This window comes from Alligator mississippiensis, chromosome 15 (assembly GCF_030867095.1).
Source record: "Alligator mississippiensis isolate rAllMis1 chromosome 15, rAllMis1, whole genome shotgun sequence".
NCBI classification, from domain to species: domain Eukaryota; kingdom Metazoa; phylum Chordata; order Crocodylia; family Alligatoridae; genus Alligator; species Alligator mississippiensis.
This window is the reverse complement of record NC_081838.1, coordinates 28,954,295-29,015,242: the sequence shown is the minus strand read 5'-3', so window position 1 is coordinate 29,015,242 and position 60,948 is coordinate 28,954,295. Positions and strand designations below refer to the sequence as shown.

Here is a 60,948-nt window from a genome sequence, read left to right as displayed (position 1 = left end):
ATTGAGGGGTGGGTCTAAATTATGCCGAGGAGGCCCCTTAGGTCTGTGGACTAAGGGAGACTTCCCTAATAAGCCCCTGACTTGGGGAAGTGCCCCGAGTGCCTGTATTGGGTCTAGCACCCATTGGACGATCAGGTCTGCATTCTCCAAGGTGCGCAGAGCCAGAAGTGAGTCCAGAGCCGTGGATGGTGGCAGCGGGACCCCCAGGCTAGCGGGTGTGCTCCAGGGAAGGGGTCGGCCGGACGGGAGGCACCCCAGGGAGGCACTCGGAGCCTGGAAGGTGGTCGGGCGCAGGGAGGTGGGTGGCTCAATGCAGGAGCGCCCCCTACTGGCCCGCCACAGAGCCCACCGACGGCCTGACTGGTCACACCAGTGCCCCATGAGGGAGAGGTAGGTGTGATCACCACCCCGGCTGCTCCAGATGTCAGAGGTGAAGTGCAAGGCTACCTGCGGCCCTGCCTTGTGCAGCTCCTCCCTCAAGTACTCCTTGCATGCCTGCTACAGGGAGGGCACCACCGTCCTGCTAAAAGCAGTGTATGTGGGCGCTTTGTAAAATGGGGCCAGAAGTGCTACGAACCACCTGAACCCTGGCCGCTCAATTAGGGAGAAGGGCTGGCTAACTAGAGCAAGCATCTCCCCAATGCTCTGAGTGATCTTGTGCACCTTGGGAACACGCCCCCCTTTCTGTCCACCTTTCCCCCACTGGTCCAGGGTGGCCTGCCTCTGCTTTGGGGGGTAAGGGGGCTTTGGAGCGAGCGGGGGGAAAAGTGTCTCACATCCTTGCCATGGCTCATGTGCCTTTGGCAGTGCTGGCAGATGGCAAACCTGGGATCATCTACCAGCTCAAAATGATCCCACACTACACTACTTCCCCCCCCTTCTGGGTTGAGGGCAAGGATCCTGCCTTTTCCTCCTTCTCAGCAGGCTGAGGCTCAACAGCAGGAGGAGGTGCCTCGACTGGGCCACTTGCCTCCACAACCTCAGCCTCCTCCGAGGTGCTGCTTTCCGGAGGAGACCTGGATCTAGAGGAAACTTGAGGGGTGTGCAGCACAAATTCTGATTTCCCCCTTAGTCCCCAGAATTGCTTGAGCCAGGACGCTCAGTATCCCTGGTTCCAGCTCCAGCTCCTCCTCTGGCAGGGGGAGGCTTATGCTGAGAGCTTAAATTGAGGTGGAAGAGGCAGTACTGGTGCCCACTTTTGGACAGAGCGGAGGTGATGCAGGTGCAGGGACGTTGGGAGCAGTGTCTGCACCTAACACCTGGCTTTCGCTGGCAGCGCTGATGTCATGGCTGCTCGGGAATACAAAGCATCTGTGTTTGGGATGTGGTGGGGCTTGCAGCTCTGGCTCTCCCCGTACCTGCTGTCCCTTCCCTGCCAGAAGACCTGGCACCTGCCTTTCCAGCACACTTCATATTGATATTTCCTGTGCTGCAAAAGGTCTGTATGTGTGTGTGAATCGTTTTGTACATCTGTGTCTTGTTCTGCTGTGAATAAAATTATTTGTGTGTCTTCCTATGTCTCAATATAGTGTCTGTCTTCTGCTCTGAATACAATTATTTGTGTGTCTTTGTGTGTCTCGATATATTATCTGTGTCTTGTTCTTCTGTAAATATCTCTGTCTTCTGCTGTGATTTTTTTTCTATATTCTGGGTCTCTGTGTATGTGCATGCATGCGCGCGTGCGTGCGTGCATGCAAGCAATCTGTGCCTCCCTGCACAGTGATAGATAACACTGGCTGGGAAAACTGAACTTTCTTTTTGCAAAGTTTCCAAAAAAAGTTTCTAAAAAAATAATTCAAAGAAATAAATTGAATTGTAATACTACTAATAATTAAATAGAATAGCTAAACTAAACTAAGCTACGCTAAGCTAAATCCTAACCACTCCTTTATAACAAAAGGAGCAGACAGGTCTCAGTCACAGCGTTCCTCTCACGCAGTCGCTGACAGGAAACAAGCTGCAAAAGGCAGAGAAGGGCTGGAAACAGAGGTTTTTATGCTTTTTTTTTTTTTAGTCCCACCCCACAGACGCTGCCATTGGAAAGGTAGCCAGGGAGAAATCCTTCTCACTGGCTGCCTACAGACGTCAGTCTTCCCCCCCGCTCCCCCTCCCCCCCACTCTCCATCCCTCTCCCCTCCCCCTCCCTCTTCTAATTGCCTCAAAATGGCCGAAGCAGATCCGAAGCGGATCCGAAGCACTTCAGATGCCCCCACCTACTCTGGATACCATTGCTGGGACCCCACTTCAACGTGGAAGTGCTGCTTCGGACGCCAAAGCATCCAAAGTGGCTCCAGATCCGAAACGGGATCTGAAGACTCACACAGCCCTAGTAGCAGCTTCTTCCTGAGTCTGCTGAGAGCCTGAACCAGCTGCTTGGAGAAGAGAGGGTCCCACCTCCATAATGTCTGCCTGAGCTTATAGAAAGCCAAAGACATAGTAAGTGAGGTGTATCTGATCCAGTTCCCCTCCTTGCAGAGATCTGCTGCAATGTCAGTTGAGTGATGTCATCACAGCCCAGCCAATCCTTCACTAGAGAACCACGTGAGGAGGGTAATATTGTGTTAGCACAATCTAGTGGGAGGTTTGAGCGCTAACATTCACCTCCAGCATCACTGATGATGCTTGGTGGTGCACCCCCTGCAAAAAGAGGCTGCCAATGCTGCCAGTGGTGCCTGCAGGTGGTCACCGCTCACCACCCCCACCCCCCGCTGCCAACACCATTGGCAGCATCTGCATGTGGTCCCTGATTGCTCCGGGCTGCTGCTGACACTTCCAGTGGTGTCTGTGGGTGGTCGCCACCCCACCTCTAACGCCGTTGTGGCTGCCTGTGGGATCTCCCTGTTTGCTGCCAGCATGCCCCTGCCACTGCCACTGCCACCACCACCTGCAGGCAGTTGCCATGCCTCCCACCCCCCACCAGCCTCCAGGGGCACACCGCGTTCATGTCCAGCATCAAGAAATCTACAGCTGCATCTCTTATGATTGGAGCCATGTGAATAATGCTATATTTGCTGGAACACCATACATAGCTTCCCTCCCAAAATCAGCACCCCCTACTTCTCTAGCAGGCATGTCTTAAGCAGGAAACTGATTCTCTGCCCAGAATTTTCTGCCTTTCAAATACATAGTGCATTTTTTATTCCAGGACATGGTTTTTTTCATGAGAAAATACAGTGCTTATTATTACTCTTTTTTTACTAGCTTAATGGACAAGTGGGGGTGGGGGGAGGGGAGTTATACATTGACCCACAGTGAATTTTTTTTTACCTTCCCCCGCCCCCCACCCCTGACAACCAGAAAGTATGAAAGAAAGACTGACAACAGCATCAACAACTAAAATGGCAGAAAGGACCATAGGCACAAGAAGCAATGGGAGAATGAAAGGACACATGGAAAAATAAAGAGAAGAAAGAAAAAGCCAAGAAAAGAACGAATGAACAAATAGCCAAAAGAAAGAAAGAATAAACAGCTAAAAGAATGAATGAACAAAGAAAGAAAGAATGAATGAAAAATGGGAGAATGAACAAAAGGATGAACAAACAACTATAAGAAAGAAAGAACAAAAGAATGAGAGAAAGAACAAGCAAACAAAAGAATGAATGAACAAATGAACAGAAGAGAAAAACCAATGAATCAAAAAAGGAGGAAAAAGTAAATTAATGAGCAAAGGAGAGAAAGCATAAAAGAAAGGGCAAATACCACAATTAACAAAAGCAGAGAATCAATGGGTGAAAGAATGAAGCAATCAACTGACCAATGAATGAACCAACTAACTGACCGATGGACCAACCAAGCATCCAGCCAATTAACAGATGATCAAAAGAGAAAGAAGGACAAACAAATGAAAGAAAGAAGTCTGAGGGGGATTGAATAGCAGCCTTTAACTCCCTGCAGGGGGGCTGCAAAGAGGATGAGCTGGGCTGTTCTCAGTGGGGGCAACTGAACGAACAAGGACCAATGCGCTCCAGCTGCAGCAAGGGAGGAACACGGGAACAAGCTCCCCAAAAAGGTGGTGGGATCTCCAACCTTGGAGGCTTTGATGACCCAGTTACACAAAGCCTTGGCTGAGATGATCTAGTTGGGGCTGGTCCTGCTTTAAGCAGGCGGTTGGACTAGATGTGACCTCCTGAGGTCCCTTCCAGCCCTAAATTTCTATGATTCTAACAATTGAATGAAAGAATCAATGAACAAATAAAAGAGAGATGAAAAAACAAGGAGGGTAAAAAACAGATGTTCATCTCAAGCTCCAAACTGTCATTTTGTTCTATTTTCAATCTTTGATCCTTTTTTTAAGAAGTAGTAATTGCAGGTGATTTTTTCAATCACATGGCAGTGCTACAGGAACATTCCAAAATGGTGCATTTAATATAAAGGTCAAATCAAAATACTTAGGACAGTAATAAAAAATAAAATCCCCTCTCCGCTTTTTTTGCCCCTAATCTGAACAATTTGACAAATTCTCTGTAAATTCATGCAGTACTTTGGGGCATGTCTGTTGGGGGGGGTGGGGGAGTGGGGTGTAAACAGTAGAGTAGGTTTCAACAGAAAGGCTTGACCCAGTCCCAGCTAGGCTTACTGCCTCATGTTGGTGTTGTGTTGGCAGGGCATTAGCAGGTGGGTGGGAGTCAATGCAACCTCTCTTTATCTTCTCCTCCCCCACACGTGGACTTGAATGGGAGCTTTGTTAGCTCACAGCCTCCTCGTCTGCTCTCAGATTCTCCTGGTGACTCAAAGGCCTGTTCATGCACCAGGAGGAATAAGGTCTCTTAGAACAATGATAACAACACATAGGTCTTGTGCACAAAGATGTGTTGAAGAGATGCCCATGAAATTATGGAGACATTATCGGGGCCAAACAGAGTGAAAGAACCACTCCCCATAATTTGCAAGTGATGCTTCCATTACCTTATTCACTCACAGACCAGACTCACTTCCCCCCTGAAAATTAACAACCAAAAAAAAAAATAAGGGTTCAGGTCTCACATAAGGAAATCAATTCTGACATGTTCAGTTATAGAGAGAGAAAAAATCCTTTTTCTTTCATTCTGTTCTCTCAAAACAAGCCGCAGGACTTATTGGGTGGGATAGGCAAAGAAATACGGTAATCCAGACCACTACGCAAACGGCTCTTTGTTTTGAATTCCAAACATCCCAAAGGGCAGTTTCAGCTTTGGGTCGCCTTCAACAATTGGGGCTTTTGCAACAAAAAAGAATAAATGAAGGTGTTTGAGTTCTTGTTGCAAAACAACAAGTCATGTGTGATGGGAATCCAGCTGGAAAGGTAGTTGAGCATCTTGGTTTATAATTGAGGCATGACTCAGCCTGGTTGTACCAGCCCCTGTCAAATGGTGAGGTCATTCCCCTGTATCGAACCATCCTGCTTCTTGCTATTACAAACAAGGCCTCACCCTCCCTCACCTTGACAATAAGCACCAAACCTCTCAGCTCATCTCTATTGGCACAACGATCAACAGCCCCAACAAGGACACCCTTGGGATGCACAGAGCCTACACATGGGCCCCCAAGCACTTCAAGGAGGTGCTTGGAAAGAGGCCAGTGGCCAGTGGCCAGAATGAATAGAGGCCTGAGCAGCATGATGAGACAAGGAAAAGCTGAAGAAACTTGGGTGATTTAGTCTGGAGAAGACAAGACTGAGGGGGATGATTTGATCACAGTCTTCAAATCCCTTAAGGGTGGTTATAAAGTGAATGGAGATGGGCTTTGCTCTGTGGCCATAGGGCTGTTGAGCAGAGGAAACTGAGGTAGGGGTTGAGGAGGAACCTCCTAACTCTGAGGCTGGCCAGGCATTGGAAAAGCCTACCCAGAGACATGGTGGAGTCTCCATCTTTGGAAGTTTCCAAGAGCACATTGGACAGGCACTGGGCTGGGATGGTTGAACCAGGGCTGATCCTGCCTTAACTGGGGGGATGGACTAGATGTGACCTCATGAGGCCCCTTCTACACTAAATCCCTATGATTTTAAGTCTTAGCCCAGAATTTGGTATACCTCATCTCAGATGTTTTTTAAAAAGCCCTCATGAAAATGATATGGGTGAAACTAGGCAAAAGCTCCACGCCAAAAAAAGATAAAGGACCTAGACCTGAGAACACGGGTAGGAGGACATTTTTCACAGAAACACCATGATCTTTCCAACCTCACAGACCCTTGTATTCAAGGGGAATTTACATAGCAACTTCAAACCTGTTTTGTTGTTCAAACAACAACAACAAAAAAGCATTCTCCCACTGGACCCAAAGAACCAGGAACACACAGATGCGATTTATTGTATTATAATTATTGTATTATTGTATTATTATTATATATATTGTATTATTGTATTATTATAATCCACCCAATTCCAGCTAATCTCTCCACACTCCATAGGTGATAATGACCCTCTTGAACAATCTTGTTCTCCTTAACAAGTTCCCGCATTTCTCTCATCTCTCAGTGACCTGGGAATTTCCCTTATATCCTATTTTTATTTACTCATGGTGTTTTGCATGGGTTTTGGTTGTATCTGTGATTTAGCTCTGCTGTGCCTGCTTCCTTCTGAGAAACCTGAAGTAGGGAGATATCTAAAACCTCTGTCCCTCCCAAAAACCCATGTCTCATGTTCCATTATTTTTAGGTAGGTGTTTCTAGCATTAATATCAAAGGTCATACGGGGCCCTTTGGATGACCCTGAGTCTGGCCTGCCCATATAGCATAAGTCTGTGACCTCCCTACCCTACCCTCAGGGGCTCTAATTTGGTCTTAGACTGCTGGACCTCAGAGCTTTCTGCCCCTCTGAATCCTGTCTTCAAGAAGGCCCTGATAGACCAGGATAGACCCTGTTCCATCTCTCAGGGCACTTTCTAGTCCTTGGCTCCATCTTGCAGCTGTTTTTATTCCCTGTCCCTGCTTTGCTGACACCTTGTCTAGGCATGGATCCCCAGAACTGAGCGAAACCCCCAGCCACGATCAACCCAGTGCCATGACTGAAACAGGTCCCATGTCTCTGATCTTCCTCAATATTCCTTCCCCAAAACCCTGGGGTTCCTATAGACATAAGTGAAATGCTTTGCCCTTGGACTGTGCTGAGTTGGGCTTTCAGCAAAGCATAGGATCATGGACTGAAAGAGATCTCACAAGGTCATGTAGTCCAGCCCCCTGCTCAAGGTAGCATCATCCCTAACTAAACCATGCCAGCCAAGTTTCTTTACAATCTGATCTTGAAGATCTAGTAAAGCACTGGAACAGGCTACCCAGAGAGGTGGTGGGATCTCCAATCCTTGGAGATTTTGACGACCTACATAGACAAAGCTTTGGCTGGGATGATCTAGTTGGGGCTGACTACCCTCAGACTCAGGAAGATCCTCCCCATCTCCAACCTCAATTTCCCCTGCTATTGCTGGAGGCCATTGCTCCTAAGTCCTGTCCTTTATGACCACACAGAAAAGTCCATGTCCATTCTCTCTGTCAGTGCCTTTAAGGGATTTTTGATCAAATCCTGACTCTTATTATGAAACAACATCCCAGAAGACCTGTGTCCTGGCAGCTCCTCATGCCATACCATAACAATACTGAGAGTCCAAGTAGCTGTTTGGGCCACTGGACTGCTGGAATTTAGCAGGATACTATTTGTATCTCCATGATGCATGAGGTTTCAGCAATAGTGGACTACCACCTTCTCTGTGGACCAATGCCTAGATGGAGATGTGACCACAGTTTAATATTTGCTTTACTACAGCAGCTAGAAGAACCAATCCCAACCCTGTCCCAGAATGCCTAGGTGCTGTACAATCCCAGAACCAGAGCAAACCTCTCAATTTATCTAAAACTTGTACCTGAACCCAAAATTCATTAAGATGAGAAACATCACGAGGAATTGCAATTGCATTTCTTTCCACTCTAAATCAGAGAGGAACCTCTGTGACATGGGCTCTTCATTAGTTGTTAACACACAGGAAAGAGATCATAGAATCATAGGAAATGAGGGTTGGAAGGGACCTCTGGAGGTCACATCTAGTCCAACCCCTGGCTCAAAGCAGTGTAAGGTTTGACCTAGAAACTACTATGCAAAGCCTAAGCAAAAGTGAATGTTATGTGTCGAATGCCCATCTGCAATGATAAGGAGCAGACAGTCTTAGATAGAGGAAACCTGAAAACAAAAAACAGAATCAGAGGTACTGGAACAAAGGGCTCATTATAATACTAAAAATCACACCCCGAGGCGGGGAAGATATATGCTAATGGAACATATATGTACGTTAATGAGATACATAGCTAAAACACAGGTATAGAGACATGCTCAGTAAAGAACTCCTTGCGTCATTCCTTTATAACCAATTAGCAAACAAGGATGCTTATGAAGATTCAACCTCTGGTATATAAGGGGCTCAGTATTGAATGTGCTTGTGCTTGTCTTGTGAAATTATTCCGCTTGCACCTTTTATTGCTAGCAATAAATCTTTTTTATACTTTCACCCCTGGTATCTTTATTGGCCTTTGCATACCGGGCACGAACCCAGACTTGAGCTGGGGCCTAACAGCAGGACCAGCCCTAACTACATCATCCCAGCCAAGGCTTTGTGATCTGGGAGTCATGGTGGACAGGTCACTAAAGACATCAGCTCCATGCTCAGTAGATGTCAAAAGGAAAATAATAACATTCAGGATTATGAAGAAGGGAGTTGTGAACACATCATGATGCTCCTTTATAAATCCATGGTGCATCCACACCTTGAATACAGTGCTCAGTTCTGGTCCCTGCACCTCCCAAAGGATCTAGAAGAACTTGAGAATGCCCAGAGAAGGGCAGCAAGGATGATGAGTGCTACGGAGCAAAAGTCAACAGAGATTTATTATTGACTGTCTCTCACCAGACAAGAATGAGGGGTCACCACATGAAACTAGGAGGGCGTCAGTTGATAATGAACACCAGGCAGTTCTTTTTCACCCAGCATGGTATGAAAGGGTGGCACTCACAGCCAGCAGATGGGGTGGAAGCTGAGAGATTAGCCAGCTTCACAAATGGACTGGACCCATCCTTAAGGCATCAGAAGCTATTGAGCATGGGAGTGATGGACACAGCCTCTAAATCAGAACCTCCTAGACCAGGCTTGTCTGCCATACAGCCCGCGGGCCGCCATACGGCCCGCCAAGACATTTTATCTGGCCCACGGCAGCGCCAGTGCTGCTGCGGAGCGCGGAGCCACAGCGGTGGCAGGGCTGGTACGGAGCCACGGCGGTGGCGGTGGAGGCGCGGAGCCGCGGCATCAGAGCACAGAGCCACGGCGGCAGCAGCAGCGGGGCAGCGGCGAGGCGGGCAGGGTCGGCCTGCAGGCCCCAAACGGCAGCGAGGGGAGGGGAGCTGCTTACCCTGGTGGGGTCCAGCTAATCAGTAAGCTGGGTCCTGCTGCAGCTGCCCTGAGAGCTGCACGGAGCGAGGCTGCCCCAGCCGTGCCTGATTGGACAAACTGGGGACGGACTCTGTCCCTTGCCCCCAGCATGTGGCCAGGGGAGCTGCAGCATGGCCCGTGCCCTGCCCGCACGCGTGATGGATGGAGGCACGAGGTAAGCTCCCGTGTGGAGCTGGGGACTCCTCGGGGCCAGGCCAGGGCGGACGGAGGCATGGGGTAAGTTCCCGTGCGGAGGTAGGGGCGCCTCGGGGCTGGGTTGGGGCTGTGTGTGTGTGTGTGCATGCGTGCATGCATGTGCATGTGTGCATGCTTCCCAGCACATCCCAATAGCTGCTTTGGCTCTGTCTGCTGCAACACACGTGTGCACATTTCCAGACCCATTTCATTGTCACTTCCTGCAACTTCATTGGTGTCAAAGGTCACATGACATCACTTCTTGGTGCGATGTCACTTCCTGTGAGGTCTTTGAATATGGCTCGCCGGCCCACTGGGTGATAAAGGTTCATGATCCGGCCCCACATTCTAAAAGGTTGGACACCCCTGTCCTAGACCTTCACTGCTGGAGGCTGCATGGGAGGGAGGAACAGTGGGAGAAAACCCACCTCATACCAAGTTCACTCTCCCTTCCAGTCTCAGCTCTATGCCACTGTGTGACACAGGAGACTGTGCAAGGTGGACCTATGGTCTAACCTAGCCAATGGCAGTTCTTATATTCTTATGTAGATGCCTGTGGAATTTAAAATTGGAGCCACCACCTAGATCTTCATGTCCCAGAAGTTGGTGTTCCTGTAAATGCTCTGAAACTTCACACCCCCTCCTTTTTTTGGCTGAGAAAGAGCATTTGGGGCATTGATGTGTCAATCCTTTGCTATGCATAGGGGGTGCATGCCGGTGCACATGCACTCTCTGAGATTGGCAGTGCACCCCCTGTGAAAAGCGCTGCTGATGCTGCCAGTGAAGCCTGCAGGCAGTCGCTGCTCATCCCCCCCCCCCAATCACTGCTAGCCACTGCCAATGCTGCCAGTGGCATCTGTGGGTGGTCACTGACCATTGGTCAGTGCTCACCACTCCACCACCCCCCACTGCCAACACCACCGTGGCTGCCTATGGGAGCTCCCCACTCAGCCTGCCCCCACCACCGACACTGCTGTGGCTGCTTGCGGGAGCTCCCTGCTCGCCGCTGCCATGCCCCCACCACTGACACCACCGCCACTGCCTGCGAGCAGTTGCCATGCCCCCACCCAGCCTCCGAAAGCACGTGTCATTCATGAGTCAATCCTGTTTCTTCATTTAGAAACTCACATCAATTGACTAATTACAGAATGAGTCCCAACGAGCTACAGAATGAGATGCACAACTTGCAAGGTGACTGTAGAATGCTGTATCTTCTTGCATATAACAGGCACCTTGTCTGCCAAAACCAGCTGACGAAAAATTAGGGGGTATGTTATAGAATCATAGAAAACTAGGGTTTGAAGGGACTGCAGGAGGTCACTTCTAGTCCAACCCCCTACTCAAAGCAGAGCCAGTCCCAACTACATTATCCCAGCTAAGACTTTATCTATCTGGGTCTTTAAAACTTCCAAGGATGGAGATTCCATCACCTCTTTGGCTAGACTCTTCCAGTGTTTTACTATCCTCCTGGTGAGACATTTCTTTCTTATATCCAACCTCAACTTCCCTTGCTGCAGCTTGAGCCCATTGCTCCTTGTTCTGTCATCTGCCACCACTGAGAACAGTCCAGCTTCATCCCATTTGGGCCCACCCTTCAGGGTTTTAAAGGCTGCTATTGAATCACCCCTCAGTCTTCCCTTTTGCAGACTAAATAAGACCAGTTCCTTCAGCCTCTCCTAATCAATCATGAGTTACAAGGGATCTCCATGGCTCCAGAAAGCAGTGGCAGTATTAACTACCATGATGCCATAATGGCAATTAACACTCCCTGCCACCAACTTCCCGGAGATTGGAGGATCCATTTTTCGCACACCCCCATTTCCATCAATTGGTTTAAAGTTGAAAAGGTGCACATTATACCTGGGAAAATACAGCAGATCCTCCTATGGCTCCGGGCTTGTTAACAGCTGGCATATACTGAACATACATTAATGAACTCTCTGACCTTTCAGTCCTCCTCACCATTTGCCTCTTTGCATAAACAAATTTGCAGACATGCAGAGGATCCATTTTCTCACATATAATATGCACCCCCATTTTCACTGCTTTGAAAAGTATACACACCCCCAATTTTGGCACTGCTTTGAGTAGGGGATTGGACTAAATGGGACACCCTGAGGTCCCTTCCAGTCCTCATTTTCTATTGTTGGCTACAAAGCACCAACTCACAGGATCATCATAAAATTCTAGTTTATTAGACGGATGCAAAAGTCAGATCATAGACCTTGGGGCTGATCCCCTCAAACACACACACATTCATGCACACACACACTCACAGTAGCTAACTAAGAACACTAAGTACCTGTGTCAAGATATACCTATCCTCAAGTGCTGGAGTATGCTGTTGATGGCCAGTGGAGGCTTCTTTCAGTGCGATGTTGCTGCAGAAGAGGGTCACAGGTTGGTCCTTCTGGCTGGGCAGGCAGGGTGCTGGTCAGGGCAAAGAGGGTGCCATTGGGGGTCATTCTTCACTGCCTTTTATCCCCCTCTGGGAGACTTTGGTGACTCCCCAGTTTTCAGGCTTACCTAATCCAGGGGTCATTGACCTCATGGGACATCCCCCTTGGTGGTTGCTGGATGGCAGCTGTCAGCCCCAGGGGTCATGTCCACAGGTACATGCAGTCTCGGGAGTCCGTTGATGAAATTTGATTAATTCACTGCCGTGATGAATAGAGGTCTGGGGGTGGTTGATGGGGGGGTGGGTATTCAGTCCCAAGAGTCGGTCTTTGGCATTGATTAGTTCAACCCGGGGCTTCTGTACCTTTAACAGTGAAATTTCAGAGCGTTCCTGGCTCTGTATTGATCCTTTCCTCTTGTTAGTCTGTGGTTTCCTAGGTGTGAATTGCTGCTCCTTAACTTGTTATTCTGGCTAGCTACTGTGTTATGCAATCAGTCAAGAATCATTCAGGGACCCACTGAATACAGATAGGCTGCGGCTTGATTCCTGCCCTTGCTAACATTGTTACATGGTACAACTTACTTTTAAACTTAAAGTACATTTGTTACAAAGTTAAAGAGCATAGAATATAAAACATGAAAGGGTGAAATGCCATGGCACATACAACACATAGGCCAAATACAATTGCGCAGGGGGAGACATACTGATGCAGAATACTATTTTATACCCATAAAAGCATCTACAAACTATATTTTTATTACAAGTACACCTTATATTCTATAAAAATAATAATATAATAGAAGAAGAAGAGGGAGGAGGAAGAAAAGGTAGAAAAGAGAAAGCATCCCCAAAAGGGGGCAAATACTGCAAAAGGGGCTTTTGCCATATGGAGGGGCTTCACACTGGAGGGGGGGCAGGCAAAAAAAAAAAAGGTTTCTTGCTACACTCTGATTCTATGATTCACCAGTTGGCTTGCGGTGAAAGGTTGTGGGTTATACATGAGAAAATACAGCACATCCCCCTATGGGTCCAGACTTCATAACAGCTGGTGTAAACCAGGCATGTGTTAATGGACTCCCGAACCTTTGGTTCTTTACCACCCCCATTTACTCTTCACATAAACAGTCGGGGAATGATTGACAGCTGCATACTATGGGGCAAGGGCAAACCCAGGCTGGTTCCACCAGTTGTATGGGCCAGCCAGTCAATCGTCTCATCATCGGCTCCCCGACCGCATTCTTCATCAGCTTGATGGGGCCTGTGTCAGCTTGCCAACACATCATGAGGTGCTTCATTCTGCTACGAGGACTGTCTCTAGTTTCCCCCTCTGTTCTCCCCCACCCCACAGCAGCAGCCGCTGGCCTGATGGCCTCTGCAACCTCGCATGGTGGTGAAGAGAAAGGGATTTTTCTAGTGGATCATGTAACCCCCATGACCTATGATCAGGATGACCTATGAACTATCAAAGGGAGTAATGACATCACACCTCCCCTCCTCTTCTTGTATTTTAGGAGCCCTTGATTTCAACAAAGGAAAGATTGGTGACTCCGGACATCTGGGTTCTCTTTTCAGCTCCCTTTGCCTCCTTCATGTGCCTCAGTTTCCTCTGTGTGGCAACAGGATGGAGGGAACCACTTCCTAAGACGGGTTGGGATCTAGAAGCATGCATTTCTCCTTCCACCTGTCCTTTTTTCCCCCCATTCCCCTACCTGTTTCCCCAATATACCTGCATCTCCGGTAAGAATGAATGCCTACATAGGTCATCTTGGCTTGAAGCTATCACCACCTAGTGGAGGCAGCTGGACTTGCACCATCTTCCAACACCCTGCCAATTTTCAAGCTCTTGAAAGCTGTTTATAGGGAGGACTCGCTCTTGCCTTATGTGCTGTATGCTGGGATACCCATTCAGAGGGCAGGGTGGGAGATGTTCTCCAACCCAACAGTTCCTGGCTGGAAGGTCTAGTCTCTCTGCCTAGGGCCTTGGGGCTCTGCCTGCGATGGATTTGAAACCATGTCTTCCTGGCTTAGGAAAAGCAGTCCCTTGGCCCTCAGATCCACCTGGGGCAAGTTCAGAAGTATTTTGGGGCCTCAGAACAACCCGTTGGCTGAGGCCGATTCTGACAGGGTAGATCCTACTTGGAGCAGGCGTTGGACTAAATGCAACTTCTTGAGGCCCTATCTAGCCTGATGTCTGTATAGACCTAAGGAAGACCAAAGTTCCCATTCCACCCTCTTCCTTGTGGGACTCCAACCACATTAGCCCTCCCAGGCCCTGGCCCACTAGACACCTGCCGGGGCGGACCTCCTGAGCATCCCGCATGCCCAGCTGCTCTGATTCTAAGGAAGTGAACAGGAAAAAAGAAATTGGATTTGGACTAATGGCATTTGATGCCTCTCATTAGCAGATCTCTTCTTCTCATGTTCAGCCATATTGACTTTCTCCAGGCATAAATGTGGCATCTGTTCATAGCCTCTGTGTCTCCTTCACTCTTGCTGTGTGCACACTTAACTACATCTGCTGGTCCATATCCCATGTTTTCCCATATACAACAAACACCTTTTTCCCCAAAAAACATCCCCCTCCCCCAGAAAAAAACTGTCTGTGTTTTAAGCAGGTAAGATGATTTTTTCTGCCCCCTGCTTTATAACCAACAGCTGTAGCATTTCTATTCAGGGAGCTGTGGGAGTTATGGAGAAGAGGCATCAGCTTTTGTCTCCAGACAGGGCACAGTGGATTTAGCCTGGATTTTCCCCAGGGACAAAATTACTCTGTAGTCAAGGGCAGACGCATGAGCTGTTCTTCCAAGATGGTTGCTCACTGCTACTACACACCCCACTGCAGCCACTGGGGAGCACCAGTGCATTGATCAAAGCCTTTTCCAAGTTCACCCCTTCAAGAATAATGCCTACTTCTTGTTAAATGCCTGTATCTTAGATATGGAGTCAGCTCTGGTTTCTGCATCTCAAAAAGGATGCAGTGGAATTAGCAAGGGTCTGGAAACAAGGAAGTCACAATGATGAGGAGGCTGGAGCAGCTGGCAGACCCAGAGGGAGCAACCAGGCTGGGATTCTTCAGATGGAAAAGAAAAGACTGAGGTGGCACAGGATAGAGGCCCATGACATGGAGGGTGCAGAGAAATTCATCCATCCAGCCCCGCATGCCCATCCATCCAGCCCCACACACCCACACACCTACCAGTCCATCTCCCCCCACACACAAACACCAAAACTGCCATCCATCCATTTCCACAAACACTCACCCACCCACTCATCCATCCATTCCTATACACACGCACCCATCTGTTGGCTTAGAAATGGTATTTAAAGGCCTGTTTTGGGGGAATTGGCTTATAGGTATAGATATATGCATTATAAGAGGTTAAGATGGGCAGAAGGGTTAAATGGATTTCTAAAGAGCTTGGGAGACACACACACAGCTTCTCATGGCCCTAGAAATAGACGGGCTGTCTAGCACAACAAGGCCAACAAGAACACATAGTCTAGGAAACAGCCTGGGAAACAAAGAAGTGTGTACCATATACTGTCCCATAGCACAAGATAAATGACACCAGCAACAGGGCCTCAGAAAGCAGGGGGTGCTAAATCCCAGTTTTGGGGGAACAGGCCAATTAGGGCAAGGCCCGGAAGGCTACGTGGATGTCTGACCACAGAGAGACACTCAACCAGAGATACCCACAGATGAAGAGTCATCAAGGGGGAAGGAGAATACAAAAGCAGAGACTTGAGAGTAATGAAGAGTTCCTCCCATCCCCCCTTTGTCCCATCCCTCTCTATCTTGCTCCCTGAGAGGGGTCCCCATCCCTGTCCCCGTCCTCTGGGAAGGGTCCCTGAGGTCACCATGGACTGAGGGCATACCAGTAGCCCATCTCATGCGCCCAACTGGAGGGGAGCTGTGGACCTCAGCATCCCACCTCCAGACTGCTGACCCCTAAGAGAGAGAGTTTCAGAGTGCAGCCTGCATCCTGACCAGATGTACTTTGACTCTGATGACAGCCCTAGGACTAGTAGATATAGAATTGTTTGATTTTTTGTATTGTTGCTTTTTTGTTCTTACTCTGTATCAATAAATTCACTTATTATCGACTGGCAGGTGTTGTGGTTGGTCGGAGAGTTGTGCCCACCCAGAACAAAGGTATAGGTGCTGGGTCCAAATCCCGTGTCAACAATTGCTGACTCCGCTGGGACACAAGGGCAATAACCTGACCAATCGGGGAATTTGCTGATATGGAGTGATCTGTTCTAGAGGGGTTAGCTAAGACTTGTAGTGAGGTAGAGCTGTATGGTAATTGTGACTAGGGTTGTAAGTGTTGTGCAGGAGAGGGGGTTTGTTACTGCTGACTGGTAGACTTTGTTTCCCTAGGTCAGGCAGAGCAGTGGACAAGGGTACGTGCTGTGGTCCACTTGGGATTAAGTAAGAACCTCCTGTTGTGTTTGCAGTAGGAAGCTAGAAAGCAGAGAAAGTCATCTCTCTGCTGGAAAGGCTGTGTCCTTTGACTCTGAGGTCCTTGGAAATAGTCTTCAGTGGAGAGAGGACAAGAGCAGTTGTGCATGTTTTCTGTGGAGTTTGTAAGGTGTAGGTTACAGTTGCAGGTTATGGCAAGGCAGAGCGTTATGCTGGCGGTGCAGCTTCAGAAAGATCAGAGACAGTTAAAGTAAGGTGAGACAGATACTCTGGGATCCTGTGTGCACCAGAGAATAGAGGCAGCAGGTGGCAAAGAAAGAGAGAGGGTATGTTACTGAACATCTGCTCAGGCAGTGGCAGAGAATTTATGCTTGGAAGTAAGGGGGAAACTTGGTTTTCCCCCCACCTCTTCAGGATCAGTGAAGAACTGAGATAGGAGAGAGTGTAACAGCTTGTTTTGGGAAACATCAGGGTCCAGCTGTGTGAACAGAGATCAGTGCCCAGAATTACTTTGCGTTACTCTGGGCAGGGAAAGAGGAGTGAGCTTATCAGGGGCATGTTTTGTTTCTTCTCTGCAGAGGCATAGGTTGAAGGTTCCTTTTTGAGCAAGGTAGGGTGAGCTTTTCTGAAGGGATTGTGTGTGGTGTGTAATTCATCACCCACGATCTTTTGGAGGGAGCTTTCTTGGTCCTAGAATGGAGTCTGAAGGACTGTGAGTCTGAGAGAGGGAGACAGAGATTGCTTTTGGTTTGTAGAAAGCAAGGCCAGCACAGATTGTGCAGGGATCTGAGAAAGAGAGAGAGAGACCAAGATCTGCTGAATGAATTGGTTTGCAGACAGGAAGGCAAGAAGGGGCCACTGATGAGAACCAATTGTGAAGCCTGTAGCCCAGGAAGGATACAGTTAAGATCTGGTAAAGAAAAGGAAAGCTGGAAGTTTGGTAGGACCTAGAAGGAAGTGGTAGTATTCCAGAGAGATGCTAGAAAGAGAGATCTGCTGGAGAAAGTATTGCCATAAGAGTTAAGAGAGAGAATTGCTAGACCAAGAGACCTGCTGGTAAGTGAGAGATTCATAGATTCATAGATGTTAGGGTCGGAAGGGACCTCAATAGATCATCGAGTCCGACCCCCTGCATACGCAGGAAAGAGTGCTGGGTTCAGATGACCCCAGCTAGATACTCGTCTAACCTCCTCTTGAAGACCCCCAGGGTAGGGGAGAGCACCACCTCCCTTGGGAGCCCATTCCAGACCCTGGCCACTCGAACTGTGAAGAAGTTCTTCCTAATGTCCAATCTAAATCTGCTCTCTGCTAGCTTGTGGCCATTATTTCTTGTAACCCCCGGGGGCGCCTTGGTGAATAAATACTCACCAGTTCCCTTCTGTGCCCCCGTGATGAACTTATAGGCAGCCACAAGGTCGCCTCTCAACCTCCTCCTGCGGAGGCTGAAAAGGTCCAGGTTCTCTAGTCTCTCCTCGTAGGGCTTGGTCTGCAAGCCCTTAACCATATGAGTGGCCCTTCTCTGGACCCTCTCCAGGTTATCCGCATCTCTCTTGAAGTGCCGCGCCCAAAATTGCACACAGTACTCCAACTGCGGTCTGACCAGCGCCCGATAGAGGGGAAGTATCACCTCTTTGGATCTACTTGTCATGCGTCTGCTGATGCACGATAAAGTGCCATTGGCTTTTCTGATGGCTTCGTCACACTGCCAGCTCATGTTCATCTTGGAGTCTACTAGGACTCCAAGATCCCTTTCCACTTCCGTGCCCCCCAGCAGGTCATTCCCTAGGCTGTAGGTGTGCTGGACATTTTTCCTCCCTAGGTGCAGCACTTTGCATTTCTCCTTGTTGAACTGCATCCTGTTGTTTTCTGCCCACTTGTCCAACCTGTCCAGGTCTGCCTGCAGCTGTTCCCTGCCCTCCGGCGTGTCCACATCTCCCCACAGCTTTGTGTCATCTGCAAACTTGGACAGAGTACATTTCACTCCCTCGTCCAAGTCGCTGATGAAGACATTGAAGAGTATTGACATTGAAGAGTATTGGTCCAAGGACCGAGCCCTGCGGGACCCCACTGCCCACACCCTTCCAGGTCGAGACCGACCCATCCACTATGACTCTCTGGGTGCGATCCTCTAGCCAATTCGCCACCCACTGGACCGTGCAGTCATCCAAGTCACAGCCTCTTGTTCACCAGTATGGGGTGGGATACCGTATCGAAGGCCTTCCTGAAATCTAAGTATACGACATCCACCCCTCCTCCTGTGTCCAGGCCTTTTGTAACCTGGTCATAAAAAGATACTAGATTGGTCAGGTACGATCTGCCTGCCACAAACCCATGCTGGTTTCCCCTCAGCATAATTTGCCCTGCCAGGCTCTCACAAATGTGAGCCTTGATAATTTTTTCAAAGACTTTGCTTAGGATGGAGGTGAGACTGACTGGCCTATAGTTGCCCGGGTCCTCCTTCCTCCCCTTCTTGAAAATGGGGACCACATTGGCCCTTTTCCAGTCCTCTGGGACTTGGCCCGTGTGCCATGAGTGTTCAAATATTCCCGCCAGTGGCTCTGCAATGATGTCGGCCAGTGCCTTCAGCACCCTCAGATGGAGCCCATCCGGGCCTGCCGACTTAAAGGCATCCAGTTCTTCCAAATGACTCTGCACCACCTCAGGATTTACGCATGGCAGTCTGGCACCTTGCTGCTGCCTCTCTGCAACCCCAGTGAGAGACTTGTCGTGCCCCTCGCTTAGGAACACTGAGGCAAAGAACTCGTTGAGGAGTTCAGCCTTGTCCCCCCTGTCCGTCACCAATTGCTTCTGCCCATTTAGTAGGGGTCCTATTCCACCCTGGGTCTTCTTTTTACTCCCTATATATCTAAAAAACAATTATTTGTTATCCTTAACTTGGGATGCCATCCTCAGCTCCATGGTAGCTTTGGCCCGTCTAACTGCCTCCCTACAAGCGCGAGCAGAGGAGGTATATTCATCTTTAGTGATCTCTCCCTGTTTCCACTTTTTATGTGCCCCCCTTTTGGCCTGTAGGCTGCCCTGGATTTCTCTGGTCAGCCAGGGAAGCCTCCTGGCCCCTTTCCCTCTTTTTCCCTGCATTGGGATCGTCTCCCTCTGTGCCCGAAGGATCATTTCCTTAAGGCACAGCCACCCTTCCTGGGCTCCTATCTCTTCAAAACTCCTACTCTGCAGTGCGTCCTTGACTAATCGCCTGAGTTCATTGAAATCAGCTTTCCTAAAGTCTAGCACTTTCACCCTACTCGTTACCTTACCCACTCGACGTCTTATGGTGAATTCTATTATTAGGTGATCACTGTCCCCCAGATGATCACCGATCTGTAGGTCCCCTACCATGTCATCCCCCATTGCCAATACCAGGTCCAGTAAGGCATTCCCCCTAGTGGGACCGTGTACCTCCTGTGTCAGGTGGAGGTCCTGTACACAGGTTAGAAACCTTCGTGAGCGGTGGGACTTTGCTGTCTGTGTCTCCCAGCAGATGTCTGGGTAGTTTAGGTCCCCCATGACTACCGCCTCCTTAGTTTTTATGGTCTCCAAGAGCTGCCTCAGGAGCCCTGAGTCTAGTTCCTCCCCTTGATGTGGGGGTCTGTAGCAGACCCCTACCACCAAATCCCTTTCTCCTTGCCCCCCATGTAACCTAACTCACAATCCTTCTACTTTCTCATCCTTCGATTCCATCTTGATGAGGGTCGATGTATATTGCTCATTGACATAGAGCGCATAGATCTTTGAGGGGTTTAAGAGACTCACAGAGCACAGAGAGAGGAATTGAGAGTGGGTGCTAGAGAGCAGAGCCCAGCCAGAGTTTGTGAGAGCATGGGAAGCCAGGGACACAGTCTGAAAAGTGTGAAGCAGAGTCAGTGACTTGAAGTCCAGAAGGGGGTAGATCAGGAGAGAATAGAGCTGGATGGGTCCAGAGGGCCTGAAGGGAGCCACGTGAGAGAGAGAAAGATCTACTAAAGAGTCTGCAGGGCCCTAGAAGACCAAGGGATCTGGCAGTCCAGAGAAGGGGCAGAGTGAAAAGACCACTGTTAGAGCTGCCAGAGCCAGGAGCCTGCAATCTCAACTGGCCCGAGGAGGTGTCAGGAAGCCCAGAAGTCAGAGACTGCCCATGAGGAGTAAAGAAGACCAGAGCAGGAAAGTGGAGAGTTTGATCCTGGGTATGACCTAAAACTGCCACCCTCCTGGGTGTGGTTAGTGTGATGGAGCTACCCGTAGCAGGCTAGGCTCTGCAAAATGCCACATAACCACCATGGGGAATGGGCCGGGGTGAACATAGGGTGCCTTAAAACCCTAGCGCCCACCGCCTTGTGGGTTGCCCTTCATTGGGAAAAGTATAGAGGGAGCACACCCTGACAGAAAAACCCTTGGTGAAGGCCAAGGAAAGAGAGGTGTGGCAGAGATACACCTTGGCGCTACCTTGAGAGGAGAGCACTGCTGTAAAAGCAGCCTCTGCAAGGTGCAAGGAGGGGAAATTTTTGGATGAGTGCCAACCTGGCTATAGGGCAAGCAAAGCCAGCCACAGTGTACCAGCTAAAAGTGAACTAACTGAGGGGTGAGCCCCTTTTTGTCTTTGTGTTTGCAGGATGGACCCACCACTGAAGCATTGTGAATTTTGCTGGGTACAGAGAGGAATCAAGCTTGACTGTGTTATGTGTAGTGATTGTGTTTTGCTCTGTCTGTAAAATGCTATTGCTATAAGTGATTGTGATGTCAACTGTGCTGGACTATGAAGTGTAAAGCAAAACTTCTTGCTAGGCTATTAAATACCTGCAGAGTGGCTACAAGGAATGGTGCATCATGCAGAGCATCACCTCCAAGATCTCTCAGAGTTCAGCCATGCCAAAGATCAAGAAGACTAGATTGATTGTTTGTTTTATTGTCATCCTTTTGGGGGGGGGGGAGGGGATTATTTTCTTTTTTCTTTGGTTTTGTTTGTTTTTGCTAAATATGTATTTTAGCTTGTATAGTAGAAGTAGTAATATAATGTAGTTTGTTTAACTCCCAGAATTTGTGCAGAGATTGGGAACACAGAGTAAAGTGATGGGATCCCCAGGAAGACCAGGGCCTTCCTGTGCAGACAGCGTGCCTGGTTTTCATGATGGGTTGGGAAAGTCCTAACTGTTGGCATTTCTCCCACCTTTTACAGGATGGAAGAGCACTGGTAGTGCTACAATGGAACCAAGCACCCAGTAGATACAACAAGAAAGCATTGCCCAGTGTACAGGAGAGGTAAAGTTGCCAAGGACATGGCTGGTCCTGAGATTCTGACCATGAAATGTTTTTTCTGATCTGAATAGCCATCTTGACAATCAGATAAGACATTCACTGTGGAGTGGCATGCTACCTAAAATGCTGTGTAAAAGGTTTGGTAGCCATCTCGGGCCGTACATTCCCCAATCCCAGTATGGGAGGCCTATTTAAACCTAATTGGCTAAAATTTGCTTGCTGGGCTAGGGAATGCTGAGGCAAGAGACTGAGTCAGAGTGGGTATGGGCAACATTTGAACAATGGTTAAGGGTTCATCACAGCGTCCAGCCCATTGGACTCCCTGACCACGAATGCCATCATACTTTTCCTGGGATGACTGGTGGAGTTCCCCACAAATCTTATGGACATTCCAGGTGATGCCAGTGATTATGGTTCAGTTTAGTGTGAAGATATATCTTCAAGGAGGGGATATGTTGGCTTTAACAGTATTTAAAGGCCTGTTTTGGGGGGAATTGGCTTATAGGTATAGATATATGCATTATAAGGGGTCAAGATGGGCAACAGGGGTTAACTGAATTTCTAAAGAGCTTGGGAAACACACACACAGCTTCTCATGGCCCTGAAAGTAGATGGTCTGTCTAGCACAAGGTCAACAGATGGGCACAGCCTGAGAACTGAAGGGGGGCATGCCATAACACGAGAGCACAGCCTTCAAGGCAGACAGGTTGTCTGGCACAACAATGCCACACATCCTGGGAACCAAAGAAGTATATTCCATACTGTCCCATAACACAAGATAAGTGACACCAGCAACAAGGCCTCAGAGAAAAGGGGGGCCTAAGGCCCTAGTTTCGGGGGAACAGGCCAAATTAGGACAAGGCCCAGAAGGCTATGTGGACGTGTGATCACAGAGAGAGAACCAACCAGAGATAACCACACATGAAGAGTCATCAGGAGTCATCAAGGGGAAGGAGAATACAAAAGCAGAGACTTGAAAGTAACAAAGCGTCCCTCCTTTTGTCTTTTCCATCCCTCCCATTCCTCCCTTTGTCCCGTCCCTCCTTTTCTTCCTTGAGAGGGGTTCCCATCCCTGTCCCCATCCCCCAGGAAGGGTCCCCAAGGCCACCATAGACTGAGGGCCTACCAGTAGCCCATCTCATGCACCCCACTGAAGGGGAGCTGTGGGCCTTGGCATTGTACCTCCAGACTGCTGACACCTAAGAGAAAGAGTCTCAGAGAGCAGCCTGCATCCTGACCAGAGAACTTTGACTCTGATGACAGTCCTAGGACTGGTAGATGTAGAATTGTTTGATTGTTTGTATTGCTGCTTTTTTGTTCTTACTCTGTAACAATAAATTAATCTATTATCAACTGGCAGGTGTTGTGGCCAGTATGAGGGTTGTGCTTGCCCAGAACAAAGGTATAGGTGATGGATCCAAATGCAATGTCAACACCATCCACCCACCCACCCACCCCATCCATCCATCCCCACACACCTACCTCATCCATCCATTCCCACACGCCCACCCCCACCCATCCATACACACACACATATCCGTCCATCCATCCACCCATCCATCCATCCACCATCCATAAGATGACTCCAGGTGTGAACAACAGTCTCGCATCATGACTCAGAGCTTTCCTGTTCCCTGCTGACTAGCCAAAAGATCATAATGTCAGAGAAACGGGCAAGAACATGAAGATGAACTGTATAAAACTCCTCCACTAATTTTGCTAAATTGCTGATATTCCAATAAGCCAGATCCCAGAAGACCCTTGTATTTCTCCAGATAAAATAAGAGCCTTTGGAGTCATTCTGGGTGTAACAATCAAACCACTCACCCAGACAGAAAATTGGATGCCATTTCCTTAACATGCACTACTGCCCACCATTGGAGATAAGGCTATTGGTGGTACATTGATGGTGGCCCTGTTCCACCAAGCCTTCCAAGTCCTCCTTCATGGCTGGAAGACATGGGGTTGATGGACCATTGACTTGTAGGACTTTTGTTGACATGCAAGACATTCAAATCCCCGTGCAACAAAATGCAGATCTCTATATTTTGGGCACCCAGGAGCAAGACATGGAGCAAAATGGTCAGGGGAGAGGGAGGGGGGATGTATCTATGTTGGGGCTATCCCCAGTCAATTGGAAGCGATGACCTCCCGGATCCAGTTGATGTACTTGCAGACCTTGACGAAGATATTGGGCGGGTCTGAGTAGGAGCATTCCTCAAAGCCCCAGGAGGCCAAGCCCTGCAGAACACCACTGCAGACCAGGGGGGAACCAAAGTCCGCCTGTGGGGGAAAGGGACTTGTTAGTAAAGGAAGAGTGTCCTGGGAGCACCTTGGCCAGAAGTGCTGCTGTCTTCCAGAGGGAACACGTTGTAGGGAAGAGCTGGTGGGGAGAGGAGAATGGGCATAGTGATAGAGACGCTCCCTTCCTTAGAAGACTACAGAAGCTGGGAACTGGGCAATGGTCCCTCAGTTGGGGCAGCTAATTAGAGAGAGAGAGAGAGAGAGAGAGAGACCAAGGGTCTGCAGAGGTTGCCCACTGCTCCACACTAAAACTCATTGGGTAGTCCTTCTCATTCATGTATGCCTGTGTTTATTGAACCTGGTGATCAAGGAGGTCTGTTTTACCCCCCTCTTCTGCCCAGTGGTGCTGGCCTTGGCCTCACTCTGCCCAGAGTGGTCTACAGAGTCCAAGAGGGGATGGGGAAACTGAGGCATGGGTGAGAACCCAGGTGTCCGGGTTCCCAGGTGTCCCCAGTCTCCTATGCTCTGAATACAGATCCCATTCTCCTCCCAGACAGAGGGTTATCCCCCACCCCCTGCACTGATGCCCCAGACCTCACTCCCCTCCCAGAGATGGGAGAGAACCCAGGTGTCCAGGGTCCCAGCCCCCCCTGCTCTGACTTCCCAGACCAACTCCCCTCCCAGAGCTGAGGGTAGATAGTGCCCATCACAGAACAAGAGTTATTCATCACACCATCACTAGGGGGCAGTGCATAGAGGGGCAGGGCCAGGTTGAGTCCTACCCTGTGTTCTCCAAGAAATTATGCCAGGGACATCCCGACCCACCCATCTCCCTGGCCCCTTCCCTTCCTCTGAACCTGTCCCCATCACCTGACAGGCATCGGTGCCCCCCGTGGTCACGGTGGCACATAACATGTTGGGGGTGAGGCCTTTAGGGCGGGAGGCCTGGCAGGTGGCATAGGAGACCACAGTCACATTGCCGCACATCAGCACATCAGGTGGGGGCCCTGTGGGGATGAAGGGAGGTTAAGCTGGAGGGGCCTGTGGAGAGAATCAGCAGGGTGGGGGAGGGGAAGAATAGGAGCCTTTCTTCTCATGGTAAGTCTGTCTAGCTACAGCGTCCATCCATTCATGCCCATACGCCCCTTCATTATCCATCCATCCATTCCCCACACACCATCTATCTATCTGTCTATCCATCAATCCTCACACCTCCCTTTATGCATCCATCCATGCATCAAGCCATCCATCCCCATACACCCCATCTATCCATCCATCTACACAGCCCAATTTATCCATCCATTCATCCATCCCCACTCCCCTTTATGTATCTATCCATCCAACCAACCATCCATCTCCACACATACCCTCTCTATCTATTCATCCATCCCGCTATCCATATGTCCATCCCCATGCCCCCCTCCAATCATGCATCCCTCTCTTCCACCTTCCCAGCTTCTATCCATCTCCACACACCCTCTCCATCCAACCATCCTCACTCTCTTCTAGCTATCCATCCATCCATCCGTCCATCCTCACACACCCCTTCTCAATCTATCCATCTCGACACATACTATCTATCTATCTCCGCACCCACATCTATTGAGCTAGCTGATTGTCTGTCTATCCGTCCATGCCCACACTCTCTTTCTCTCCATCCGTCCCCACATACAACCTCTACATAGCTATCCATCCATCTATTCCAGCCACTATCTATCTACACATCCATCTGTTCCCAGACACCCCCTCTATCTATCTATCTATCTATCTATCTATCTATCTATCTATCTATCTATCTATCTATCTACTCATCCCTACATCTGTCTGTCCACCTATCACCCCATCGGTTTGTCAACACTGGGAAAATTTTCCACTGGGAAAATGTCAGTGGGCATGTCTACACATGCATATTTGCTGTGCAGTAACCAAAATTACTGCGCAGTATGGATGTGCATCTACATGTGTACACCTTTACTGTGCAGTAAATATGGCAACTTCTGCATCTTGCAGGTATCAAATTTACACCTGATTAGTTATGCACAGTAATGCACGTGTAGATGCCTACTGTGCACATGGAGATGCTTTACTGTGTGTGTGGACTTATTTGGGACTAACTTGAGTCCTAAGTCAGTCCACACAAAGCATTAATGCACTTTAATGCCTGCACATGTAGACATTGGCCCATTCCCACTTACTGTGCAAGAACTTACTGTGCAGTAAATTTAAGATGGTGTAAATCCATGTGTAGACAGGCCCAGTATCAACCTCTTTTTCATTTAAAAAAAACATATTTGGGGGACAAAAATAACATCTTCCAGTTGTCAAAGCCCCCCATTTCTAATGGCCACAGCCACTGCCATGTGTCCACTCCTCACCCCAGAATAAAGTATCATGGAGTAGAATTTATCCTAAAATAAATACATCAAGTGTCAGTGCCCACAGAGCAAACAAAGGGGCATTGTCAATGTTCCTGATTGAAATGAACCCTGTTGAGAAACTCCACTGACCAAAACAATTGGCTTCCTTCTCTCCCGTGATACTTTTGGTCCACAATTTCTTTTTCTTTTTTTTTTTTTGTTTTATTTGGGGGGGCAGAAGGGAGGCAGGGAGAAAAGAACGGGGGAGGAAATGCCCTCTGCCTTTCCAGTGACTCTACCGTTCTTCAGGAATCTGGTGCCCCAGCCCGAGAGTATACAGTGCTCCTCAGGTTCAGCACATTGGGTTGGGTAATCAGGGAGACAGACTGTCCTCACGTATTTGCTCTCGTTGGCTGCCATGGACAGTTTGACGAGCATGATGTCATTATCCCTGGTGGCACTGTTATACTTGGGATAGGGAAAGCGCCTCTTCAACAATCTCAGCTGCCCCATTTTATCCGGTTGCAATAAATTACGTTGCCCTAAGCGGGCATAAAGTTGCCTGCAATGCAGAAGGAAGGAAGAAGGTTATTTGGAGGATTTCCACAAGGCCATGATTCACCAGGGATCTTAGATAGGCTGATGGGACTGTTTGGGGGGGGGGTCCTGATACCCCAAACTCTTCAATAGCAGGAGGCTGACTCCATAGCTCCTCATGAATAAGTTGGAATCACAACAATGAGTATGTGGGAAAGGGCAGATATGTGAGGGACACCTTGGGGGAGCTGAAATGAACCTCAATCTGGGTCGTAGCCAGAGACCAATTATAGGGAAAGGGACCTCATGAGGTCACATCTAGTCTAGCCCCCTGCTCAAAGTAGGGTCAGCCCTGACTAAACCAGCCCTGTCCAGCATCTCTCCATCCTGGTGTTGAGGCCATTGCTAACCCATTCCCAATGGCCATGGTAGGTCATTCCATCCCACTCCATCCAGTATGACTCCACCATTCCTATCTGCCCATCCCAGTCTTGGAATCTTCCAGAAACAGAGACCCCCACCCCCTCTCTAGCCTGGTCCAATGCTTGACCACCCTCATAGGAAGTTCTTCCTCATATCCAGGCTCAGTTTCTCCTGCTGTAGCTTGAGGCCTTTGTTTCTAAGCTGTCCTCTATGGCTTTGGTAGGTCATTTCATCCCAGTCCATCCAGTATGACTCAACCACCCAGCCTCCCAACCGGCTCTTGGAAACTTCCAAGGATGATGACTCCACCATTTCTCTAGCTGCTTCCAATGCTTGACCACCCTCATAGGAAATTATGCCTCATCGCCAGCCTCAGCTTCCCCTGCTGTATCTTGAAGCCATTGCTCCTAGTCCTGTCCCCAGCAGCCACAGAGAAAATCCCAGTCAGTTCCAAGTCAAATGAGACCTCTGGTTACAGCTAAAATAGTGGGCAGAGTTAAGGGGACATAGGACACCCCCACAACCCTCTCACCACCCACCAGCCCCCTCCAGCTCAAAGGTGAGCCTACCCCTTAGGGTTGCAGTGAGCGAGTGTGAGGATCCAGTTCTTGTGGATCAGGACACCCGTACACTTGAACTTGAATCCTTCATAGAGGGCCACGTCCCACCGATGTGCGTCATCAGGACACTGGAAGCCCCGGAGCATGCGGGGGGTCTTGAAGGCAGCAGCTGAGGGGTGGGAGAGAGAGGAGTTACAACCCGACTAGGGGGGAGAGGGGAGGGCTAGTGGCTGGGCTGCAAGGAACATTACACACACACACTCAAACACACAAACACACACAAGGCATTACACGTATATATGCATGAGCATTCACCAGTTTTCCTGGACACAAACACATACCAGGTGTCCTGGATAGACACACATAGCTCAGGCATCACACACACATATGCACATACCAGGTGTCCTGGACACATACACACACACACACACACCAGGTGTCCTAGACACACATATGTACCAGGTTTCCTACACACACACACAAACATGCATGTGTGTCCTGGACCCACACACATATGCATTCACCAGGTGTCCTGGAGACAAACACATATCAGGTGTTATGAATAGACCCAGGCATCACACACATACACATGTGCACCATGTGTCCTAAACACACACACATACACACACACATACCAGGTGACCTGAACACACACAAGCACAAGGTGTCCTAGACACAAACACACACACAAAACTCAGGCATCACACATGCCACACACACATGCCCCCCAGGTGTCCCAGACACGCACACACCTCAGGTCTCCCTAACACACACACACACACACATATTCAAACACACACAACCCAGGTGTCCCAGATGCACATACACACACACGCACACCCACACACAGAACTCAGGGTGTCCCAGACACAAAACAAAGGGATCCAGGACACACACACAGAACCCAGGCATCTGGACACACATGCACACACTTACCTGCCAACACCAGCAGCAGAGCAAAGCCCAGCAGCTTCATGGCACTGGTGGCAGTGGGCGGCAATGGGTAGCACTGGGCAGGGAGAAGGCAGCTTGGTCTGGAGAGAGGAAAGAGTAGGCTTCATTAGCAAGAACTGGCCCTTCCCCGCCCCATTCAACCCAACAGGCTGCGATTCCCCTCCTTCTTCTGGGTACACCCCCACCCCGTCCAGCTCCCCCCATTGGACATGCCATGCCTGGCACCCTTTTGCTAACCCACTGGTATCCTACAGCTCCAGCCCCAACCCCTGGCTCCAGCTCTTCTGTAACACACCCATTTGTGCACACACACACTAAACTCAGGCATCTGGGACTCACAAACACACATGCACACAGAACCAAGGGCATCTGAGACATGCACAGAACCCAGGTGTTCAGGACACACACACACACACACACACACACACACACACACAAACACAATCGCATGCAGATGGAGTGGATACACAGTAGCTGAACACAATGACACCCTCCAAACCCCTCCCCCCATTATCAAGTTCAAGCACACATTATACATCCCTAACACAATCACACCCTCCCCTGCCAACAAACACACGCACATACCAGACCCACAACCTCGTCCCTTTACCACAGCACAATCCCACTATCACCTACAGACATCCGTGCCAGCACACACAGATGCAGACACACCCAACACCCACGCACGAAAACTTTCACGCAACACCACTGCATTCTACCCTGCAGATGCATGCGTGCGCGCGCGCGCGCGCACACACACACACACACACAGAGTGATGCATGTACACTCACACATGCCAGTCCCTACACACCAACACAACTGTCCTCTCATTGCAGATACACACGTGTCCATAAACAGTGACAGGCACACAACCACCACACACACACACACACCCATCTAGACCTACATACTGGCCCTCTCATGCAAACACAAACTTGCGTATACACACACACACTTATATAATTACACTAGTGCATACACACTCACTTGTAAATCCTCCCATTTGTCTTATACACATGCACAGACACACACTCACACCAGTGGGTGGCATGCACAGTGAAAGACATCCTCCTCCTAATACAAACACAGTAGTGTGCATGCATGTGTGCAGACACACACACACACACACACACACACACAGATCCAATATAGAACCTTGTGTGCGCACACACATACATACATTCAATATAGAAACGTGCACCCACACACACCTACACCCACCCAATATAGAAACTTGTGTGTGTGTGCACATGCACACACACACACACTTCCACCCAGTACAGAAACTTGTGCGTGCACACAGTCTTAGACCCTCCAACAACCATGTATGTCTCTACAAATGGGTGGCGCACAAAGACACTGCACAACACAATCATATTAATGCATGCGCACACACACCCCTAACACAATCACATTAGTGCACACCCTATTAAACCTTTCCATTGGTCAGGCACACAGCCCAACACAATCATATGAGTACACCCCCACACTAATGCATACACACACCCCACCAATCACACCAGTGCACACACACCCCAACACACACACCTCAACACAATTATACTAGTGCACACCCAGCTCTGAACACAAACACACTAGTGTATACACATAGTCTTAAACCCTCCCATTTGTCTCTCACACACCCTGATACAATCACACTAGTACACGCACACACACACACACACACACACCCCCAACATGATCACACTGGTTTCACGGACACACCCCAATATAAATCACACTAGTGTGGACTTACACATGCACACACTCTTAAGCCCTCCCATTTATCTCTCTCAGATACATGTGCACAAACACACACCCTAGTGCATGCATACATACATAGCACAATCACACTAGTGCACACACCTCCCATTTCTCTCACACACTCACAACCAGGTACACACCTCCTTCAACCCAGAGGCACACAAGTACACACCTCCACACCCCACCCCTCCCCTCTGTCCAGTGCCCCCCAGGACTCACCAGACACCAATGGTGCAGGGCCCCAATGCCTCTTGCCAGAGCTGGGACTCAAACCAGTGGCCCCACAGGCTGCCAGCACCACCCTCCACCCATGGGCTTAGCTCAGCCTCACAAATGAGCCTGGCTTTTAAGCTGGCTGCCCACCTCTGGCCCTAGGCAAGGCTTGTTCCCTCCTCCTAATAGTGCCGGTGAGTCACTCCTCCTGGCACCGCCTGGCCAAACCAGTCCCGTGTTCATGGAGGAGCCTGTGGGGAGGCCAGGATAGGATGCCTGGGCTCCTAGGACTGAGGCCCATGACATGGGGGAGGGGTGGTATCAGCTGACTCAGTCTCTCCTCTCATCCATCCAACATGTCCCAAATCCATCACCCCATTCTTCCATCCATCCCATCCACCCAACTAACATGCCTTCCATCCATCCTTTCATCCCTCCATCCATCATCCTCTCCCTCCATCCATGCTTCCAATGCTGCATCCATCCATCCATCCAGCCAGCCATCCAAATGCCTCCTCCTTCCCTCTATCCCAGGGAGGATGAAGGGGACGATGTTATACCAGCTAGAGGGAATTCAGTTAAACACCATCTAGCTTACATGCAAATCTCTCCAGGAAAAGGGAGAGGAGATAAGACCTTGTTAGCTTAATTAGCAGGCATCTGATACTGCAATTAACTCCTTGCACATGAAAGGGGAAAGCCTGGTGGGTGGTTTTACAGGTGCATTAGCCATACTCAAAGGAGAGTTCATAGTACCTGGAGTTGCAAAAGCCCTGGGTGAGATCAGAGTGTTAGTTAACCCAGAGGTATCCCAGACCCTACCCAAATTGGGGTCTCCAACAAGCTGGTCATGGAATGGGGCCCTGGCCAAGATTGGGGTGAATTCAGCTCCGTGAAAACTCTCTATGGGAAGGGTGGGGACAGACCACCAGTCAGTCAGACCTCCCTTCCTTTCTCTTGACATGCTCCCCACTCTGTCTATCCATCTATCCACAAAGACATCCTCAATCTATTCACTTCCACACACCCCTGCATCGATCCATCTGTCCTCAAGCATGCTCTCCATCCATCCCATACTCCTTCTACACATCCATTCAAAACCTCCCATCCATCCATCCCAACATCTCTTCACTCCATACTTCAACTCATCCATCCCAAGTCTCCTCCCATCCACTCTTCCATCCATCTCATCCCCTCCATCTATCCATCCATCCAACACCCCTTTCATGCATCTATCTATCCATCACTCCATCCATCACACCAACTTCTCCACCCACTTTTCCACTGATCCATCCCACACCTCCTCCATCCATCCACCCATCTGCCCAAGACCCCCCCACTATTTATCTATCTCAAGTCATTCACCATCTCAACCCCCTTCCCCACAAGCTCAACAGCAAAACTGAATCCAATCCCTTCTCAGCCTTTGTTTCTCTCACCACATCTCCACCATCTTCATATTCATGGCAACAAACACTTGACTTTCAAGATAGACAGCCCACAGGTTGACATTTCCTCTATGAGGCTCAGGATGTGCTTCTCCTGGGGTACTATGGAAGACCCTACTGGAAGCCACTGGATTCCTGGGATGTGAGGAGCCATCTTCACCATTTGTGTCCAGCCATCTCATCGGACATGATCCATGGGTATGATTTTCAAACCTGTACCTCTCTGCAGCAGATCCAGGAGTAAGGTGTAGCTCCAGGTATGAGAAGGACAAAGCAGCAGCTATGGGGTTCATATCAGCCTAACCAGTAGAGTTGGCCACCAATTGCCATGTACCATATTTTCTTGACTACAACACACCCCAGAATAAAACACAAACCTTGTTTTCAGAAAGGCTTTGGAGCACTGTGGGTATTTGGTCTGCTTTTGCCCAGCAAGAAGCAGAAACTGCTTGTGCCATATTTTGCACATATAATGCAAACTCTAATTTCCAGCTGTTTGGGGGGTGGGGGTTGGGAGGGAGTTGCAAGTTATTTATATGAGAAAATACAATAACCCAGAAGCATCCCCCTTGTTAATTCTACAGGTTCTGGCTGGGGTGATACCTCTTCCTCCCTACCTAGATCAGGCATTTGCTCTGGGAGATGTTCCTACCAGTTATACCTCTGGGGGACAGTACTTATTACCCAGACCTTGTTAGGGATACCAAATTGCTGGTGGTATGTAGACCAGTGTAACATTAACCCCCACATGCTGCCACTCTGAGTTTGACACTATAGCCACGAAAGAAGCCAATGTGCCCCTTACAGTGGGAATAAGGAGATGGCTCTGCCCTCTCCATGTGGAACTGGGACCTGAATCTGGCCTCCAGCCCTTTAAAAAAAGATGTAAAAAACCTGGAGATCACAGTCTTCCAGTCCATGAAAGGCAATTATAAAGAGAATGGAGATGGACTTTTCTTGGTGGTTGCAGGGGACAGGACTGGGAGCAATGACCTCAAACTGCAGCAGGGGAAATTGAGGTTGGAGTTGAGGAGGAACTTTCTGACTCTGAGGGGGGTCAAGCAGTGGAATGGGCTGCCCAGAGAGGTGGTGGAGTCTCCATCTGTGGAAATTTTCAAGAGCAAGTTGGATGGACATTTGGCTGGGATGGTTTGGAGAAGGGGAGAAGCATGCTACAAAAGCTCAGTCTATTCAGCTTGCCCACAAGAAGAGGACAAGCTGACTTGATGTTTTCTAGAGTTCTCAGATCTAGCAAAGAAAAGAGAAACAAGAGACAGGCAATGAGAGCTAGCACCAGACTGATGCTGGTAAGAAATAGCGCCCTTCATTATGGTGATTATCCTCTGGAACACATCCCTGAGGGATGTGTTGGACTCTCCATCTCTTCCCACCCAACATAGAAGCTACAGAAGAAGCCACATTGGCCAACACAAGATGCAGGGACCCCAAAGGTAATTTTCTGACCAGGCAGCTCCTCAGGCTTTTTACAACCTTAATCTCTCTCCAAAAATAATGAGTGTTGGTAGTTATAGGCTTTCAGACTCACTGAGGACCCCCCCACAAATCACGTTCAAGTACCTTTGCACTAGGGTGGCCGTTGTAAAAGCAAGGCCACCCCACCCCATGTTGATGAGCTGTGGAAGGTGATGGCTTCATCTGCCAACACTACAGTATAATTCAAAGCCGTCCTCTCCCTCTTTCTTCACGTGCCAGCTGGATGTTGAGACAACTGGATTAAAGCCACCAGGTTGACTCCACCAAGGGGTAATGACAAGCTGGAAGGATGATGAGCATCACCGCCTCTTAGCAATGATTAATTACAACTGCTGGGACCTCCTTGATGTGCAATGGATGGGGTGTGAGTTCAACACATTGAGGGCGAGGTAGGAGCTAATTCAGAGCTGGTGTGCCCAGTCTAGCATGAGAGGCCATGGGGATTGGTCATGTAGAACAGTGGTTGGTTGACATTTGCTAAGGCATTGACCTGAGTGGAGCAACATGCGGTGTCTGCCAGGGTTTGGATTCACTGGGTTGGGAGCTATTGGAGTTTCCTTGAAGGGGCAATTTCTGGTTGAGGAATCTGATCCCAGAGAAGCCAGTGCTGCTGGACACAAAGTGAGAAACTGTCCCCAGTGCCACCAATGAAGTGGCAGCCTGTTATACCAACTGGAGACTTGGACTTTGCCCCAAGGAAGCCAGGAAGATGAAGCCCCCCAAATCTGCTCTGATCTGGGACAGGGGTCCACCAATCCCTTCCAGTGGAAGTAGAGTTCATCTATCTAAATTCAGCATCCATGGGTAACCTCATGCTCATCTCTGTAGCCAACAGCACCCAAGGAAGCAGTGTAGCTGCTATCTAATGTGGTTGGCTTGGATTCTCCAGCCTGAACGATGCTGTATCAGGTGTCCTAACTGTTGCCCAGACACCTGGGAGAGAAACAAGTCCAGAGCAAGGTTCAAACTCCTGTTGCCTGAGCCATGGCTAAAGCCAGGAGATTTGCAAAAGAATTCAGATCATAGAATGTGGAGACAGAAAGACAGGAATTTGATCACAGTCCTCAACTCCCTCCAGGGTGGTTGCAAAGAGGATGGAGCTCAACTGTTCTCAGTGGTGGCAGATGACAGAACAAGGAGCAATGGGCACAAGTTGCATCAAGAGAAGATAAGGTTGTATATTAGGAAGAACTTTCTCACTAGGAGGGTGGTGAAGCACTGGAACAGATTTCCCAGAGAAGTGGTGGAGTTTCCATCCTTGGAGGTTTTGAAGACACAGCTAGACAAAGCTTTGGCTGGGATGATCTGGTTGGGGCTGGTCCTGTTTTGAGCAGCGGGTTGTACTAGATGTGGCCTCCTGAGGTCCCTTACAGTCCTATTTTCCCATGATCCCAAGAGAGAAAAGGGGATATAGAGTGGGTAGGGATAGAGCTCCCTATTGCAAGGACAGACCTATACCAGTCCTGGCCCCATTCAGTCCTGAAACATCAAGGTCTATTCCCCTGTGAGAAGCCAGGAACAAAACCAATGTTTTGCTTCTCATTGGAAAGTCATCTACCTATTTTATATGGCTTTAAAAATATATGACATGAAGTCACCCAATAGAAGCTAATAACTGTTGTCACCTCATCCTTGACATGGGTAATTACACCTTTCCAGAGCTTCTATACTTGCAAGAGCCAAGGTGTGGCAGCAACACATTGGGAGAGGGAGCTATTTCAATGAAAGGGTGCCAAGCCTAGGCATGTTCAGAGCAGAGGGCGTGGTGGGTGGATCCCATCCCCAGGCCAGACAAGCACATCTTGGTTAGGTAACTCTCATGTTTACATCTGGATACATTTGACCCTCAGGGCAAAACCATGGCTTTCCTTGGAGCAAGAACAGAGAAGGATAAACTTGCTGGCATCTCCCTAGAGGAGAAATAAAAAAAAAACAAAACTCCCATGTAGCAATGGCTAATTATGCCCACTGGGGTGTGACAGATGGCCACCATCTTGTCTTCATCATCCCAGATGGTAACTGTGATTGACAACAGCCATTTTGTCTCCTGCCCATGGAGGAGATGCAATCCTGGACACTTACAATGGAGACCTGAATGATAGTGGCCATCTACCTCAGATGCTGGCCACAGAGCTATGAATTCTTTGGTGACATCAACTGAGGCAGGTTTCTCTTCCATGCACGTCCCATGATGATGTTAAGTGACATAGGGGGAATCCAGGTCTTATGCCAGGGGGAGGACAGAGACATGCTCTTGACCTACATGGTAGTACCATGGTGACTCAGTCTCTCAGGGGTGGCTAGGAGGCAGCTGAGGCCAAGAGAAAAGGTGTCCGGCATAACCATAGCAGTAGAGCTAGAGGCTAGGTAATGATGGAGGAGCCTGAGGAGCCTGGTCATCAAGATCAGTGGTGAAGGGAGTTGGCAGTGAAGGATGGATGGAACTGAGCTAAAAGAATGGGAGGATGAGAAAGAAGCATCTTCCTTATACTCAAGAGGAAGGATCTGTCAGTAGATGGAGACAACCAGGCTGGCTAGGCCCTCAGGAGGTCACATCCAGTCCAACCCCCCACTCTCAGCCAGACCAAAAAAGGCTTCCTCCAACCTACATAACAACCCTTTTGCCCAATGACCAGGCCCAAGGTCCCAAACATTAGGACCACCCTGGTGACAAAGAGAATTGGCATTTGTGCTGTAGTTGCAAACAAAACCAACAGCCTCTTGGGTTGTGACAACAGGATCATCATTTGAAAATCAAAGGCAATGATCTCCCATTCCAGAAAGGCCTCACCTGGAAACTCTGTTCATTTCTGAGTGCCATGCTTCAAAGAAGGAAGTGGACAGTTTGGAAAGACCCCAATGGAGAGGAACCAAAATGATTTGCGGTCTCTGAAGCAAGATGGAGGAGGACAGGGTGAATGAACTGGGGTTATTTAGTCTGTAGAAGAGAAGACTGAGGAGGGGATTTGATCACAGTCTTCTAATCCCTGAAGGGCAATGCTGTGGAGATGGACCTTTCTCCAGGGCCACAGAGGACAGGGCTAGGACCAATGGCCTCACGCCGCATTAGGGGAAACTGAGGTGGGAGATAAGGAGGAACTTTATGACTCTGAAGGTGATCAAGCATTGGAACAGGCTTCCCAATGGAAAGGTGGTGGAATTTCCATCTCTGGAAATCTTCAACAGCAGGGCCCAGCAGGTTGGAAAGACCCTTGGCTGGGATGGTTTACTCAGGGCTGATCCTGCCTTGAGCAGGGGCTGAACTAGATGACTTCCTGAAGTCCCTTCCAACCCTACTTTCTGATGGTTATATAAAGGACTGCAAGGTAGATATATGCTGGCTGTGTCATGACAGGCTGAGAGCTATGGGACTTTTTAGCCTGGAAAAGCACAGGCTCAGGGGTGATCTGATGGCCACCTATAAGTTTATCAGAGGTGACCACCAGGATCTGGGGGAACATTTGTTCACCAGAGCGCCCCAAGGGATGATGAGGTCAAATGGTCATAAACTACAGCAAAACCGTTTCAAGCTGGACATAAGGAAGAATTTCCTTACTGTCCGAGCCCCCAAGGTCTGAAATAGCCTGCCATCAGAGGTGGTTCAAGCGCCTACATTGAACACCTTCAAGAGAAATTTGAATGTCTATCTTGCAGGGATCCTATGACCCCCAGCTGACTTCCAGCCCCTCGGGGCAGGGTGCTGGACTCAATGATCTTCCAAGGTCCCTTCCAGCCCTAATGTCTATGAAATCTATGAAATCACATGCAACAACTCACTATCCATGACTCCATACCTAGTTGGGATAAGTCAAGAGGACAAATCCAGCCAACACTGGGAGGAACACAAGTGTGACACTGATGGGGAACTAATGGACCCAGACACTCCTAGAAGGAGGACAGGCGTGCACAGACCTGGACAAAGAAACAACACAGGAAACCACGTTGTGCTTCTCTGCAATACCCACTCCCTGAGGTTGGAGGACTTTATTAGTTTGCCTTCATACAGAGCATGGTGGAGACAGCCTCCAAGAACTTTACCAGAGCCTAGATGGGCTCTCCCAGAGGGACCAGGAACAGGAAATTCACTCAAGTTGGGCCCTTCTAGGAATCAGCCTGCTTATCTCTGCTTCCTGGACTTAGAACCAGGCATGGAGGGGAGAGACAAATAACCAACAGGGTGACTCCTAGATGGGCATGAATAGGACACTCCCTCAAATGGAGCCCTTCTAGGTTGTTCCCATCCAATCTTCTCACTCCCAAGCCCCACATGATGATCCAGGTCATGGAAGGACCAGCTCCTTTCCCAAGATGGGACAGGACATCAGTTGTTTCTTATGGTGTCCCTAATCCACCTGATGAATTTGCAGACATTCACATAGATGCCGGGTCGCTTTGGGTCCCCACAGACTTCAGGCCCCCAGGAAACAATACCCTGGAGTTTTCCGTTACAGACCAGGGGGCCCCCAGAATCGCCCTGTGAAGACAAAGAAAGAGGAAGAAGTGCCAGGGACTGCAGACTGGGATGCTCAGAGCAACGGGACCTATACTCTGACTGGCAACACGATGACAAGACTCTGGAAAGACACCGAGGCCAACAGGGTTGAATTCCTTTCTGTTTTGGAGAAATATGAGGTATTTTTACTTAACAACCCCCCCCCCCCCACCACCACCCTTTTGTCAGAGTTCTTCAATGAAATGATGGGATCTTCACTCCAAACGGTGATATTTGACCTTAGAACGCACTCCATGGCACCTCCCAGAAGATGAACATCCTTCTTCATTGGCTCTCTGGGCTGCCACACTGGACTCACCTTGGTCTCATAAAATCATAGAGAAATAGGGTTGGAAGGGACCTCCAGAGGTCACCTAGTGACCGAGCCTAAGGGAGGACCATCTCTATCCAAACTATCCTATCTAAATCTGACCAATGTGTAAAACTATCGTCAACCGTGATGCAACACAAAACATCACACCTGAACCAGCCACAGGGGAAGCAGGAGTGTCCATGGCAGCCAGTGTCCTGCTTCAGTAAATGGTTGTTAATCTAGGTTCAAGAGATCCCAGGTAGAGGAATACAGAGGAAGGCAATCCCCTCCCCCCAGTCCATACCCTCAAAGTCCATGGATACAGGAAGCAGTGCATTAGGAGAGTCCTTGCCCCTGAGGCACCATGGGATATATAGACCCTATGAACATCTGAAAAATCCTACAGCTCCTGTGAGTCACTGCAGCAGCCAACCAAAATACATTGAGTTATGGGGGCATTTCTTTTCCTACTTCCTGAGATACTGAGTTAAAATTTGGACCAAAAGAAATCTCAGGAGGTTCAATAAGGACAAGTGCAAAGTCCTGCACTTTGAATGGAACAATCCCAGGCACCACTACAGGCTGGGGACCGACTGGCTGGGCAGCAGCTCTACAGAAAAGGACCTGGGGGCGACAGTGGACAATCAGCTGAATAGGAGCCAACTGTGTGACCATGTTGCTGTGAAGACTAATGGCATCCTGGGCTGCATTTGTAGAAACGTTGTCAGCATATCAAGGGAAGTGATTCTTCCCCTCTATTGAGCACTGATGAGGCCACATCTGGAGTACTGTGTTCAGTTTGGGACCACCCAGTACAGAAAGGATGTTGACACATTGGAGAGAGTCCAGCAGAGGGCAACAAAAATGGTAGGGCTGTGGGACATGACCTATGATAATGAGAAAAGACTGAGGGAACTGGGCTTATTTAGTCTAGAGAAGGGGAGACTTAGAGGGACTTAATGGCAGCCTTCAACTACCTGAAGGGGGGTTTGAAAGAAGACGGAGCTGGACTATTCTCAGCGGGGGCAGATGACAGAACAAGGAGGAATAGGCTCCAGTTGAAGCAAGGGAAATTGAGGTTGGGTATTAGGAAAAACCTCATGAGGAGGGTAGTAAAGCACTGGAACAGGCTACCCAGAGAGGTGGTGGGATCTCCATCCTTGGAGGTTTTGAAGCCCCAGCTAGACAAAGCCTTGGCTGGGATGATCTAGTTGGGGCTGGTCCTGCTTTGAGCAGGGGGTTGGACTAGATGTGACCTCCTGAGGTCCTCTCCAACCCTTGTTTTCTGTGATCCTGGGATTCCCCCATGCAACTTCTGATGTGATCTTAAGGTCCCTACCGATTTTCCCAAACAGGGAATTCGCAGAAGGCAACTTTCCCTTCCTGCTGCTTTGGAATTGCACAGGGAATGTCAGTAAGTATCTTCTCAGAGGCCTCAGACTTGCTATTATTTCCATCTGCCGCAAGATGGCCATTTTCACAACCAGCTCCATTCCAAGAGCGCTCCAGGGTCTCCCCTCTTATGCAAACCATTAATTAATATAACAGCTGAAGCTCTGTGCCAAGAAGCAGTGGAAAATCACTGGTGTTGGCTGGCTCAAATATCGCTCGCCTCATTCCCTGCTGCCTAGACTTTCTTCTCATGCCAAACAAAGAGCAATACTGCAGCAAAGAAACCATCTCCACTCCCCCCCCCCCCAAGCTAATCCTTCTTCTGCTCAAGGACAACCTCCGTGTCCAACCACTGATGCCCTTATAGAATCACAGAAAGTTAGGGTTGGAAGGGACCTAAAGAAGTCACATCTAGTCCTGCTTAAAGCAGGACCATCCCCAACTACATCATCCCAGCCAAGGCTTTGTCTAGCCAGGTCTTCAAAACCCAAGGATGGAGATCCCACCACCTCTGGGTAACCTGTTCCAGTGTTTTACTACCCTCCTCATGAGAAAGTTCTTCCTCGTGTCTAACCTAAACTTTCCTTGCTGCAATTTGAGACCATTGCTCCTTGTTCTGTCATCTGCCACCACTCTTGGCTTTAAAGCTGTGTTCCAAAATTACCTCTGATACAGATGGCTCTGAATAAGACAGGGAATGCATTTCCACCCCCCCCCCCCCAAGTATTATTCAGTTTCCTGTCCTCCCCAAAACAGGCATCATATTCAAAAGGGGGAGGAGGGAACTGGGAGAAGCAACAAAAGCACCAAAAGGCCAAATGAGGGGACCGAGGACATGTGGCCAATCAGTGACTGAGCTAAAAATAGAACCCAGGTGTCCTGAATCATCTTCTGAATGTCAGGAGCTTGACTTTGGTAGGCACCTGTGTTTTATTGTCTTGCATTGTGCCTTTGGGGGAAACTGAGGCATAGACACAGACCTAAGCCAGGGTGTCACACCCCACAGGGATGAGGTCAAGCTCCTATTGAGGTCTGAAGGAATCCCCAAAATGCCATAGTTCCTGCTCTAACCACTGGACCCATCTGCCTCAACTAACAAAGGAAAGTCCAGGTGTCTTGCTACCATCCTGTGTAAATCAGCCCAGTGCCTGTAGGTAGCAGCAGAGGACCTGTGCATTGCTCATCTCACTCCAATCCAGGGCATAGGCTGGGTGTCTTCCCAGCATCCTCTATGCATGGTTCCTGGGGCTATCAGGAAACCTTTGCTTCTCCCATAGTCTCCTGTTGCTACAAGCCTGCCCTCAGCTACTCAGAGATTCTCTTGGAATGATCCTGGCCATGAATTCCACCCAAAATTACAGTTAAAGACACGCATCACAGTAGAGTTAAGGAAGCAGCAGTAAGGATGCATCACAAGGACATTAGAACTGCCATGACTGGGTCAGACCCTAGGTCCATCTTGCCCAGTCTCCAGGGGCAGAGAGCAGAGGCTGGAAGGGACTGAGCTGGATCTGAGCTGGGTTTTTCCCCTGTTCCTCTCTCACTAGTAGCCTCCAGCACCAGAAGTCCAGGAAATGCTGATTCAGAGGCTGTGTCCCTCACTCCCACACTCCATGGCTCCTGATGCCTCTTTCCATCAAGAACTGGTCCAATCCCTTGTTGAATCAGCTTCCACCACATCTGGTGGCCACAAGTCCCACCCTTTCTTTCCAAGTTGGGTGAAAAAGGCCTTCCTGGTGTTGGTTTTAAACTCATGACCTACTCATTTCATGTTGTGACCCCTCATTCCTGTCTGCCAAGAGAGTCAATAAATATATCCCTGTTGACTTTCCACTTGTAAGTCATTCTCACGTCCACCCTTGAACATCCATTTCTAAACCGAACAGTAGGGGTGTGTGAAGCGGGCTCTATTCAATTGAGATTCGGATGCGGCCTGAATCAGAGACTAATTCACCGATTCACTGATTCGGATCACTGTCCCTGATTCGATTTGGCCAAATCTGAATCTGAAGTTTCGATGCTGATTTGGAGAATCAGTGATTCACACACAGACACAGTTTTAAATGTTTTTTCTGCATACATTGAGGTACCAGCATGGCTTCTGAATGCTGCAATGCTGGAGCACATGGAGCATCCCACAGGAGTGGGGGGTGGGGGGCCCTCCACGTGCTCAGCAGCAAACCCAGAAGTGGACCAGAAGTAATTCTGGTCCACTTCCAGGTCTGCTAGGGAGCGCGCAGTGGGGGCCACCCGCACCGCCCTGGCTCAGCAATTGGCTGAACCCCCCCCCCCCCCCCCAACTCAAGAGGTACCATTTGCCAAGCCGGGGAGGTCACGGGGAAGGGGCAGCATCCTCCCTGGCAGACCCAGAAGTGGACCAGATATGCTTCTGGTCCACTTCTGGGTCTGCTGCTGGGTGCACTGGAGAGCCCCCCACACTCTGTGGGACACTCCATGCACCCCAGCATCACAGCACTCACAAGCCGTCTGCTACCTAGAGGTATGTGGAAAAAACATTTAAAGCTGTATCTATGTCCAAATCGCCGAATCTTTCTGAATCTCTCCGAATTGATTCGGAGGGTTCCGATTCGATTCAGAGAGATTAAAGGGTCCTCTGATTTGATTCGGATTCAGAGATTTGGCCACTGACTCAGGCTGAATCTCTGCCAGATTGAATCAGGGACCGAAGCTTCACACAGCCCTACTAAATAGGCCTGGCCTCATTAGCCTCTTCCCCTAGGGAAGCCACTCCATAGTACTCATCATCTCTGTTGCCCATCTCTGGACCTTCTTGAGTTCTTCTAGATCAGGGGTGGGCCTGCGGGCCGAGCGCAACACACCAGGCCATTCTATCCACCCATGGGGCCCCTAAAAGATTTAGAAAATAAATATTCATCTGCCCCTGGCTGCCTGTCATGTGGCCCTCAGTGGCTTGCCAAAACTCAGTAAGTGGCCCTCTGCCTGAAATAATTGCCCTCCCTTTTCGAGATCCTTTTGGAGGTGCAGGGACCAGAACTGGGTGCAGTATTCAAGGTGTGGACGCACCATGATTTTATAAAAGAGTATCATGATTAGGGACTTACTTCAATCATGGCAAGACAAGGAGTTCTTCATGGCATGTAGAGCCAATTTAGTGGGCATTTCATAGCACCCCTGCCTCTCATCACTGATTGGTGGGGGGGGCCCTGGTGGCCCCATCCCTTATCATTGATTTTCCCAAAACACTCCCTTTCCTGACACCTTCCCTTAGTTTACATCACTAGCTTGGCCTCTCAGGAGCTCTCACTCAGATCACATTCTCTATGGCTGCAGTGATAGGCAATTACTTTGTATTCTGAGTTTTTGGGGGGTCGATTCCATGGGAAATCACATCCAGTGCCATTTTTCATGGAGATTGCCCGTTTCCTCAAAGATCACAAAACGGCAGCTTAAATAGATCCCTAATCATGATACTTTCTATTGTGTTCACAGTTCCTTTCTTAATAATCCCTAGTGTTTTGTCTGCCTTTTTGACAGCAACTTCACGCAGAGCTGATGTTTTTAGCTGATCATTGACTCCCAGGTCTTTTCCCTGCGTGGTAACAGCTAATGTAGAGCCCATCCTAGTGTAGATCTACTTTGGGTTATTTTTGCCCATATGCATCACTTGACACCTATCTCTATCTGCCATTAAGTTGTCCAATTGCTCAATCATGCCAGATCCTTCTCTGGTTCCTCACAACTCACCTTGATCTCACCCCCAGAGAAGGACTGCCTGGAATCTCTATGGACAGGCTCTCTATGATATGGGAAGTCAGGCTAGCTGGGAAGACAGGTGCCTCCAGTCTCCTATGTCTCCAGAAGAACCTCCAGGAATCACTCAAGCTAACACAAAGGGTATCCCATGTCTTTCCCCCATCCTATCCCCTTTTCCATCAGCCCCCACTCCAACATAGCTTGGCCCTTCAAGCCCTCAGGGATTAGTGCCAAGCCACCCAACTTACATAGCAGGAGTCTTCTCGGCCTCCATAATGGCCAGCACACACCATGTTGTTCGTGACAAGGCCAGTGGAGACACTCTCACAGTATGCCTGGTCCACAATGTTGACACCAACGCAGTGGAGGACGCTGGGGTACATGGCTGCAAAAGAATAACGCAAAGGATGTTCTGTTCAAAGGCTAGATGCAGGATGGGGGTGAAATTGCCAAGGCCCCAGAGGCAGACTATATACTGTACTACACTATACTGCAATGGTATATGTAATCCTATCCTATACTGCTAGTTATAAATGAATTTCTCTCTCACCTACAATGTGAGCCAGAAGTTCTTTTTCATACAACATGTAATTAAAGCATGGAACTCATTGCCACAAGATGTTGTGGAAGCTGAGACTTGCAGTTCTGATTAAAAGGCTGTACCCCTCACTCCCATGTTCAATAGCTCCTGATGCCCCTTTCCTCCAAGAAATGGTCCAGTCCCCTTTCAAGCAGGAGAGGAACAGTGGAAAAAAAAACCAACCCATGGCTGCAGCCTGTTCACTCTCCCTTTCAACATTTGCTCCGTTGCACTGAGCAAGACAGACCTGGGGTCTAACCCAGTAAACGGCAGCTCTGATGTTCCCAAAAAACAGCTACTGGGAACTATAGTTCATATTATATGCAATAAATATGGTAAGAGCCATTTCTGCCACACTACTGAACAAAAGTGAAGCTAAATATTAACAACAAAGAGAATATACACATTGAAAAGCTGATTTTTCTTCCTGCTTACCGAAAAGCACATTAATCTCTATCTATCTATCTCTATGTATCTTTATAGATATGTCTGTCTGTCTGTCTATCCATCCATCTTCATAGATAGACAGATAGATCATTTCAAACTGAACCAGCAAATTTAAATAAAAAAAAGGAAGTTCATTTCACATCTAACAATGTTGTCTAATTAGAATAAAAATCCATTCCCACCCCACCCTGCAAAAAAAAAAAAACCCTTTTCAGGCTGTGTTTTTGGAGGCAATTGTCACTCAAAATAATCCATTTGAAATGTAAAAATTGAAAATTGAGTTTGAATGGTTGGGTTTTTTGTCACTAGTGTTTTATTTGTTTGGAGGGGGAGTTAAAAATAATTTGACCAATTCAACAGAAATTGGTGAAATTTTTAAGAGACTTTTTTTAATAAATAAAAAATAAATAAAAATTGGGGGGCAGTGTTTTGGTGGAAAAAGCTCCAGTCTCAAAAATGGAGAAATTTGAGATGTTTTGAATTCTGTGGATGGATTTTCTTTTGTTTCTTATGTATTGACCCAACCAACATCACTGGATACTAGGAAAGGTCTGGCCATGGGTGGATCTCTCTAGATATGCCTGATCCATAGACTTACCAACTAACAGAGTGGTTTTCAACCTTTTTTTCATTTGTGGGCTCCTAAAATTTAGAAGGGAGGTGCAGACCCCTTTTAATAGTAAGTGTGAGTATTCTCCTACTTTTGATTGATCACAGTCATCTTTTGTGGACCCCTTAGATATAGTCTGTGGACGTCCAGGGGTCCACAGACCACAGGTTGAAAACCACTGCTCTAACATGCCTACTATGGCCAAAAATGGAGACAGGCTGATGATGATGGTAAGCCTAAGCCCACCAGGATCTCCAAAACCCCTTCCATAGCTGGAGGGAGTCCAAGAAATAGACAGTACCCATTTCCATTGGATAAATCATAAGAAAACAGGAAGGAAAGGGAAGGTTATGGCTTAATAACCAGAGATCAAGAGAAGGGAAGGAGCAGACAGCTCTGAACAGTGCCTGCTGCCTCTTAAAGGCATCTAAGGAGCTTATGGATCCCCACATTGACACTCTACCAAAAGACATGCCCAGACCAGTGAAAGGAAGATAAACCCAGATTCCTGGGTTCCTTCCAGCCAGCTCGATGGACAACTTGACCAGAGTTGGAAGGAAGTTGGCCAGAAGGTCTTTGTGGGGCTACAGATATGGATACAGGGCCAGATGGACCATTGGTTGGCCATAATATGGTGCTTCGAGCTGATTCTAAACCTTTCACTGTAAGGATGGTCCCTCTACCCAGCCAAACCTGAACCTCACCTCCAGGGCTGATGGTTGTGCCCCACCCTGACACTTCACACTCTGTGTTTGTAACAGGGCAGCTGGTGGTGAGTTCCAGGGTCTGTACATTCTTGTTCAAGCAAGCTGGATTGAGCAATTTGATCAGCATGAGGTCATTGTCCTTGGTCCTGGGGTTGTAGCTCGGGTGGTAAATCACTTTGCTGGACAATTTCAGCTGCTCTGTCCAGTCCAGGCGTCTAATGTTGTATTCCCCAAGGCGCACGCTGAGTAGGCTATGGTGAAACATGTGTTACATGAGGGCTAGATCTTAACTTGCATTGGAAGGGGGGGGTGCCTGGGGGATGTCCTCCACCATGGCCAATGCAGGAGATTGGACTGGATAACCCACAATGCCCCTGGTGGAGCTTCACAGCCATCAATCTCTTACAGGGTAGAGTTAAGGGGATCTACAAAAGGGCTCACTGCAGGAATGGGGCAGAGTTAAAGACATGCAAGGTAGCAGGGGATGTTGATGAGGGCAGAGTTAAGAGTACTCACAGCACTCCAGCTCAGTCATCAGTGTTGTAGGGAGCCCGGGCTACACACACGCATGGACACACACGCACATGGATGCACACACACGCACAAACCCCTACCCTGGCTTGTAGCAGTGGGCTGCACTTAGCACCCAACTCTTGTCAATCAGGACACCCCCGCAGTGAAGTTGCCCCCCTCTGAAGAGGCCAACTTGCCAGGGCCGTCTGCAGGGGTAGCCTCCGATGATCCGCTCGCTCTCCCCATTAACTGCAACATGGAAAAGCAACCAGGTCAGGATGGCATTGGGTACTTCAGAGCTGGCACTGCCCAGTTCATACCAGTGGAGGACTGGGCCCCATCTCTGCCCCACCCCCCAACAGAATTAGTCAATCCTCTCTTTGCCATCCAGTCTGCCCCATCAAAATCTCCTGGGCAACAGGGCCCAATATCAGGCCTCCCTCTTCCCTTCCCCAAACTCTCTAGATTTGACTTCCTGTCCTACAGCCCACCACTTCCTCTCTCAACTACCCATAGTTGGAGCAAAGCATGATTGGGAGAGATGAGCTGCAGTCAGGATGATTCCTAGAGGGGCTCTGCTGGAAGGACCAGGAACTGGGAGCTCCCTCTAGTGGGCCCCTTCTAAGAATCAGCCTGTTCATTGGGTCCCATTTCATAACATGTATGTGAACAACACATAATGTGTACAAGCGCCCACAACTGAGTCTTAGAAGGGCCCCATTAGAAGGACAGAAACAGGAAGTTCTCTGAAGTGGGCCCTTCTAGGAATCAGCCTGTTCATCTCTATGGCCCAAAGGGTGAACCAGGCCTGGAGGAGAGAGACAAGAAGAAGGCAGTCTGAGTCCTAGTGGGGCTCTACTGGGGGGACCAGGAACAGGATGTCCCACCAACCAGCCCTTCTAGGAATGTGTGTACCCTCAATTTGTCTCTCCTTCTGTGCCCCATGCCAACACGATAGTGTAGACACCGAAAATCTGACTCAGAACTGTAGGGAGGTGTCTCCAAGCACAACCTGAACCCCCCCTCACCTGTGGGCAGATACCTATGGCCTCTCATTCAAGGAACCAAAGAGGGTTCATGCCTTTCAAACACTGCCGGAGAAGGAAGTGTTGAAGCTATTCATCTTTTTAGATAATAGCCAGCTTGTTAGAGAACTCACCCAGAAATTAGGAGAAACAGGTTCAATAACGTCCAGAGCCCAAGAGAGTTCAAGCTCTCAGGGAATGGACCTGTCCATGCCAGGAATACCAGGTTGCATTCCTAACAGCCCCTCGGCAAGCTACCATAGAGAGACTGGGGTCACACCAGCTATCAGGCAGAGTCTGGGTCTTCTGGCCAAGGATGAAGTAGTATCATGGTCAGGGAGGAAGGTAGATCAGAGCCGGGAGGCCCAAACCGGGCGGGAATAGGTTGTATGTGCGTACACATAAGACAAGTCCCACAGGAAGTGAGAGGGGTTTTATATCCCTCCTATTAGGGGCTTATGGTACCTATAGGTCCCCTCTGATCACCTGACCCATGGTTAATATGGGAGGGACCAGACTAGTCTGGGATTGGCATCTGACCAGCTATGTGGTGGTACCAAGGACCAACATCTGCTGGCCCAGCTGCCCAGGGTTCTAATCTCTATGGTCCTAATAGCCCGGAGAGTGGAAGGAAGGGAATGCTGGCTGTGTGGCCTAGTGGTGAGAGGGCATACCTGTTCTGGAAGAGTTTGGTGAGCCAGTTCTTGCTTCCCAAGTAATTTCTGTTAATTACCATAAGAAAGAGTCATTAGACAAAACAGAAGCCTAGCACCTCTTAAGGACATTGCCACCCACACAGCAGAAGGCAGACTATTTTTGACCCATAGATGCATTAGCTCATTCCCATGGACTCACCTGCAGATACCAGAGGCAGCACCAGTAGGACCAGTAGCCACAGGCTTGTGAGAGCGAAGGGCTGAACTGGGGGTATCTTCCTCTGTAACATGGCTATGCGGGGGGGGGGCACAGGAAGAGGACGGTTAATGGGGAAAAGGCTGGAGAACCCATAGCAGACTTCACCCACCAAGCCATACACAGCTAATCCTGCATTCTGATTGGTCTATAGCAGGGGTGGGCAATTATTTGGGCTGGAGGGACACTTAACAAGGCTAGTGAGCTGTTGCAGGCCAGGGTGGGTGGGAAGGGATGGTGATCCAGCATGGTGCTGTGTGGGGGTTGGGAATTGATCCTATTTGACCCCAGCCCACCTGACCTACACCCACTGCCAGGGCTGGCAGGTGAGTGGGTTGTCCATGGAGACTGGCTGGGAAACCCTGCAGGCAGAGTGTGCTCAGCCAGGTGGATGGGAAGGGGCTGTGGGTGGGGAGCAGTGCTGTGGAGCAGGACAGGTGGGCAGCGCCAGGACTGAGAACACGGGATGGTGACATTGCAGGTCTGGGGCCCAGGGCAGAGCCATGATCCAATCCCTCCACATCCCTGCAATGGGCATCGGTTCTGTGGGTAGGAGCATGTGGGGAGCAGATTGCAGCTCTGCCCTCAGTCCCAGCCTCACGCTATCACTGCCCTAGCCCTGGCCCTGCCCACCTGTCTTGTTCACAGATGCTGCTCCCTGCCCACGCATGGCCCCATCCCATCCCATCCCATCCACCTGACCAAGTACACGCTGCCCAAAGGGGTCCCAGGCCAGTCTCCATGGAGACCCCGCTTGCCTAACCCATCTCGGGTGCCTGGGCAGCATCTGCTCCTGGGTGGCAGGGGCTGCCAGAAAGCTGAGCCCGGCCACCTCCCATGCCCAGTGGCCCCACTGCCTGGCCCCACAGACTACAGTTCCCAGTATGCCCAAGAGCTGTGCACAGAGACAGAACAGGCTGTGCCAGGTGGCACCTCCATGCCCAGGGGTGGTGGGACTGGATGCATACACCAGATCCTGGGCTGTGGGCCATATTTGCCCACCCCTGGTCTATATCAACCCACACTGATGACATATGAGGGAAACAGGTGAGTGATGCCATAACAGGGTCTTATCCATGGCTCTCTACTTTTATCTGTCCCACCAAGAGCTGGTGGGGGGCTAATAGTTGCTTAGTCAGTGGTGGGACTGGGAGAAGATGGGGCTGGGACAAGGGGCCCCAAGGGAACCTGGAGGGGCTTTAAGAGGGTCAGAAGGATGCAGTGCCAAGGGAAGGTGACTGGCTTCCCAGTAGCCAAACCAGGCCAGATTCCCATGGATTTAGCTCAGGGTGAGAAATGGGGCAGGGTCAGAGGGATCAGGATATAGCCCCCCTGACAACTGATTGAGGAGGCTAAAACGATGAGCTACATGGGAGCCAGTGAGATTGCTCCTAATTTGTATGGGAGAATTTGTAAGAGAATCAGTCCTATGGGGAAGGGGCTCATACATCCTCTTCATAGATTCATAGATTCATAGATGTTAGGGTTGGAAGGGACCTCAAAAGATCATCGAGTCCGACCCCCTGCATAGGTAGGAAATAGTGCTGGGTCTAGATGACCCCAGCTAGATGTCTATCTAACCTCCTCTTGAAGACCCCCAGGGTAGGGGAGAGCACCACCTCCCTTGGGAGCCCGTTCCAGACCTTGGCCACTCGAACTGTGAAGAAGTTCTTCCTAATGTCCAATCTAAATCTGCTCTCTGCTAGCTTGTGGCCATTGTTTCTTGTAACCCCCGGGGGCGCCTTGGTGAATAAATCCTCACCAATTCCCTTCTGTGCTCCCGTGATGAACTTATAGGCAGCCACAAGGTCGCCTCTCAACCTTCTCTTGCGGAGGCTGAAAAGGTCCAGTTTCTCTAGTCTCTCCTCGTAGGGCTTGGTCTGCAAGCCCTTAACCATACGAGTAGCCCTTCTCTGGACTCTCTCCAGGTTATCCATATCCCTCTTGAAGTGTGGCGCCCAGAATTAAACGCAGTACTCCAACTGCGGTCTGACCAGCGCCCGATAGAGGGGAAGTATCACCTCCTTGGACCTATTTGTCATGCAACGATAAAGTGCCATTAGCTTTTCTGATGGCTTCGTCACACTGCCGACTCATGTTCATCTTGGAGTCCACTAGGACTCCAAGATCCCTTTCCACCTCTGTGCCACCCAGCAGGTCATTTCCAAGGCGGGAGGTATGCTGGACATTTTTCCTCCCTAGGTGCAGCACTTTGCATTTCTCCTTGTTGAACTGCATTCTGTTGTTTTCTGCCCACTTGTCCAACCTGTCCAGGTCTGCCTGCAGCTGTTCCCTGCCCTCCGGCGTGTCCACTTCTCCCCATAGCTTTGTGTCATCCGCAAACTTGGACAGAGTACATTTCACTCCCTCGTCCAAGTTGCTGATGAAGACATCATCAGCGACTCTTCCTTTACCCCACTTTGGGCCAGAGCCCCACAGACCCCAAAAGGAGTTGCACCTGATTGATGCTGAGCGCTCCATCACTGCTGATTGGATAGCAGGCTCCAAGGGGGAGAAATGATCTACCATTTTTATCCCATACAACCAAGGTCCAAATTACGGGGGAGCTCGGAGGGAGAGGGGGGCTAAGCCCCACCATAAGAGATGAGAACCAGTGTGAGCTGCTCAGAGCCCCTTCCCCCCTCCCCTGCAACAGCCTGGAGCCCATGTGCCACTGTGCACAGCCCCTGGCTCATTCCACGCTTTTCTAATCAGCTCAGGCTGTGGAAGCAGCTCCTTCCAGCTGCCACCACCACTGGCCTCAGCCCCGCAGTACTGGCAAGGACCCATGCACACAGCCCTGACCCTAGCCTATTTTTTTTGCAGACCCCCCCTCTTGAGTCTTTAATGTGAAACCTGCATACACCATGGGCCTTTCCCCTTCCCCCACCCTCCCACCCCCCCAAAAATAGGTGCTGGTAATTACAGCATATATTATACACCCAGAAATATAGTAAGAGCAGTTTCTACCACTTAAAGCAAAAGTCAAGGCTTCAGTGATCCACAGATCTAGGTCCCACCTAAAGTACCATAATTCCTCACATGCCACACACCCAATAATATAACAAGCAGGCTCTTTCCCTGCTGCTACTCGGTTACTAACTACAAAGAGAAATCTTTCCCAACCTGCTTCATTCTGCCTTTCAAAAACAAGGTATGTATTATATTCCAGGGGGCTGCTGTCAGGGAAGCCAGATCCTGATTCTCACCCTGGGATAAATCCATGGCACCCCGTTAATATACATACCAGAGAGGGTATAATCCAGCCTAGTTTGTGTTGTATACAAGAAGATACAGTAATTGATTTTAGCAGGACAACCAAGCCATGGACGGGCCACCCCTGCCATGCACAAGCCACCAGGATGGATCAAAGTCCTCCCCCTCCAACTTACCTGTTGCTCTGGGGTCAGGAGATGCGTGGAAGGACAGAAACGTAGAAGAGATGACTCCAGTGGCTTCCCAGCTGAAATGTCTCTGGTGGCTCCTCAGTGGAGATGTCTGGGCCGTGCCCCAGCTTAGCTTTCAAGACCTGCTGAGCGGGAACTCCCAGAAGTCACACCCACAACCAGAAGATACGATACCGAGTCCCTCCACCCTACAGCAAGGCTGGATCTTCAGTCCCCTCCCTCCAGCCTATCACACAACTATCTCCCAAGCCCTGAGGTGGCAGGAAGCATGAATGGGTGACAGCTCACCTCCACCTTTGCCTCTCCCAAGAAGGAAGTATGAACAGCTCATTCATGTCCATTTTGCATGTCCTTCCCAGTCCTCAGCTGGGGTTGATAGACCCTAAGTAGAAATTTTCCCTGAGGAATTTTTCAACCCAATAACCAGAGGAGCCTTGGAGGAGAGAACATCAGACGGGTCATACCAATGGTCCAGCCAGCCCCACAAAACCCTGGCATCTTTGCATCAACCTCTTCCTGGCTCCTAGCCAAATTGTCCATCATCCAGACCAGAAAGGAGGCCAGGGAGGAGCCCAGGATTCAGGGCTATCTTCCTCTTCCTTGTGTGGGCAGGTCTCTGAGCAGAGTATCACTGGGAAGGTTCCACAAGCTCCCTAGATGCCTTCAAGGGGAAGGAGTCACTGTCTGGAGCTCTCTGCTCTGTCACCTGGGGATGACCTTATCAGTGACCTAACAATCGAAGGGAAGCTGGGTGACAGTGACCATGAGTTGATCACCTTCGTCATCCGCCGTAAAGCTGGCAAGTCAGTCAGTAATATAGAAGTCCTCAACTTCAGGAAAGCTGACTTTGACAAGCTAAGGAGGCTTGTCAGTGGGGCCCTAGAGGGCCACAACCCAAAGGAGAGGGGAATTCAGGAGGAGTGGTTGCTTCTCATGGGAGCAATCCTGGATGTGCAAGCAAAGTCCATTCCATCTTGGAGGAAAGGGAGCAAAAGGGCACAGTAGCCCCCTTAGCTCCAGGGGACTGGTGGACCTCCTGCATCTTAAAAGGAAGACCAACAAAGGATGGAGGACTAGAACCACCTCTGAGGAGAAATTCTCTGCTCTGGTCTGGACCTGCAGAGAGCAAACTCAGAAAGCCAAGGCTGTGACAGAACTCCAGCTAGCTACAAATATCAAGGACAATAAAAAGTCTTTTTTTAGACAGGTGGGGAGCCAGAGTAAAAGCAAGGGCAACATTGGACCCCTGCTAAACCAGATGGGACAAGTGACAACCAGTGCCCAAGAAAAAGCGAACTTGCTAAATGGGTACTTTGCATCAGTGTTTCTCCAGTCCCATGGGATGGCCCTGCCCACTGTGGGTCAGGGAGGCCTGGGTGAGGGAGATTCCTTGCCCTCCATTGAAGCTGACCTCATGAAGGAACACCTTGACAGGCTGGATACCTTCAAGTCAGCCGGCGCTGATGGGTTACACCCCAGGGTACTCAAGGAGCTGGCGAGCATCATAGCCCAGCCCCTGGCACAGATCTCTGAGGGCTCTTGGTGCTCTGGTGAAGTGCCCGAAGATTGGAAGAAGGGCAATGTGGTGTCTGTCTTCAAGAAAGGGAGGAAAATGGATCCACCAAACTACAGGCTCATCAGCCTGACCTCTATCCCGGGGAAGGTCCTAGAAAAGATTATCAAAGAGATCATTCTTAACAGACTAGCTGAAGGCAATATCCTGAGGGATACCCAGCATAGGTTTGTTGCCGGTAGGTCTTGCTTGACCAATCTCATTTCCTTTTATGACCAGGTGACCTATCACCTGGAAGAGGGGGAAGAAATTGAGGTTGTATATCTTGACTTTAAGAAAGCCTTCGATCTGGTATCCCACAATCACCTCTTGGCTAAACTGGCTAACTGCAGCCTTGACCTCACCACAATATGCTGGCTGGGGAATTGGCTCCATGGCAGGACCCAGAGGGTGGTGGTTGATGGGAGCCAATTGTCTTGGTGCGCGGTCACCAGTGGGGTCCCTCAGGGCTCTGTCCTTGGGCCTATACTATTTAACATCTTCATCATTGATGTGAACATTGGTGTTAGAAGTGGACTGGCCAAGTTTGCCGATGACACCAAACTCTGGGGTAAAGCATCCACACCCGAGGACAGGAGAGTGATCCAGGCAGATCTTGACTGGCTCAGAAAATGGGCAGACAAGAATCTGATGGTGTTTAACACTGAAAAACGCAAGGTTCTCCACCTTGGGAGGAAAAACCTGCAGCATGCTTATAGGCTTGGCAGTGCTATGCTGGTTAGCACTACAGATGAAAGGGACTTGGGGGTCCTAGACTCATAGATTCATAGATGTTAGGGTCGGAAGGGACCTCAATAGATCAGCGAGTCTGACCCCCTGCATAAGCAGGAAAGAGTTCTGGGTTCAGATGACCCCAGCCAGATGTCTATCTAACCTCCTCTTGGGAGCCCATTCCAGATTTTGGCTACGCTAACTATGAAGAAGTTCTTCCTCACGTTCAATCTAAATCTGCTCTCTGCTAGCTTATGGCCATTATTTCTTGTGACTCCCGGGGGTGCCTTGGTGAGTAGAGCCTCACCAACTCCCTTCTGTGCCCCCGTGATGAACTTATAGGCAGCCACGAGGTCGCCTCTCAACCTTCTCTTGCGGAGGGTGAAGAGGTCCAGGTTCTCTAGTCTCTCTTCGTAGGGCTTAGACTGCAAGCCCTTAACCGTATGAGTGGCCCTTCTCTGGACCCTCTCCAGGTTATCCACATCCCTCTTGAAGTGCGCGCAGTACTCCAACTGCGGTCTGACCAGCGCCCGATAGAGGGGAAGTATCACCTCCTTGGATCTGTTTGTCATGCATCAGCTGATGCACGATAAAGTGCCATTAGCTTTTCTGATGGCTTTGTCACGCTGCCGACTCATGTTCATCTTGAAGTCCACTAGGACTCCGAGATCCCTTTCCGCTTCCTTGCCACCCAGCAGGTCATTTCCTAGGCAGTAGGTATGCTGGACATTTTTCCTCCCTAGGTGCAGCACTTTGCATTTCTCCGTGTTGAATTGCATTCTGTTGTTTATTACCCATTTGTCCAACCTGTCCAGGTCTGCTTGTAGTTGTTTCCTGCCCTCCGGCGTGTCCACATCTCCCCACAGCTTTGTGTCATCTGCAAACTTTGACAGAGTACACTTCATTCCCTCAGCCAAGTAACTAATAAAGACATTGAAGAGTCCAAGAGATTGACCATGAGAAGGACATGAGCCTTCAATGCGATGCTGCGGCTAGTAAAGTGAACAAAACTCTGGCTTGCATGCATAGATGCTTCTCAAGCAAATCCCAGGACGTCATTCTCCCCTTGTACTTGGCTTTGGTGAGGCCACAGCTGGAGTACTGCGTCCAGTTTTGGGCTTCACAATTCAAAAAGAATGTGGAGAAGATTGAGAGGGTGCAGAGAACAGCCAAGCGCATGATCAGAGGGCAGGAAAACAGACCTTACAACGACAGGCTGAGAGCCATGGGGCTCTTTAGCCAGGAAAAGTGCAGGCTCAGGGGTGATCTGGTGGCCACCTATAAGTTTATCAGGGTGCCCATCAGGATCTGGGGAAACATCTGCTCACCAGAGCGCTCCAAGGGATGGCAAGATCGAACAGTCACAAACTCCTTCATGACTTCCTGCATTCGGGCAGGGGGCTGGGCTTGATGATCCTCTGGGGTCCCTTCCAGCCCAAATGTCTATGAAATCTATGAAAATCTGCCTTGTCCCCTGGTTATCAATTTACAATCTGGCCTCTCAGTCATGTTTAGTCATGATGTGTCCCATGGAAGCAGGTGCTGTACATTTCATGGCATCTCTTCAAGTCAGTTTTGCAACTTCCAGAAGGAACCATGGATGGGAAAAACAGCCTGTAGGCCAGATCCAGCCTGCCAAGGGATTTTATATGGTCCATGGTGGGTCCCTTGGTCCTTCCCAGCCCAGGGGGCAGCCCAGACCCAGATGTATGGCTGGGCAGGGGTGGGTGGCCAATGCCAGTGTCTCCACCACCACCACTAGATCCAGCCCTGCTGTCCGGACAACCCAGCTCACCCACCCTGCACCAACCACTGGGAGTGCTGTACAAAGCAGGCAGGGTCTTCACAGAGACCAACCCAGGCAAGGCACGTTCAGCCAGGTAGGTAGGATGGGGTTGCAGGTGGGCAGGGAGTGGTGTCCAGGAGAAGAATGGGCAGTTTGGGATTGTGGGGTAGTGACGGCATAGGTCCATGTGGGGAGTGGATCATGGCTCTGCCCTGGGCCCCAGCACCACACTGTCTCTGCCCCATGATCTTGGTCCTGACCCCACCCACCCATCCTGCTCCCAGATGCCACTCCCCACCTGTCTGCAACCCCTTCCCATCCCTTCCACTCAGCATACCCTGCCTGTGGGGGTCTCAGGCCAGTCTTCATGTAGACCCTACCTGCCAACCCACTCCATCCTAACCTAGACTCACCATTTTCCCCCAGTTTCACATTCCACCCCCTTGATCATTTATTATCACCTGCCCTTGGACCATCTCCATCTTCTCCCCAGCCTGCTTAAAACGTGGAGCCCAGAACTGCATGCACAATACCGTATTTTCTGGCATACAACGTGCATCTTTCCCCCCAAATTGGGCTGAGTGTATTAAATAGGGAAGCTGATTTTCTGCCTGGGATAGAAGTACACTGCTCTGATTCCTGCTCCACAGTGCAGCAGGTGTTGCAGTTGTATTCAGGCAGGTTGAGGGAGCCTTGACTTGCTGGCTCATTGTTCTCCACTCCAGAGGGGTTAATAACCACCTCTCCTTTTTATTGGTGTTAATGTTCCATTAATCAAACTAAACTTTTTAGGGCAATTTTGCTGTCTACTAGCTGCTTCTGGTCTTTCTCCTCCACTTTCACAGCCAGCCTTGGCAAATCTTTTCAAAATCAAAGATCCATCCAGGACAGGGGTGGGAAAAGTCTGGCCCTGGCCCTGGCCCTGTGGTGGACTCCATTTCCCAGCAACCCCTGCCTACATTGCTGCAGCTGGCTTCCATGGAGATGCCAGGAGCAGTGGGACTATGCCAGTGGGGGGCCAGGGTTTCCATGGAAACCATCCCCAGCAGTGCTGGCAGGGAGCTCCCATCAGGACAGGGAGCTGCTCCAGGGCTGGGATCTTGCTGAGGTGACAGCATGGTCAGGAGCTGGGGCGAAGCTGTGATCCCTGGAAGGGGTGCGCAGGCAGCGGATAATAGCTCTGCCCCGGCTCCAGACCACACTGTCACTGCTGTAAGATCCCAGCCTCAACCCCAGAACATCTCCCCACCCAGCCACACACCTTGCCAGTGCTGCTGGAACTGGTCTTCAAGGAAACTGGCCCCATGCTGTCACAGCCCCACTGCTCCTGGGGTCTCCATGAAAACCAGCCACAGCGACATGGACAGGGACTGCTGGAAAATGGAGTCCAGCTGCCATTTTGCCCACCCCTGATCCAGGAAGACCAGATTTCAGCAGCATCTTGGGTTCCAGCTTTAGTTAAGCAAGAAAGGGAGGGGCAGTGAGCTGAAGATGAAGCTCTGTTCCTGTTCTATGCAGCCATAGCACTAGAAAAATCATCTTCCCTCATTCCCCTTTTCAAAAACAAAGCATGTATTATATTCTGGGATGTGTGGGGTGTGAGAAATTATGGTATTCTAGGTGGGACCTAACCAGTGCCAAGTGGAGCAGGACTGTTACAACTCTCCCACACCTAATACCCACCATTGAGACAGCCCAAAATGGCATTGGGTTTTCTTTACCAGTGGCCGTGTCTACATGAGATGCTGACTGCACATTTGTTACCACGCAGCCCCCATCCCAGGAAGATCCTGGCCAGAGGGATCTGTGCAGCTCCTAGCACAATGGGTCCCAATCTGAAGCAAGTCCTACCAGTTCTACAATTGCCTTTATGTAATTGCCTGCTAATTCCCTATAATTGCCTGGGCTCTGGGCCAGCTGGCTTAAGCTTCTTCAAGTCCTTGTTCTCCTTCAGCTCTTGGCAACTGACTGCATCAGTAGTTGGAAATGGAGTTTCAATCTCTCTCTGCTGTAAGCGCTATTGGATTAAGACAGACAAGGCTTTTTGGGCAAACATGGTATCTTTTATTAGACCAACTAAATAGTTGGGAAAATTGTTCTTTGCAAACTTTCAGGCACACACACCCTTCTTCAGGCATATTGAGAGTTGGATTAAGATGCATTATTTAAAGCCACTGGGTTCCTTCCAAGAGGAGACACCTGGAATTTGAGATATACCCCCATTTTATGACTCTTGATTTAAGGGTGGCGGGTAAGTCAATGAAGATATATTGCAACTCAACGTAGGGAAGGGCTGAGCTTTTAACTCAGGCTACATTTTTTTTAAAAGAAGAAAGGCATAGTGTTAAAGAAAAGGCATCTTTGGAATGAATGACAACAGCTTGTCTCTGCAAAACAGCCTGAAATTTTAATATTGGAGGTGGGGGAGGGGCACACAGGGGCAGAAAAATAGGGAGATAAAATAATAGCAAAGGAAATAATATGATATTTAAATGTTTAGGAGAAAGTAAACGCAATGTGTATGTTAAATACAACAAGCAAAGGCGAACACAAAGAGAGGGGAGAGAGAGAGAGAGAGAGAGAGAGAAATTGTCCCTTGGGCACCTGGGTTCTCTGTGAGTGTCCCGTGGATGCCTGGGTTCTGAGTGTGTGAGTGGGAAGGGGTTGGGGGAGAAAAGTGGGGTGTCTAACCTGAACACTTGGGTTCTCTGTGAGTGTGTCCTGGATGCTCGGGTCTGTGCAAGGGTATGTGAGAGTAAGGGAGAGAATGAGTGAGTGTGCATACCCCAGATGCCTGAGGTCAATGTGTCTATGAATGTCCTGGATGCCTGGATTCCATATATGTGTGTGTGTGTGTGTGTGTGTGTGTGTGTGTGTGTGTCCTGGACACTTGTGTTCCACATGCGTCTATGTGCATGCACACATCTGTACATCAGACACCTGAGTTGTGTGTGTGTGTGTGTGTGTGTGTGTGTGTGCACGCGTGCGCGCACATATGCATGTCCTGGATGCCTGGGTTCTGTGTGCAAGTGCATGCATGTTTGTCAGATGCCTGGGTTCCACTTGGGTGTATTTGTCCAAGATGCCTGGATTCCATGTGTGTGTCCCAAACAATTGGGTTCTGTGTGTGTGTGTGTGTGTGTGTGTACATGTACGTGCACTTGCACATGCACCTATAAGCACGTGTATGCATGATCTGGATGCCTGCTGGGTATGTGTGAGCCTATGTGTGTGTGTCTGTGTGGCTATGTGCATGTCCTGGACACCTGGGTTCCATGTGTGTATGTGTGTGTGCATGTGCAAATGGTTGCATGGGTGACTGGTGCCTCCTGAGTCAGGGAAGCACTTGCTGGGGGCCCCCCAGCAGCCAGTTAGTGACCGGGGGGGCTCCCCCCATGGCAGATCACACTGACCCAAAAGTGACAGCAGCATGCCGCTGGCACTTCTGGACACACCACTGGCACTTCCGGGTGGCCCCACTTCCTGGCCAGTGCTCTCAGGGGGGGCACCAGCACTCTTGCCTGCCTCCCCTGCTCAGGAACGCTGGCTGTCAGGGGGTACACATGCACCCCCGTGTACCCGCTATGCATCACCACTGCATAGTTGTGTCCAGAACACAACTCTTGAGCTTCGCCCTATTCCAGAAATAGTTGGCTGTGTCCATCTCACTGGGCCCAACTCTACTCCACCAACTAGACCTATTAATGTGCTGATGCACCCAAGTGCAACTCTCTCCCACGCTGCTAAACAGCTGGTGCAAGACGGTGGGCATGGCTCTGCCCTGGGAATGGCTCTGCCCTAGGCTCCTCCTCTTCCTCACTGGATTTTGTGACACATGACACTAGGAACATCACAAAATTAGGAGCATTCATGGATGACCAGAAACCAGGAGGGATATAGGTTCATAGTTAGACATCGACATTGACATAATTTCATAGTTTCATAGTTGGTCGGGTTGGAAGGGACCTGAGCAGATCATCAAGTCTGACCCCCTGCCATGGCAGGAAAGAATTCTGGGGACAAATGACCCCAGGTCAGTGATTGTCTAGCCTCCTTTTGAGGACCCCCAGGGTAGGAGCCAGCACCACTTCCCTTGGAAGTTGGTTCCAGATCCTAGCCGCCCTGACAGTGAAGTAGTGCTTCTTGAAGTCTAGACTGAATCTACTCTCAGTCAACTTATGGCCATTATTCCTTGTTATTCCCGGTATTGCTCGGGGGAGCATGGACTCTCCCATTGCCTGCTGGTCCCTGTTGGCCAGTTTGTAGGCAGCCACTAGATCCCCCTCAGCCTTCTCTTGTGGAGGCTGAACAGGTTCAGGTCCCACAGCCTCTCCTCGTAGGGCCTGCCCTGCTGCCCCCTGATCATGCGGGTGGCCCTCCTCTGGACCCTCTCCGTGCTGTCCACATCCCTCCTGAAGTGCGGCACCCAGAACTGGACGCAGTACTCCAGCTGCAGCCTGACCAGTGCCGCATAGAGGGGGAGGATCACCTCCTTGGACCTGCTCAAGATGCATCTGTGGATGCACGACAAGGTGCGGTTGGCCTTCCTGACCACGTCCCCACCCTGTCGACCCATGTTCATTTTGGCATCAATAATAACTCCAAGATCCTTTTCTGCCTCTGCACTGGCGAGAAGGCAGTTCCCCAGCCTGTAGGTGTGCTGCTGGTTCTTCCTCCCCAGGTGCAGCACCGTGCACTTGTCAGTGTTGAAACCCATCCTGTTCTCATCCGCCAACCCCTGTAACCTGTCTAGGTCTGCTATTCCTCCCTTCTAGTGTGCCCACTTCTCCCCACATCTTAGTGTCATCTGTGAATTTGAACAGAGTGCTTGTTACCCCTTTGTCCAAGTCGCTGATGAAGATGTTGAACAGTGCAGGGCTGAGCCCTGGGGGACCCCACTGCCTACATCCCTCCAGGTCGAATAGGACCCATCCATCACCACTCTCTGGGTGCGGCCCTCCAGCCAGTTAGTGACCCAATTGACTGTGTAGGTGTCAGCTCCACAGTCCCCTAGTTTTTTAATGAGAATGGGGTGGGAGACAGTGTCGAAGGCCTTCCTGAAGTCCAGAAAGACTACGTCCACTGCTACCCCTACATCTAAGG

General features: G+C 49.7%; 2 protein-coding genes across 2 annotated transcripts; both read right to left on the bottom strand.

The window, feature by feature from the left end:
* Nucleotides 1-23,669: 23,669 nt before the first annotated feature.
* LOC102570365 (trypsin-like) lies at nt 23,670-30,822 on the bottom strand. The gene is made up of 6 exons (XM_006276759.4): nt 30,707-30,822; nt 28,705-28,802; nt 27,778-27,937; nt 26,548-26,810; nt 24,762-24,898; nt 23,670-23,930 (listed from the first exon to the last, which is right to left on the bottom strand). The coding sequence occupies exons 2-6, from the start codon at nt 28,742-28,744 to the stop codon at nt 23,778-23,780; spliced, it is 753 nt and encodes a 250-aa protein (XP_006276821.2). The 5' UTR covers nt 28,745-28,802; nt 30,707-30,822; the 3' UTR covers nt 23,670-23,777.
* Nucleotides 30,823-37,584: 6,762 nt separating this feature from the next.
* On the bottom strand, nt 37,585-51,890 carry LOC106739657 (trypsin-like). Its single transcript, XM_014604044.3, has 7 exons — nt 51,761-51,890; nt 48,312-48,404; nt 48,131-48,178; nt 46,533-46,680; nt 45,916-46,169; nt 43,823-43,959; nt 37,585-38,116 (listed from the first exon to the last, which is right to left on the bottom strand). The coding sequence occupies exons 2-7, from the start codon at nt 48,400-48,402 to the stop codon at nt 37,964-37,966; spliced, it is 831 nt and encodes a 276-aa protein (XP_014459530.1). The 5' UTR covers nt 48,403-48,404; nt 51,761-51,890; the 3' UTR covers nt 37,585-37,963.
* Nucleotides 51,891-60,948: the final 9,058 nt, after the last annotated feature.

Coding starts and splice junctions, on each gene's coding strand:
- LOC106739657 (XM_014604044.3), bottom strand. CDS start 48,402: ATGTTACAGAGGAAGATACCCCCAGTTCAGCCCTTCGCTCTCACAAGC. Junction 48,179..48,311: donor GCTGCCTCTGGTATCTGCAG/GTGAGTCCATGG, acceptor GGTAATTAACAG/AAATTACTTGGGAAGCAAGA. Junction 38,117..43,822: donor GCCGAGAAGACTCCTGCTAT/GTAAGTTGGGTG, acceptor TTGTCTTCACAG/GGCGATTCTGGGGGCCCCCT.
- LOC102570365 (XM_006276759.4), bottom strand. CDS start 28,744: ATGAAGCTGCTGGGCTTTGCTCTGCTGCTGGTGTTGGCAG. Junction 27,938..28,704: donor TCTGCTGCTGGTGTTGGCAG/GTAAGTGTGTGC, acceptor CCCACCCCTCAG/CTGCTGCCTTCAAGACCCCC. Junction 23,931..24,761: donor GGGGCACCGATGCCTGTCAG/GTGATGGGGACA, acceptor TTTCCCCCACAG/GCGGACTTTGGTTCCCCCCT.